This window comes from Pelobates fuscus, chromosome 2, assembly GCF_036172605.1.
Source record: "Pelobates fuscus isolate aPelFus1 chromosome 2, aPelFus1.pri, whole genome shotgun sequence".
NCBI lineage: Eukaryota > Metazoa > Chordata > Amphibia > Anura > Pelobatidae > Pelobates > Pelobates fuscus.
The window spans coordinates 155,431,055-155,482,647 of record NC_086318.1 but is presented as its reverse complement, the minus strand read 5'-3'; the positions used below and the strand labels follow the sequence as shown (position 1 = coordinate 155,482,647).

At 43.2% G+C, this 51,593-nt stretch overlaps 1 protein-coding gene across 1 annotated transcript; it reads left to right on the top strand.

The window, feature by feature from the left end:
• Nucleotides 1-19,249: 19,249 nt before the first annotated feature.
• Nucleotides 19,250-50,871, top strand: RNPEPL1 (arginyl aminopeptidase like 1). Its single transcript, XM_063442869.1, has 11 exons — nt 19,250-20,687; nt 21,226-21,366; nt 24,012-24,163; nt 41,300-41,416; nt 41,941-42,176; nt 43,301-43,414; nt 47,657-47,769; nt 47,938-48,046; nt 48,143-48,370; nt 48,671-48,813; nt 49,368-50,871. The coding sequence occupies exons 1-11, from the start codon at nt 19,473-19,475 to the stop codon at nt 49,608-49,610; spliced, it is 2,811 nt and encodes a 936-aa protein (XP_063298939.1). The 5' UTR covers nt 19,250-19,472; the 3' UTR covers nt 49,611-50,871.
• Nucleotides 50,872-51,593: the final 722 nt, after the last annotated feature.

The window sequence follows — 51,593 nt, the reverse complement described above, 5'->3', positions numbered from 1 at the left end:
TAAGTTTAACTTCCCAAATTTTTATTTATTTTTTTCCCCCCATCATTTTGCTGTTCGTCAAAGGACTGAACTCTGCAAACAAAATGCGCACCATTTTTTTCCCCAGGAAACTGATTTGGAACTGGCACACCCTGATGGCAAGTTCCTGCTTGTAAAAGAAACGACGATTAATGAATCAAAATTAACATTTGACAATTTTTACTTCCTAAATAAAGGGCAGGGCCTCTTAGTCCTAGATTGGGATTATAACATCCCATTATACCCAAAAGCGAATGTATCTTGCCTCCCAGGCCATCTGCTTCTCCGTGACTTTAAATCAGTAGACTGCTGGCACACTCTAAACCTAGCAGTCAAAGGCTACACTTTTTACTCACCTCCACACAACTCTTCCCAAACAGATTATTTTTACCCTACAGACATCTACATAACTTACACTCAGACCATGCCCCAGTCAAGATCACAATTACCTTCCCTACTTCCCACCCAAATACAATGGTTATGGAGACTGAAAAAAAAACAAAAACCTCTTGGATGATCCAATAGTGAAAGCAGACATATGCACCACATTGGCCTGGAAATGAACACCAGCAACACCCACCTGCAACAAATTTTTTAATCGACGCACGATGATATTTGGGGCACAAATTAAATGGAAAAAATAACAAGCACAGGAAGTATCAGACCTTCTCCTAAAACAAATAGCTCAGCTGGAAACACAACAAACATGCTCCTTTTTCTCACTTCTCACTTCCCAATACAACTCGCTGAAGATATTAAAAATATATAATTTTCAGTTTAAAGGGACACTAAAGTCACCAGAACAACTACAGCTTATTGAATTTGTTCTGGTGAGTAGAATCATTACCTTCAGAGAAAATGCAGTGTTTACATTACATCCTAGTGATAACTTCACTGGCCACTCCTCAGATGGCTGTTAGAGATCCTTTCTGGGTCATGACTGCCTAAAATGCATCCAAACATTCAGTATTTCCTCCCTCTGCATGCAGACACTGAACTTTCCTCATAGAGGTTCATTGATTCAATTCATCTCTATGAGGAGATGCTCATTTGGCCAGGGCTGTGTTTGAATCATGCTGGCTCTGCCTCTTTGTCAGTCTCAGCCAATCCTATGGGGAAGCACTGTGATTGGATCAGGCTACCACTTCTGATGTCAGCAGACTGCTTGGTTTTTTTTTGGTTTTTTTTTTAGGCAAACAGAATGCAGAGTTACAGCTTCAGGCTGGAATACAGTAAGATTTTGCTATATTTATGGAGGCATGAGGGGCCCAGCGGGGCTAGATTGTTGTTTTAACACTATAGGGTCAGGAATACATGTTTGTGTTCCTGACCCTATAGTGAGCCTTTAAATCAAATAATTTTACGAATATGGCAATAACAGTAGGCCGTTGCTGTCTAGAGTGTTGAGAAAACCCAGAAAAAAAGACATGTCAGAATGATAAACCATGCAATCAAAATCCATGTAACACCCACAGATATCGTAGAAGGCTTTTGCAAATACTTTATTATACAACCTGGGTGCAACTCCAACACAAAACCCTGACAAAAAAATGTCTGCCAAACATTGAAACTGCAGATTTTTTCCAACGTAGAAAGTACTATAAAACGTATTTCGACTTATTAGCACCACACTAATTATGCATGTTTAATGCTATACATGAAAGCAGCTTGCTACAAGCAGAGACTTTGAAAACATACATAGTAATCCTCCCTAAACAACGGAAGGACCCATCACTTTGTTCCAGTTGCAGACCGATCTCCTTTTTGAAATCCGATCTATTTGCAAAAATCTTAGCTCTCCAGTACAATCGTATATGCCCAAACGGATTCCTCTGAACCAAGTGGGATTTATTCAAGTTAGCAAAGCATACAATAACACAACCAGAGTGTTAAACCTGATCTATGCAGCAACCAGACAGGGGGGTTCCCTCTCTTCTGTTTTTGACAGAAGTGGAAAAGGTGTTTGACGGGGCTGATTGGTCTTTCCTATTTAGAGTTCTACAAAAAAGAACCCAACATGCTAGCCTGGATTGGTGATCTCTGTTCAAAACCAACACCACAAGTTTCTGTTAACAGTGTGCTATGCTGGCCTTTCAACATGAAAAAAACTGAACTAGGCAAGGATGTCCCCTGTCACCCCTATTGTTTGTATTAAGTCTATCTTTGGCTTTTTTTATCCACTGATCGTAAAAACATTTGTGGATAAAGAAGCCAAAGAAATTCAAAATAAAAAAAAAAGACACATTCAAACTGCTCGGCTAGAGATAAAGAAATCATCACCTCCTTTTCAAAAGTTAAGAACATCATTATCAGACCAACGGACAAAGGGGGCGTCATAGTTATTCAGAACTATGCGGACATTTTAAGAAAACTGGCAGACACAGACACCTACCTGAAAATACCCAAGGATCCAACGGAACAACTACAGAGTCATCTGGAACGTATATTCCAAAGAGGACTAGAGGCTAACTATATCACCATGGAACACACTGGCGTATCTACCACGGTTGCCTGGCCGCCCTGTGATCCGGCCATAGGCCCCCCGAGGCTGGCAGTAGCATCACTTGGCGGGCATGCGCGTGCATGAGGGAACATTCTCCCCTAAGCTCTCTCTGACTAGCTAAGCACCAACTTAGTATAATTGTTTCGCCACTTGATATTAGCTAGCAAGCCAGTACTACTATAAGATGTACAGGTAATAATGGTAATCTTTGTTATTTAGTATGTCTCAAGAAGGTGGCGAAGAGCTATCTCTTCCCAGCACTCCGGCTAGATCCTGCACACCTTCACGTAGAGGAGACATGGCTAGTCCAGTATCAATCAGATCCTGGACTATCCCCCGCATTACTACTGAGCTCAGGAAACCTCAGATTCCGTACCCAGCTACCACTAGGAAAGCGGAGTTGTTCAGACTGCTACGCACATCTACAGATAATATGGAAGCAGGGGAAGACCCAAGCATTTTTAATTCAGCAGATATTCACTCCATGTTATCATCACTCATGGCCTCCATGGGGAAAGTCAATGACAGATTGGAGAAACTGAATCAGTCATTCTAGCTCTGACAACAGCCGGGCCTTCCACTGCAGTTCAACTAGTCACTACCGAAATTCACCTAGGTGATTCAGTGACTACTTCAGATTCAGAGGACGTGAATCCTGCTCACATGATCCTAGCTCATCTTAAAAAAGATATCCTGGAAGGTAAAGATGTTAACCTGGCATCACTCCTAATTGCCTCTCAAGATATCATAGAGAATAAGACTTATGCATATGATGATTTGTCGGATGTGATCAAAGCGAGGGACAGGTTAAACAGGAAACTGACCATCCCTGTTTGTTTTAGCCTTTGGTATATATAGGGATGTGGTATGCTCTGTCTTCCCAAATAGAAGAGAAGAATGTGATTTGTACATGCACAAGCTGGTAGATCTAGGCAACAAATATGGAGGTACAGCTTTCTATGATTATCATAGGTCATTTTCAGCTAAAGTGTCTGGAGCTCTCAATTCGGGAATAGAACCAACTGGAGCAAACTAGATACAGAAATTTATGCAGACACTTTGCAGTTCTAAAGATGCCAGCTTGTGCATCCTGCTCATCTTCCGCCCATACAACCATTTTTTGTCCCAACACAGTTGAGGATTATTCCTATGCTCCTGTTCCTAGTACCTCTGGTCGAACAGAGAGAACTGCATAGGACAAGTTAGGTCACCCCATTATCTTCCTAAATATGCAATAATTTCAATGCTGGTAGGTGTAGCTTCAGCCCATGCAGGCTGTTGCATATCTGTTCAAAATGCTTCCGGGCACATGCAAAAACCATGTGTACTAATATAATGTACCCTAAACCTTATTTAACGTCTGTCAATGTTACTACATTATCAGCTTTACTGTCTACACATCCTTCAAGATATTTGGTGGATTTCCTAGTATTAGGTTTTTCAGAATGTTTCCATAAAGGTATCATACACATGCCTTCAGGCAACCTAGAATGCCACAACTTGCAGTCAGCACAGAAGAATCCCACAGCCGCAGACACACTCATAGCACAAGAACTTTCTGAGGGCTTCCTGTTAGGGCCTTTCCAGTCCCCACCATTTACTTCATGTTGGACAAACCCTACTGGTATTGTCACGGGGAAAAATTCCTTAACACAAAGATTAATTATTGACCTGTCAGCACCCCAATTCCTAGTCTGAACTCACTGATCTTTTCAGAGGAGTTTTTCCTACAGTACGCTACTATTGACAATGCCATTGCAGCTATCATTAAAGCGGGGGTAGGAGCATGGGTTAGTAAGACAGATATAGTCAACGCTTTCAAACTGCTACCTATACATCCTACACTCTGGCACCTACATGGCATTAAATGGAAAGGCTGGTACTATTTTTCCTCACGACTAACTTTTGGATCAAAGAGTAGCCCCAAAATCTTTGACATTTTTGCAGAGACATTATGTTGGTTACTCCTGAACATAAACAGATGCCCCATAGTAATACATTACTTAGATGACTTTCTTATAGTCAAAGAGAACACCCTTCCCCCAAGTAGCCTCAGGGAAGCCATCAGCCTGTTTGACCAATTAGGAATTCTAGTATCTCCAAAGAAAACTGAAGGCCCGGACACTATCATTAACTTCCTAGGCATTCAATTAGATTCCATTTCCATGCAAGCAAGTTTACCGCAGGACAAAACAGGAACATACTCACATGTATCAATCAATATCTTTATTTAGGTTCCTGCAATCATACAGAATTGCAATCACTATTAGGTTCCTTAAACGTTGCAATGCAAATTATTCCCCAGGGGCACGCATTCATATATAGATTGCTTTGTCTCTTCCCACATTTTTTTCAATTACGATAGCTGACTTAACCTAGATGCCCAAGCCACAGCAGACCTACTTATGTGGCAGAGTTTCCTAATCACATTGAATGTTCCTACCAGAATTGTCAGAGAATTCACCAACCATTTGGTCAGACGCAGCGTCTACCACAGGTTTTGCAGCCATCTATGGGAATGAACGGCTTTGGGGTAGCTGGCCTGTGGAAGCCCAGAATTTGGAAGGTTTCCCACTACCAAAGCCCTATTCGAGATTTACCCCATCATAGTGGCTGCTGTGACTTGGGGTCATTTGTGGTCAGGTTATTCAGTTTGTTGTTACTCAGATAACCAAGCCACATTATTAACAAAGGCCGCTCATCATCTTTAACGATAATGACATTTCTCAGGAAATTAACCTGGCTAGCGGCTTGTCACCAATTTTTCTTGGCATGCATTCATGTACCAGGGGTCTGTAATATTGCAGCTGACAGTTTGTCTCGATTTAAATTCCAGGCATTTCACCAAGCTCTGCCCACTGCCGCTTAAGTAGCCACAGCCGCCCCCTTGTTTCAGAATCTGTTCATGGATTAGATATGCTTTTGCAACACAGCCGGAAATGATCAAAACTGGCTCTCTCGGCCAACACACGAAGAACCTACAATAGAGTTTTTGTGTTATTTAAAATATTCCTTTTGGAACATAACATTACTCATCCTTTCGTTATGACAATGTTACTAGGCTTTGCATCTTTTTGCCGCCTAAAACTTCAATTATCCCATAACACCATCAAATTATATCTCACAGGCATACAACATCATATGTTAACCCTATAGTCAAACAATCATAGTTTCATGTCATCCTGCCAGATTAAAACCATACTCAGAGGCATTCAGAAATCCGTTCCCCCCACGTACTCTACAAAGATTACCTATTGATAACCACCTTCTCCAATCCCTATCCGACCTTTTGGATTCAAACCCTTTCGATCCCCATACCAATGAAGTCATTAAGACGGCCATGTACATAGCTTTCTATGGCTTTCTCAGGCAACGAGAATTCATCACTACCAACACAACTAACACACAGCATTGCCTTAGACCAAGCATGTCAAACTCACGGCCCACAAGGACCATCTTTGCGGCCTGGTGAGCCGCGGGTACATGCTGGTGTTATAGCAAAGTAGGCACCTGCTTTCCCCACATTGCAGGTGCCTTCTCTGCTAACACTTACCTGGCCGGGGAGGAGGGCCAGCGAGGGAGCTCAGTGTTCCTGCTCCTCACTGTTCCCTCGCGTGCGCCGTCTGTAGTAAAGCCAGGCGTCGGAATATTCCAGCATCACTAAACCGCGTGAGGGAGTGGTGAGGAGCAGGAAGGACCCCAAGGAGAGGCCCCACATCGGCTCCATATGGTAGGGAGCAATAAAGAAAAGTATGTGTGTCAAGAAAGCGTAAATGTGTGTGTGTCTGTCTGTCAGCTAGTATGTGTGTATGTGTCTGTCAGTGAGTATGTATGTGTCAGTGTGTCTGTCTGTATGTGTGTGTCTGTCAGTGAATATGTGTGTGTTAGTGGGAGGATCAGATTCGGCGCAGGGTGGTAGAGGGGGGTGCTGTAGTTTAGTAGAGGGGGGTGCTGTTTTTTCTTTATACTGTACTTTTTAAAATAAACCTACATTTCTATGAAAATTTAGGTTTTGTTTTTTTTTGCGGCCCATTTAAACTTAAACCTTGTTTATGTGGCCCGTGCCAGACTTTGAGTTTGACATGCTTGCCTTAGACAATCCCACATACATAAACAAGCAGACCATAACATACTTGCCCTACCCCGCACTAAAACAAGTCAACATACCCTAACCGTAGAAATTGCATACTACCCTACCCTCAACAAATGGTGCCCTGTAGCAGTATTAGATTCCTATCTTCAAACCCCCAGCAAAGACCCCTCACAACCTCTGTTCTCACTACATGGCTCAGTCCTTACGACTCCATAATTCATGCTATGTGTCAGATCCTTGATAATACAGCTAGGGCTTAACCCCTCCAACTATTCAGGTCATTCATTCAGGATAGGGGCAGCATGCATGGCTTCAAGTGTTAACATACCAGTACACATTATGAAAACACTAGGGCGTTGGAAATCTTCTGCCTATACTCGATACATATGAAACCCGTTCAAGAGATATGCAATGCCTTTAAAGAAATGTCTGGATAAGATGTGTGTATTGTTGACTGTATTAAATTTGGTTGAATCTATTTTTGCCCTCTTTTATTTACAGGCCTACTGCATTGTCGGTTCCTGCACACCACAACCGACATGATCTCTTATCCTATTTACTACTATACTTGTCTTACTCCATATACGGCTTTGTGCCCCTAACACATATATATATATATATATATATATATATATATATATATATATATATATATATACACACACATACACACACACACACAGTAATACAGTCATGTGATTTTACATATCAGGACATAATAACAATCACAAGTTTTTAGCAGATCTTAAAATTAGGTAAATACAACCTTGAGATGAACAACAACACATGACATATTATACAATGTCAAGATTTATATAGCAAAAATAAAGCCAAAATAAATGTAAAAGCAATATGTGAAAAATCAAGTACACCTTATGATTCAATAGCTTGTAGAACCACCTTTAGTATCAATAACTTGAAGTAAATGTTTTCTGTATGACTTTATCAGTCTCTCACATCATTGTGGAGGAATTTTGGTCCATTCATTGTTACAACGTTGCTTCAGTTCATCGCTAAGGAACAGACAGGGCCGGATTAAGAGCCCATTGGGCCTGGTGCTGACAATTACAAAATCTTATCGACAGAAAACACTAAAACAGTCATACCTCCCAAGCGTCATGTTGGTGCTGGAGGGAAAACTCACAGGGTATAGTGTTTTGAAAACACATACCCTATGCTAATCTCTCACTTTCAAGTACATCCATACCCCCTAACAGCAGTGTCCAGTGAAGAAGGATTTCGGTGGGCGTGGTGAAAGTGTTGGCCATTGATGTTAGTCATGTAACCAGAACCGCCCAAAGGGACAAACATGCCGGGCATGTCTGCACAAAAAATTAGATGGTGAGCCTGGCTTGAATGCACATCAGGCTGCCTGCCAATCATGCAGGATGACCAACCAAGGGCATACTGTGCAGACAGCACCCTGAGCTTGACATAAATGCATCTGTCCCCTTCTCTCCTAACCTTCTTACTAGCAGGCAGAAGCTCCTGTCTGGGACAGAGAAAAAGGGTATGTAGTGAGTGTAGAAAAAAGGGAACATGCCACAGTGTTAGAGAGACTGAAGCAGCAAGAGCATTTGCATATTGCGCAAAGTCAGCTTTACCTTAACTCATTTCATTGTCAGCCAGTCCACACCAGTTTTGTTCCTCTACATCCCTCTTAAATTTCCATACTTAAGCAAGAGCATGTGAAGAATAGTAAAAAAAAAAAACTATTATTTTAAAAAAATCAATAGACCTATTCCATGGGCATGGGCCTGGAGCTCCATCAGCCCCCCTGTTAATCTGGCCCTGGGAACACTTGTCCCAGTCTTTTGATTATGTGTACTGGGATGTTTTTTCTAGATGCTGCTGATGCTGCCCCAATTCAGTATGAATGGCCTGAAAATGATGAGGGATCACAACTGAGATTTATGAATAGTGTCCTAACATATAGGATGACTTTAGATGTTGTAAGTGGGTTACTGTGTAACATTAATCAGGGGCCAACACAGAACCAAATCTTGGGAGGGGCACTGGTGGTGGGCTTTAGCGGGATAGAGGGCTCTAGTTTAGTGAATAGAAGGTTGTACACATATGCAGCCACACACAGGGACATGGAAATACAATAACACAAAGATACACACATGTACCCACACTGACACATACACACAGATACAACCATATACGTTCACAGACACATACACTGGCACACGCACACACAGATCCACACATACACTGGCACACACATACCTACACATATACACACACAGATACACACACACATACGCATACAGAAAATCACAGATACACACTGACACACACAGATATACACACACATACTCACAGATACACACTGACACATACAGATACACACACACACATACACACACACACACATTCACAGATACACACACATACTCACAGATACACAGTGGCACACACAAATTGCAGTTTACATATTATTAACCACCCCCCTGCTTCCATACCTTTTGGTTGCAGGAAGGTGACTTCCTGGGGCTGGCTGATCCTGATGGGAGTTTGAAACTGCAGAGCTCTCCCTCCTCCTCTCTCAGTGTCCTCCTAGCCCACCGGTCTGTAGGCTGGGAGGAAATAACAGTCACTTGCTCTCAGCACTTCCTGCAACATTTAAAATTGCCTGGTCTGCTAAAAGGCCTGCAGCACCCGACTGGGCCCCTGATGAGGTAGATGAGGTAGTACTCCTATAGGAGCTGCACTATTTTCTCAGGGAGGGGTTCCCTGGATCTACCCCTGCACCCCTGGATCTGCCACTGACATCAAAAGGTTGAACTAAACATGATTGGTTGAGTAAAAATGGTCAAGACATGGAGGATATAGATGTAGGATATGGATGTAGGTCTATTTGTGGTCCCATTTGGTTTCTATGGTGAAGTCATTTAAGTGTAAGAAACCATAGAATGCTATGTATATAGCCGTTTTTGCTATTAGATTGGTTTGTGTATCAAATTAATTGGTATCCAAGAGGTCTGACAGTGCCCTAAATTTTGGGACGTCGTTTTTGGTTGACATTTAGCAGCTTTGGAACAGACTAAGCATTCTATACCTTTTAGGATATTTTTAATTGGGCATGATGACATGAAAGATTTATGACTGGGAAACACGCTTCATGCATGTTATTGTTTACCTGTGAGATAAAGTTTTATAGTGTTTTGTGCGAGTTTCAGGTTGAGGTGGCAAGAAGAGTTATCTATTATTGTTAATGGGTTCTAATCTCATATTCTTTAATGATCCTATTGAAAACAGTGAGTGCTCGTTTTAGCGTCTGTATTAGTGTCTTGTAATTTTCCGATAGGGCAGCTTGTGCTAGTTCTTCCATGAGTCGTTAGATGGGTTAATTCAGAATGAGGTCCTGGAATATTGGTGTTTTGGTTGGAAGTTGCATAGAACTCAGATTTGCTCGACTTTGACCAGTGTGCTTGGTCTAGCTGGAGTGGATGGTCTAGCTGGCATGCTGGGGAGATAGAAATCCTCTCCTTGTTCTGAAGCATGAGACATACTCCAACAAATTAAATTGTAAAAGGTTGCAACAGAACTATCCAAATGTGCCCCCCTTATTCAACATGTGACTTTCCTAGTTCAGAGTGGAGAAGAACTTAGCTAAACCAATGGAAGGGTGAGGCCCTCTAGTTGCCAAGTGGCAGTGCGAGGCTCTATCTATGGTTTGGCATGGGGCTGAGCCACCAAATGATGTGCCGGGACTACTGGTCTCTCAGTGACTTGTGAGAGATTCAAAATGGTTGGCCGTGACATGTGAGGTCCTAACTATAACCACAGATTAGGTCATTTGAGGCCATAACTATCTATTATACCATAGTAATATTAGGTTTTAGTTACATGAAAAGGAACCGTTATGAACTTTGTCTTACTTTAATGTTGTTTTAAAGAAATTTATTTAACCCATTAAGGACACATGACACGTGTGACATGTGTGACATGTCATGATTCCCTTTTATTCCAGAAGTTTGGTCCTTAAGGGGTTAAACTGTTATTATGTATGTTGGCCGCTAGAGGACCTAATATCAGTGGTTTTTCTGAATGCTTGTCGAACAGCATTTCCCCCTTTTTCCCCCTAATTTAAATTGTGCTTTGTATTGTGGTCAATCGAGGGTTGTGACTTACGATTTGTTGTTGACAAGGGCGCCGAGTGCTGCAAAGTCGTAGCTTGGCCTGAAATACAGCAGTGTCCCTTACTTTGGTCTGCTGACCTCGTGGGTATGGAAGTGGGCTAAAAAGTCGAACCGCGTTTAAAGCGGAGGCTTGCAGGATGGGGAACACATGTGGATTGGGCCTTTAGTTTGCAGCTTGAGATATTTTACAACTAGACAGGGCGAAGTGCCATTTGGACCGGAACCGGATGTTGCTAGTCAGTAAGTGACCTGAACAAACAGCCCATATTAGGTAGAGGTTGCCCTGGGTATATATATATTTATTAAGGCAGAGCCTGGAATTGTTGGAGGGGTTACCTGGTTTATTTAAACCCAGGTCACCCCCTAATATGGGATGTTATTGGCATGTATATATATATGTTGGAAGGCAGGGCCTGTATTTGTGGGAGGGGCTATAGACCTACATAAGGGACTCCCCCCTTCCCTCACTTATCTTCGTTGGTCTAGACGAACAGCCTGTTACCGGCAGGCCTCCGTTGTTCCGACTTCCTGGTGAATTTCGTCATTTTGCCTCTTCTGACGTCACGCGCCGACTTCCGTCTGCTCCACCGGCTCCCATTCCGTCTCGAACGGCTGTTTTTTGCCCTCCTCGCCACCCGGTCCGGTCCGGTGCGGTAAGCAGAGCTCCCACACAGGCACACATAACAGAGACTCCATTACCACGTAGGAGTCTCTGTTTTCCGGCCACAGGGAGAGTCTTGGAGCAAGGGGGAGGGGGGGAAGGGGGAGGGGGGGAACTCTCATTTCCACCAGGACGGGAACTGGCACAACCAGGCCCCTATTACAACAGGGGGCCCGGTTCCCGCCGACCACACACATGGGGAGGGGGGAGGGGGAGGTATGCCCCCCTTATTTAAAGGGCACGTACTGCTACTGGTTGACCCTTAGTTCAACCAGCTACCACCATTTCGTTTAGACATTTATAAGCTATTTCAGTATGTTTAAACTGGTATATGTATGTGAAGTATGCATTTCTGGGGAAATGTTTAAACTGATATATATATAAAATATTAGTATTAACTTACATTAAGTAATTTGTATAAGCCATCTCTGTTTTACACATATACTAATAAATAGGATGCTGGGAAAATTAAACTTTACACTGCTTAAATATGAATGTATGATTTGCTTCTTAAATATGATACACATCATATATGGTTACTTACTACAGGTTAAAGATATGTTGCGTGTTATTCTGCAAATATAACAATAACGCTAAGTCTTAATATGCATTTTGTACGTTTTGAGGGGGGACGATATTTCGCTGCAATCCTCCCCAGAACTCTTACTACGCCTATGTTATATATATCTTCCACATGAGAGTACATTCTCTTAAAATTCTCATACCCCCAGGAATCCGCATACCCTCGGACGGTCCACCTAAGCTAAACCCCCCCTACTCAAGAGACACCCGAATTCTCTTACACAGAACCGGTTGCTCAATTTTCTGCAGGTATGTTGGTCACACGCTTTTCTTTTTCTACAAGTCCACGGTAGTTAATTCCCTGCCCCTTAGTCATAGAGGTCCGCGAGGCCAACTCCCATCCTCCACTTCGAGGTACTTTACGCCCCTCGGGCCAAATCATAGTTAGCCGCCTCGCAATTATATAGAGAGGGCGACACCTGTCACTACCAACCCCCCCCCCCCCCCCCACTTTCCATCCCTACTTACCCTTGGAGAGGCAACATCCCGTTTCACTGGGCAGGTTACCATACCCCTCGCGCCAACTCATAGATAGAGCCTCTCTAGCCACTTGGCACTATCAGGGCCTCACCTGCCACGAAACCTAGATTTAATTTTTCGCCATCTGGCACTAGCTAGCTACCGGCTATTCCTCAACAAACCACCAACAATACCTGTTATTACTTTCAGTATGTCCCTGCTCCCAGATGATGGTGATGATATGTCAGTCCCTAGCACCCCGGCTAGGTCACTTACCCCGACACGTAAGGACGACATAGGAAGTCCCTCGTCCATCAGATCGTGGACTATCCCTCGCATCACGGCGGAGATGCGCAAACGCAGTATCCCTTTCCCGGCCACGGCCAGGAAAGCAGAACTTTTCAAACTGATTAGAACAAACACCCTTAGTGCGGACGCGGGGGAAGGCACTAGTAGCTCCCAAGACCCAACTCTCCATGCTATGGTTGCCTCCCTAATTTCTTCTATGGGGAAGGTCAACGACAGACTGGAAAGGCTGGAAGCACGCAGCTCCACCATAGAGCCACCGGTGCCTCTCGTTGTAGCAGCCCCGGTCATACCCACAGAAATAGCGGGTAATCCTATACCTAACAAGGCAGTGGCACATGTTATTAACCCTGCCCACATGGTTCCGGCTAATCTTAAAAAAGACATCCTGGAGGGCAAGGACGTTAACTTGGTCTCGTTGCTCATTGCCTCTCAGGATGTAGTGGAAAACCGCTCTTACGACTACGGGGACATCTCTGTTGTTCTAAAAGCCAGAGACCCCAGACTCAGTAAGAAGTTGACCATTCCCGATTTTGTCCTGTCTTTTGGTATCTTTAGGGATATCCTGTGCACAGTTCATCCACATAGGAGAGAGGAACTGGACTTATATATGCATAAGCTGGTGGACCTGGGCAGCAAATATGGTGGTTACACTTTTTACGACTACCACAAGTTTTTTTCGTCTAAAGTGTCAGCCACATTGTCCCAGTATGGCATCCAGATGGATTGGAGCCAACTGGATAATGAATTGTTCCTCAGACACTTTGCGGGGCTCAGGACACCAGCTTGTGCCATATGCACGTCACCCGCTCACTCAGCTTATTTGTGCCCTCTCTGCCCGGACAGCGCTCCCAGCACGTCCCTACAGCACCCCTTTAAGGCTGAGAAACAGACCAGAGACAAATTGGGTCGTCCGGTAGTGTACCTAGGCAAGTCACAAATTTGCAACAACTTTAATGAAGGCTCCTGTGGTTACAGCGCTTGCCGCTTATTACACGTGTGCTCACACTGTTTTCGGGCACATGCGAAGTCCATGTGCACAAATAAAATGTTTCAGAAACCTTATTTGTCTCCAGTGAATGTTCCTGCATTTGAACACATGCTGTCCTCTCACCCCTCTAAACACCTGGTGAAATTTTTATGCACAGGTCTCACCCACGGGTTTCACACGGGGCTCATTTACATGCCAACAGGGGTGTTAGAATGTCACAATTTACAGTCGCCCACTAATAACCCTACAGCAGTCACTAACTTGCTACAATTGGAAGTGGACCAGGGATTTGTCATTGGGCCTTTTGGTAATCCCCCCTTCTCCAGCTGGAGAACTAACCCTATCGGGCTGGTCTCAAGCAAAAATTCAGATAAACAAAGGCTCATCATTGACCTATCTGCACCTCACTCTTCAGCCATCCCCAGCCTAAACTCACTGATTCCTTCTGAGGAGTTTTCCTTACAGTACTCCACTATTGACCACGCTATTTCAGCTATCAGGTCAGCAGGGGTAGGGGCCTGGCTTAGCAAGACGGATATAGTCAATGCTTTTAAACTTTTACCTATACACCCCTCGTTATAGGCAGTGGCTGAGTGACAGGCAACAGAGGGTTGTAGTCAATGGAGTATATTCGAAGCTTGGGCTTGTCACCAGTGGGGTACCTCAGGGATCTGTACTTGGACCCATTCTCTTTAATATTTTTTATTAGTGATATTGCAGAAGGTCTTGATGGTAAGGTGTGTCTTTTTGCGGATGATACTAAGATATGTAACAGGGTTGATGTTCCAGGAGGGATAAGCCAAATGGCAAATGATTTAGGTAAACTAGAAAAATGGTCAGACTTGTGGCAACTGACATTTAATGTGGATAAGTGCAAGATAATGCATCTTGGACGTAAAAACCCAAGGGCAGAGTACAGAATATTTGATAGAGTCCTAACCTCAACATCTGAGGAAAGGGATTTAGGGGTGATTATTTCTGAGGACTTAAAGGTAGGCAGACAATGTAATAGAGCAGCAGGAAATGCTAGCAGAATGCTTGGTTGTATAGGGAGAGGTATTAGCAGTAGAAAGAGGGAAGTGCTCATGCCATTGTACAGAACACTGGTGAGACCTCACTTGGAGTACTGTACACAGTACTGGAGACCATATCTTCAGAAGGATATTGATACCTTAGAGAGAGTTCAAAGAAGGGCTACTAAACTTGTTCATGGATTGCAGGATAAAACTTACCAGGAAAGGTTAAAGGATCTTAACATGTATAGCTTGGAGGAAAGACGAGACAGGGGGGATATGATAGAAACATTTAAATACATAAAGGGAATCAACACAGTAAAGGAGGAGACTATATTTAAAAGAAGAAAAACTACCACAACCAGAGGACATAGTCTAAAATTAGAAGGACAAAGGTTTAAAAATAATATCAGGAAGTATTACTTTACTGAGAGGGTAGTGGATGCATGGAATAGCCTTCCAGCTGAAGTGGTAGAGGTTAACACAGTAAAGGAGTTTAAGCATGCGTGGGATAGGCATAAGGCTATCCTAACCATAAGATAATGCCAGGGACTAATGAAAGTATTTAGAAAACTGGGCAGACTAGATGGGCCGAATGGTTCTTATCTGCCGTCACATTCTATGTTTCTATGTTATGGCACCTGCATGGAGTTAAGTGGCAAGAAGCCTACTACTTCTTCACAAAACTCACTTTTGGGGCCAAGAGTAGTCCAAGGATCTTTGACACGTTCGCAGAAGCTTTGTGTTGGCTCCTCCTTAATACCTGTAGGTGCCAAAATGTGATACACTATCTGGATGATTTCCTGTTCATCGAAGCCAATACCAACCCCCCGTGTAGCCTAGACAAAGCTGTCAAACTATTCACTGCACTCGGGGTCCCCGTATCACCCACCAAAGCTGAAGGTCCAGACACAGCCATCAATTTTCTAGGTATTCTGCTGGATTCAGCAACGATGATGGCCAGCCTCCCTAGTACAAAGATTGATAATATCCAACAAGACATTAACCACTACATGCACAAAGGGTCATGCAACCGTAAGGAACTACAATCACTGTTGGGTTCACTGAATTTCGCCATGCGCATAATCCCCCAGGGCAGGGCTTTCATTTCCAGGCTCCTAGCCCTGTTCCCCACCTTCGCCAATGACTATGCCCGCATATCCTTGGACTGCCCTGCGACTGCCGACCTTCAGATGTGGTACAAATTCCTCTCTGACTGGAATGGTAGGAGCATGTTCCTTCCACAGCTGGATTCTCAGTCACCTGTCATTTGGACAGACGCAGCATCATCCGCAGGATATGCGGCCATTTTTGGCACAAATTGGCTCTGGGGGACGTGGCCAACAGAAACACAGGGTATTGAGGGGTTTCACACTAACTCGGCCCTCTTTGAGGTATACCCAATAGTTGCCGCTGCTGTCACTTGGTGTAGGTTGTGGGAAGGTCAGTCAGTACGCTGTTTTTCTGATAACATGGCAATATGCCACATTATCAACAAAGGCCGCTCTTCCTCTTTGATAATTATGAACTTCATTAGGAAACCGACATGGCTGGCAGCTACCCATCACTTCCAAATTGTATGCTCTCATGTTCCTGGCAGAGACAATACGGCAGCTGACCAGCTATCTCGCTTTCAATTTCAGGCTTTCAGACGGTCCCTACCCTCGGCAGCTCGCATGGCAACCCCAGCGCCAATCTTCCAAGACCTTGTCATGGAGTAGATGAACTACTTCAGCACAGCCTCACTCTCACAAAATTAGCTTTGTCCACTAGCACTCAACACTCATATCATAGAGCATTTCACCTGTATAAACGTTTCATGTCTGACCATCACCTAACCAACTGGTTCGAGGTATCATCACTAATGGCTTTTGCATCCTTTTGCCACCTTAAGTTAAAATTCTCACACAACACCATTAAGCTTTACCTCACGGGGATACAACACCACATGTACTACTCCTTCCCTAACCACAAAGGGTTCTTAACCTCATACCCCATCTGCACACTACTGAAGGGTATAGCTAAGGCAGACGGTCCATCAACACTCAAAAGATTGGCTATTGACATAGAGATGTTCAAATCATTGTCCAACCTACTCGATCAGGCACCATTTGAACCCAATACAAATACGGTTATTAAAGCCGCCATGTATCTGGCCTTTTATGGGTTTCTCAGACCACGAGAATTCACCATTAGTGGCCAACTACATAGCCAAGGGTGCCTCCTCACGTCACATCTCACAAAACACACAGACTACTACGTCCTGTCTCTACCTAAGACTAAGACAAGTCAGAGGGGGGAACCAGTTCACATAAACTACTACCCCACGGGTAACAGTTGGTGCCCAGTAAAAGCACTAGACGTTTTCGTAGCCACGCAATCATCACAACCAGCAAAACCTCTACTAATGTTGCACGGTACCATTCTCACCACGGCAAAATTCATGCTTTACGTTCGAATGCTTATCACCCGGCTTGGTCTGAACCCTAGTAGCTACTCGGGGCACTCCTTTAGAATTGGAGCGGCCTCCACAGCCTCTAGCCAAAACGTTCCCGTTCATGTCATTAAAACACTGGGTCGGTGGAAGTCCTCAGCTTACGCCACCTACATCCCACACCCAGTCCAAGAGCTTAGGAGGGCTTTCATTAAGATGTCTTCCTAATTAATGTGTTTGTATTTAATGTATTTGTGTTTACCAAATAAATGGTTATCTTGCTTTCTCTTTTTGCCCACTTTATTTACCGGCCTACAGCATACATCGGTTTCGGCACACCTCAACCGACTATTTCCTTTTTATTGTATTACTCTCCACCAGAGTATTCCATATCATATGAGAATGCCCCGAACACAAGTTGGAAGGCAGGGCCTGTATTTGTGGGAGGGGCTATAGACCTACATAAGGGACTCCCCCCTTCCCTCACTTACCTTCGTTGGTCTAGACGAACAGCCCCACCCTCCACTCCCATTATTCATATTTACTCTATGTAAGCCCACTTTATTTACCGGCCTACAGCATACATCGGTTTTGGCACACCTCAACCGACTATTTCCTTTTTATTGTATTACTCTCCACCAGAGTATTCCATATCATATGAGAATGCCCCGAACACAAATATATATATATATATATATATATATATATATATATATATATATATATATAAATACATGCAAAAGCTAAACAACCGCTTAAGGCTTCGTGCACCGCTCGGGCTTGGTGTTCTGTTCTCATTCAGCTCTCAGGCCCTCGCTCTGATACACAGTGCCACAGTTGTGTCAACTTTACGTTTGTCCTCACTCCCACAGCCTTAGTGATATCAAGCACGATTCTGGCGTCGATAGTGATGTGGAACATTTCTCTTCACATTCTACTTATAGGTTCCTGCGTCATAATGTGAAGCCGATACAATCCTCTTTGAACAGTTAACATGGGTCACACTTTTTTCTCTCTTCTTTTTTTACGTTGACTAATTGCAGTACTCCTGGGCCTTTATAAGGCCTTTTAGATTACCCCTCTGTGACCTGTCATGGTTTCAGTATACCCAAGAGTGAATCACTACTGTTTTAGCTATTCTGTTTACTGACCTCAGCTTGTCTAACAATTTTTGATGTTTGTAATCATGACCTTGGCTTGACATTCGATTTGTGGGCCTCCCTGACTTGGCCTGCTATTAGTTCATTCTTTGCTCACAATTCTTTGCTCTTTGCTTATCTGTCTCTGGTGCTAGCCAGTCCACTCTAAGGACTGGTACACACTTCTGTCATGTCACATTTAGGTTTCCTTATAAACAGGCCTGTACAGGTCTGACAGTGTGTGTCTGTGAATGTAGATCTCTGTGTCTGACAGTGTGTCTGTGAATGTAGATCAGTAGATCTGTGTGTCTGACAGTGTGTCTGTGAATGTAGATCAGTGTCTGACAGTGTGTCTGTGAATGTAGATCAGTGTCTGACAGTGTGTCTGTGAATGCAGATCTGTGTCTAACAGTGTGTGTTTGTGAATGTAGATCTGTGTGTATCCCTTAATAGTATCTGTAATCTCTGATTGAAGGTTTGACTTAGGCCTTAGAAAGTCTAGAGCCGCCTTTATATATACAAGGAGTGACAACCTGCCTACATGTGAACTTTAACCTTTTTTGTAGCACTATGATACAACTTTCTATGTAGGACAACCAATGAGCTTACATGTCCACTCCACACGTACACATGTTTATAGTCTGTAGGTATTGTCCCCAAAACTGTAAATACTCTCTGCAACCACCACCTCCTCATTTTCCATCTAGTTCCCATTCGCTCGTGTTATTTGTACCATGTTGTTGTCCATTGCCTTTCATTAGTGATATGAGAAGGTGTGGCAGCGCCACCCAGTGGTAGAAACACTAACTGCAGTGTGTTATATTAATGACAGTGGCTGGCAGCAGGCTCTGTAATGTGACATTATCTCACAGCCAAAGTCACTCTGTCCGCCCTGGCCTTATAGAGCCCCACATACACAGAGCTGGCACGGGTTCCCCTGCTGGCACGGGTTATTACAGCCGGTGGGTTGTCCCGGGCCAGGCCTCGCCTCCCCGCTCTGTCACTTCCTGTCCCGGACCGGCCGGTCTCGGCTGCTGTCGCCCTGGGTTCAGGCCTGTGTGGCCCCCGATGGATTTTACTTAGTGCGGCTGGAAGCAGTGCGTGCCCCCCAGCCAGCCCCGCACCATGTCGTCGCCCTCCCCGTGCCCGGCCCTGTGCTGCTGCCGGCGCCCGCTGCACCCAGCCCCAGCCCTCCCCCAGGGCTCCCAGCCGGGGCCTCCAGACCCAGCCTCGGCTTCCAGCTTCCAGCTCTACCGCCTGCACCACTTCCACCTGGGCCTGGAGCTAAGGCCGGAGAGCCGGGACCTGGCTGGCTGCCTGGTTCTGGAGCTCAGCCCTCTCTTGCCCGGAGGTCCGGCCTTGGTTCTGGACATCCACCCAGCCTTAAGGGTCAATTCTGTTCGGTGCCGCCGAGGGGATGTCAGAGAGCAGAGCAGGAATCCCCACTGCTTCCCAAACCCATGCACCCCCCCCAAAAAAACCCACCCCTGTCCCCCTAGCCACCAGGCTAATGTGCCCCCTAGCCACCAGGCTAATGTGCCCCCTAGCCACCAGGTTAATGTGCCCTCCAGCCAACAGGCTAATGTGCACTCCTGGACTCCTCCTGAGGACACAGCAGCTGCATTTTCTGACAGCCCCAAATCTGATGATGAGTTGGAGCACCCAGGTTCTCCTGCCAGCCCCCCAACCACTGACCATTTGTGGTATGTGACCCCTGACTCGCCCACACTGAGCCCAAACTCATCAGAGTTCTCACCAGTGGTGACTCCAGAACCCTTGGACCTTTCAGTTTCAAGGACAACTGTAGCAACTTCCTTCCCCAGCATTGTGCCTGGCATAACAAACTTATCTGGTGTTACAGAGCGTGCCCCTTCCCCTGCCATTTCAGTTTGTCAGTGCCCAACTACAAATGGACACAGAGGTCCACCATCCTCATTAAGACTCGCCGGTCAGGCCTCACTACCTCCTGTGACTGTCCCTCACTCTCCTGCTGCTGATCTGTCTTCCCACTCATCCTGCTCATGTCACACAATTTCATCTGATTCTGATGTGTCTTCACCACCACAGAAAAAAAGCTTCGCAAGTTCAGCACCTCCGCCATACTTCCCATCAAACATTCCCAATTTGGATGCTTGGCACAGCACTTTCGGTCCGCCATGTGGGCTCCATGGTGCCAGTGATTCTGGACCCTCAAATTCCACTTGCTGTTTCCCATTGGACTTCAGGGTTGACGAGTTCACAGATTATGGTTCTGCACTCACGATAACAGTGCCTGAAACTTTAGGAACCAACGAGACTTTCCAAATTATTGTGCATTATGTTACTGGGGAGGGCCCTGCAGTGAGTATTCAACCTTGATGTTTACATAGACACTTGAGTACTAAAATCCTTTCTAATGCCCCATTAGTGGCTTAACTTTCACCTCTCAGTTTCAGGATTAGTTGCCAATTCTTTTGGTTCAAATAATATAACTAACACATACATATTTTTTGTATGATTTGATGATGTGTGTTTTTTTTGGCAGTTTGCGGTAATGTGTGTAGGCATTATTTTTAATATGCCATAGTCCGTTTACATTTGTATAATTTACAGATCAGCGTCTACATTTTCATTAGTTTGCTTTTACACGGTAACCGTTCAATCAGCACTTGGAAATGTATGTACAAAACCGTGAATTCATCTAAACTGAATTGCCTAGTTCAGGCTAAAATAACTGTGACTGTTGCAGTGCTTTAGAATTTGTCCAGATCTACCACGTTTGTCTAAATTTAGCAATTTTTTTTTGAGTTTACTATAGCTATATCACAGTGTTGTGACATAAATTGTATGTTATTTAGAGAAGTAAAATTCAACATTGTTGTTTTGTTCCTGTTTCCAGGTATGGTGGCTGGATCCAGAACTGTCCTACGGAAGCTCTCAGCTTTTTGTGTTCACTCAGGGACACTCTGTTTGCAATCGATCATTCTTTCCTTGCTTTGATACACCAGCTGTCAAGTGTACTTACTCAGCCTCTGTTAAGGTACGTGACTGTTTTATATTCACATGAGATTGTGTGCAGTCCAATTTAAGATGTCTTTAAAAAAATAAAGATTTATGTCCCCAATCCAGTTGTCATGGTACAACTATGTCCGGTTAGTCAGTAACCACACCGGTATATAACTCGGAAAAGCCTAAATCCTGCACTTTTGGTGTGCTTTGATGACTTGGTAGGGAACACAATAAAATTTTACCAGTGATTATGAATCTCCCTAAATTCAAATACTCTGTCTTGTCTAGGAAACAAATCAGATCTGAAAGTTCTCAAACATTTTTTTATTTTTTTTTATTTGGTGGGGGGTTTCTGTCCATAACTGCTCCACATTCTTTTATTATAATCTCGCATCCTTTGCTTCTTTCTTTTCCTCCATTCTATATCCATTTGATGTCTGTGTCACTCTCCCCTCTTTTTTTTTTTACAATCACAATCCCTTCTTTATTGAAAATGAAGTTTTAACAGCCTAATGATACATTGACATTACACAATACTGCAGAAATTCAACAATACAACACTAACCTAAATAAAATACCGGTATCTATCCCATAGAAAAACACCAATAAGTGTACCAAACTACCATACAATTAATATATGTAGTGCAAATAAAGTACCCAATCCTTAGCAATCTACCTTTTTATCGTGTGGGCACTAAGGTTGCCTTGTTTTCCATTGTGATTGCTCATCGAATTATCAAACTTCATCCAGGAATTGCTTTCCACGTACAGATTATTTTAAGCTACCGTATTTATTCTAGAAATGTTTGGTTAGAAATACTGTCAGGTCATGTGGTTCAGCAATCAATACGGAACACATGGTATATCTCTGCTGTTCTTTTACTGTATTGTTTATTTACTCAATTTTATTGTTGCCTATAGAACTAATTTAAAAAAAAACCTAGATATATTGCAGATTTGAGTGCTTTTTTGAAAACTGGTAATAGACATTCCTACCCTATATTCAGAAAATGGTATCTTAGTCATGTATTAGTATTAATATTATGATGTATGATGATAATGAAATTAGTGGTAGCATTTGTCTTTTCTTTTTTTTTTCTTATCAAACCTCTCAATATATACTTTAAAAATCTGTTATTTATTTATTTTTGTTTTATTCCAGTTTAATTTTTATAAACCAAATGCACACGCAGGAACCCTAGGCAGTTAAACTGCAGTGATCGTTGCCATAGGGACATGGGTTAAACAATATTCACCATAATGCCCTTTTACAGCTTCTTTATCAAGTGTTTTGAAGTGATATGAGGGATCTGGCAGAAGTTACATTTCAGCCTTAGCAATATCAATTTTAATAAATGCAGAAAATGTGTTGTCCGAGCCTGTGAGCTGGCACGTTTAGCCTATAGTTTGCAAGTTGAATAAAATGGATCTTGCTATAATAGATGCATAACTCCTCCTGCCTTTGTGTTAAACCATTTGAAACAGAATTTAGATGTTACCAAGGGGCCTCCTGGCACCATACCACTACAGCAGGTTGTAGTGGTTATTTTGCTTACAATGCCCCTTTCAGATTTTTTTTTTTTGTCTTCATTTAATTTGCTACACTTTGGTGTTTATTGAATAAACCCATATAATATTGACATTTGATAGAAATGTCAAGAACCACATCATTAATCAAGAGGGCCAAGATATAAAGCATCCTCGACTAATCTTGGTATCCCCGAAGTTCATGAACTACTTGATGCTTTTTGCCTTTAAAGTAAGCCATAACAAGTCACTTTTATCCCCAATCCTTTTCTAGGTAAAACATGTCATTGTTTATAATGATCAATGATATGCAGTATCTAATTTCTTAAAGGGGTGTTCAAAGTACCATAACCTCTAACAGTGTGCAGTGGTGGCAATTATGATGACATGCTCCTGAAGCGTTCTCCTGGTTTTTGCGTCAGACTTTTCCACTGTTCGCATTGCTTACATGGATGGTTATTTTCATATTTTGCTTCTGTCAATAAAATCAAAGTTCAAACCAGACGTTATAAGCTTTTAAATGGCAAAATTAAAGCAGTGTAGTGCAAATGTGTAAGGTTGGACAAAGGAGGAAGTTGAACAACTTGCTTAGCGATGAACAATGCAGAGAAATGGTAGTTTTACAAGTAGGAGATTTGAGTTATTGAAAACTGTGTGGCAAATATTTTGTGAGCATAAAATTATCGTGGGATTTCCAAAACTGTTATTTACCAATGCAAATTCATGTTTGGGTTTATTCACTGAACAGTGAATTTTTGGAAGCTACACAGGCAATTGCAAATTAAAGGCCAAAATAAGGTAAATACCAAGTTATGATCCTAGTCAGCTGTAACCATATCCGTTATGTCACATGTTTCCCCAGGACGTACTTGGAAACCAGAGTAATCTGAATGTACCTTTCCTGGTTAAATACTTTGTTATTATTATTATGTTTGAAGTGAATTTCCAACACTTCACAGATTAGTGAATAACCCTGGCTTTTATTGCATGCCACTGCTGACTGATTTGCCAGTGGTAATTGTGTCTTTTGACACCTTTTAGACCATTTCGTTTTTACTGGGTGGTTCCTACTTGAGTGACTGATACAATTTGGGATTTGTTCTTAGATACAGAAGAGTATTTCCTTCTTAAATTAATTTTTCATTATAGGCTCCTGTCGGAATCCAGGTTCTCATGAGCTGCACTCACAGTTATTACATGGAAGAACTTGGCGTGCATTACTTCTATATGGAGCATCCTGTTCCTGCCTACTTAGTGGCCCTAACTGCGGGTCACTTGCAACCAGCAGATGTTGGTCCCAGGTAAGAACAGTGGCGTACTTAGTTATTGGGCGATTGTCTGTTATGGAGGAAATTCATTTAATAGGTGCTTCATTTTATTATTTTTAACCACGTTTGTTTCTTATTCCTGCATTGTACATAATATTAATAAAAGATTCTCTGTGTAGTTTTACTCAAAGATTAAAGCAGTGGGGATGTAATAAATCACTGCGTGAGTAGTGATGGCAGGTTTGTGTGTGTGTGTGTGTATGTATATGTATATGTGTGTGTGTGTGTATATATATATATATATATATAATAAATACACAATACCCCCCATGTTTCCTATATATATATATATATATATATATATATATATATATATATATATATATATATATATATATATATATATAAAGAGTCCTTGCACACAAGCTAAATATAACAAAAAATATAGTTTGCCGGGTGCCAGCCAAGGTTCCATTATCCAGAGAAAGATAATACATGGGGCTGCACTCACGGTTGGAGATTAAAATCTTCAATGCTTTATTTCTTCCATTTAAAAAATAGATCGACGTTTCAGTCCAGCTTGTGGAATTTCCTCAGGATCGAGACACATGAAAAGACATACAAATATATACAGACTAAATTAGATACATTAGTGAATAATTGGTGGCGAAGTAGCTTACCCCAGGTGTACTGTGTTGCCTTCGGCGTTCTGCTGAGTGCCGGGCGCATGCGTGCGTAAGCTCCGCCCACTAAGTGACATCATAACGTGTGGGCGTGATGACGGGCGGCTCGTTCCCATAGCTACGTGTGCAGAAACAGGAAGTACCCACAACAGTGGTTCGAAAGGCTTAATGCCTTAAAAAAGAACAGTATTGAAGATAAGGTTATGATGATGAATAAAAGGAATAGGAAATAGCTCAATCCAACCATACTATAGAGGTAGTGAAGGTTATTAGTGTAACTCTATAATAATGAGCCGTGTTACCGCTGTATAAAAAGTGACTAATGCTGAAACAAGTGCATAAAGTGATTATAGTGGTTGCTGAAAAGTGCTTAATTGTAACAAAGTATAAAGTGCATCACAATTGTGCCAAATATGGATAGCAAAGTCTTATATATTGATAAACATTAATAAATATAAAAAGCACTCAATACGCTAACATCCTGATTTAAACTTTTTTTTTTCAATTTGACAGGTTTTTTATTTTTCGAAATTATTCATGGGATACAGAAGGAAAGAGGGTTGGGGTTGGTGGTATCTTAACAACTGATCAATTCTACATCAGTTCAATGCATAGACATTCAAGCTTGTTCGACAGTAAATATCGCAGCCACATGTGGTGTTAGCCTTACATCTCTATCGATTTAAGTGACGTTGATGTGGCTCGGTCGTCCTTGCCTCGTCTGCTGACTTTATTGGAGTCTCTGTGTTTTAGGATGTACCAATAAGACCTCAGTTGTTGTGTGTGGTATGGGTGCCCTCTGTGGGGGGGGGGGGGTGGATAGGCAGTGGGGGGGGGGGGATCGAGCCACATTCCTCGCCTTACCCCAGAGAGTATGTCCTGGCGTGTCTCAGGGGCGTATGGGCTCACTCAGCTTCATTATGTTGCTCAGTGTGTGTTGTTGGTGTTTGTCTCTCTATCTGGGTGGCTAGTGAGTAATCTTACTGTCTCCCCTTGGAAGTGTTGGGTGTCTATCGACACAACTATATACATTATCGGTTTTCATTCCTCTGGCCTTTCCCCTCAGGGGTAGTTTATGGTCTTTCATTAGTATTCTAGAGTTTCATTCCCTTCCTCTTCGTCTTTTATTGTATTCCTCCAGGAACTTGTCCCACTCACATTTTGCTCTCATTCTATACTCTTGCATTTTGTGCCCTGTGTGTATCCTTGTCTCGTAATCAACGTTCGTTGTGATTTGCTTAATCACCGTGTCTATGTCTGGGGCGTCCTTTTGTTTCCACGCTTTCGCAATGTGTAAGTTCGCTGCGATTAGCGTGTGGAACATTATGAATGCTTGGGGTTTGGGAAATCCTTCTAGGGTCATGAAAAGGATTCCGCACTCGGGCTCCAGTTTAATAGTTTGGTGCAGGGCTATTGAGATTATGTTGCCTACTTCTACCCAGTATTTGGTGATGCGGGGGCATGTCCACCACACATGGTACATCGTTCCTCTCCCCCTCCCACACCTCCAGCAGTTCAGACGTGTGAGGGTAGATGGTCGCTAGTCTAGCCGGCACCATGTACCATCTGTAGTGTATTTTGCTCATCAGTTCCAGGTGGGAAGCACATTTGGATCTGCCTTTGTGTGCTGTGAAGGCGTTCTGCCATTGTTCGGTTGTCAGTGTTTTGCCTATGTCTGTTTGCCATGCTTCCTGGAATTTCTCCCTGTCTCCGTCTAGTGGATCAGTCAATGCTTTGTATATGGTCGAGATTATCTTTTTCGGTATCGTCCATGGTATGCAATTTCTTTCAATATTCTTTGCTTTCTTAGGTGTGGTTACCCCTGTGTCGTGTTCTAGGAGTGACTTGAGTTGGAGATATGAGAATAGCGTTTGGGGCGGTAGGTCGTATCTGCTCAGTAGGTCCGGGAATTTCATTAATGTGTCGTTGTGATACAGGTGTTTGACCAATGTGCAGCCCCCTCTTTCCCATGGTTTGTAGTTAAATGTGGGGTTGGCTATGTGTATGCTCTGTATCGGGGTTGCTAATGACCACTGTTTTGTGTATCCTAATTGATGTTTGGTTGTGTCCCAAGTTCTCAGTAGTAGTGAGGTGGTGTCGGGAATTCCTTTGGGTACGGGGCGTAAGCGGTGAGGTATCCAGACTAGGTGGTGTAGCCCTTTTGGGCATGCCCACATCGATTCGATGTCTACCCATTGCGGCCTGACTTCCGCCTTGTGTGCTCGCACCATTGTGGCCAGGAGGGTCGCCCTATAGTATGCGCCCACGTCAGGTAGCCCTAATCCCCCTTCCGTCACCGATTTGCGCAGTATTTTTTCTGCTACTCTAATTTTGCGATTCGCCCAGACAAATCTGTTTAGGGTTTGTTGGAGTTTCTGCAGGAATATTTTAGGTAGTGGGATCTGTAATGTGCGGAATAGATATTGTAGTTTAGGCATCGCCATCATTTTTATGGCTGCTATCCTTCCCATCCATGACAGGTACTTGTCCTCCCATGTTTGTAAGGTGTCAATTATATCTCTTCTGAGTTTCCCGTAGTTGTGTTCATGGAGTCCAGTTATCGTCTTAGTGATTCGTAGGCCCAGGAAGGTGAGATAATCATCCATCCAATCCAGGGGGAATGTGGCTTTCAGTTGTGTGGTTATGTGGCCTAGTATCCCTACCCCCATTGCCTGTTTCTTTGCGACATTTAACTTATAATACGATTGGTCCACATATAGGCGGATCTCATGTAATACATTCAGTAGAGACACCTGGGGTTGTGTCAGTGTGAGTAGGATGTCATCTGCAAATAAGTTAGCTTTGTATTCATTGCCCCCTACGCTCACTCCATGTATAGAGGTGTTTGTCCTAATATTTATCGCCAGGGGTTCCAGTGCTAGCACATACAACAATGGGGATAGGGGGCATCCTTGCCTCGTCCCGTTAGTTAGCCGAAAGGGTTCCGATAGGAATCCTGAGTTCAGCACCTGTGCCGTTGGTGCGCTGTACAAGGCCTTTATTACTGCCACTACCGTATCTGGGATTCCAAAGCGTTCCAGGACCCTCTGGAGGAATCCCCAGTGCAGACGGTCGAAAGCCTTTTCTGCATCCAGGGAGACCAGTATCCCTCCCTTGCCATGGGTGTGTAGTTTATGCAGCATGGTTTATGACCTTCCTGGTGTTGTCCGACCCCTGCCTCCCCTTAACAAATCCCACCTGGTCATTGGGTATTATGTGTGGTAGCACAAACCCTAGTCTTGTGGCGTATATTTTTGCGAGTAATTTAGCATCTGTGTTGAGAAGTGATATGGGCCTAAAGCTCTGTGGTGTTGTCGGTGTCTTGTTTGGTTTCGGGAGCGTTACTATGTGTGCTAGTAAGAGTTCTTTGGGGAGGGACTGTGCATTTATTGCTTCGTTAAAGGTTTTAACCAGTTGAGTTGCTAAGGTTTCCTTAAATTTTTTATAATAAGCGTTCTTAAGGCCATCTGGGCCCGGGGATTTCCCGTTAGGCTATGAATTTATTGTGTCGATCATTTCTTGGTACGTGATCGGGCTGCTAAGTGTATCTTGTTGTGATTGCGTCAATGGTGGAAGTTGAACTCTGTCTAGATAGTCTGCTATTCCCCGTTCATTTGGTTGTGTGGTGGTGGCGTTGTCATTAAGATTGTATAAGTCTGAATAATATCGGGCGAATACGTCACTTATGTCTTTTGGGGTTGAAGCTTTTGTCCCGTTGTGGTCTATTAAATGGTGTATTTTTTGGTTCGCTTGCCTGAGTTTTAGGCGGAGTGCTAGTAATTTACTAGCTTTGTTGCCTTGGACATAGTGTGTTGTTTTTAGTTTGGTCATACGTCTGTTAACTTGGTCTATAGCTTGTTGGTGTATGAGTCTCGTTAAGTGAGTTATGCGGTGCTTCGCTGCACTGGTCGGCGAGATTTGGTTTTGTGTGTTCAGGTCATACAGTTCCTTAAGCCATTCCTTGAGTTTTGTTTGTGTGGTCTTCTTTACAAATGCTGCTCTCCTGATCAGTAGGCCCCTCATAACTATCTTATGGGCTTGCCACACCCTTGTGGCAGCTATTTCTCCCGTGTCATTGTTCATGAAGTAAGCCCTCAACTCTTCTGTAAGTTCCTCTGTAAAGCTCCTGTCAAGCAGTAGTGAGTCATTTATTTTCCAGGGGCTGCGGTGTCTAAAGTCATAACTATCTTTAAGCTCCAGTGTAACCGGTGCTTCGTACAGTTCGTACAGATCCTGCCCCTCTTACTCTTTTGTCCCCTTCATTGGGCCCTTTTGTAACAAGTCTTTCATTAAAGTGTCTGGCTATTGGTATGATAGTGTGATGCGTTAATTAATATCATATCTCCCTCTTGGGTAGGGCCTGCTAGGGAGGGGGTCCTACCCGAAGTTGTCTATGCCCGCTCGGGTCCTTGAGTCTCCCCACACCCTCCTATATGTTGTCATGTTCCCTCCCGTTGCCAAAACGGTACATTACCCAACTGGTGGGTACAGAGTTCGTCTGTCAAACTGAATTTTTAAGGCTTTTGCTGTAGTAGCCGATATTTCTTAGTGTCCTGTCTTTATCTCTTTTTGGGTTTTCTCCATTCCGGGGCGATTTTGGGCACTCCTCTGGTGTTATTTGGGTCTGTCGTTGGAACAATGTCCCAGGTCTTTAAAATCTGTTCCCCTTCTTCTGGAGTGGCAATTGCCGTTGTTTTCCCTCCTCTGGTTACCAGTAGTTTGGTGGGGTATCCCCATCTGTACGGCAGTCTGTGGTTTTTTTTTTTTTTAATTCTTTATTTTTTGAAGTGCGCACAGTTATAACAGTTGCTTATGAGGTACCCCAAAGGCAATCCTCTAGCACGTTAGGCATAGTTTGAACAAAGGGGTAAACATGAGATCTTGCACACAATTTTTTAAGTAAGGACGTGAACAGTAATGATGTACATCGCATAGAGAGTGTGAAAAGCATAACATATAAAATCAACGCTTTTGTTTTCTACGTAGTAGGTTAATATGCTGTATCTGATGCCAGGCAGGAACATTTAAAGTTGTTCTGATTCTAAATTAAGCATACAGGTTACACATTATACATCTTAGTTGAAAACTCAGCTGGAAGCTAAAACTGAAACGTGTTAAACATTTAACTAAGTGTAGGCTTTCGCTGGCAACTGTACGATCTTAGGGTCACAGGCTTAGTTAAGATAGTTATACAAGTAAGATTAGCGAGCAAATTATAAGCAAAACACTAGACCTTGAAAGTAATAAAAGTTAATCAGGAAACATGTTGAGCCAGAGTTTAGATCAGGTACAGTGGGAGTAAGTAGGACATCATAGAGCGATACAGTATGCTTGTTAGAGCACTGCAGGATGAAATTAGATAAATACCAATATCAAATACTGAGTGATGCAGCAACAAAACAAATAATCATTGCACTGACTACAGACTGGCAAGGCGTATACTGGAAAACTGCAGTATTGAGACAGAAATGGGGAAAAGCATATCAACAGGGAGAAACAGATCAATAAATGAAAGTGAATGTAATGAATGTAAACTGAGCTCGGCTGCAGTTATCATAGTCCTCGCTGCTGCAAACCTTCACCCGATGCCACTGACATGCTGGAACGGATAGTCCATTCTTTGGCCAGGTAAGATAACGCTGGTGCGCGCTGGCGGGCTGTCCAGGGCCGCCGCTGTGCGGGTACAGGAAGTACTGATCCTCCAGTCCCAGGCTGGTGAGTAGGCCGGCATCACTGTGCCACAAACCCGGTGACTACCAGAGTCCGAGTTTCCTCCTCTTGTGGGAGTGCTGGGGGGTCTGGCGTTTCGTTGCCGTTTATATTGCTGTGACCTCAGCTGCTGTGGAGGATGCTTTTGGGCTTTAGCCCTGGTGGCCTTCAGCCTAGGCGGGCTACGTGGGGTAGGAGTACTTGGCTGTGCTGTTGCTGTGCCCGAGGACACCCTCCCTGCTCCCCGCTGCTTGTGCCCCAACTCACCGGCGCGTGTCTGGGTTTGTGGCTGAGTACGAGTGCCGGGAGTGCGGGTCAGTACAACCCTCAGGCGATGATGTTGGCGTGTGCGGCTTGCAGGTCTCCGCTGATCTTGCCGGTGGAGTACGGCTCGCAGTGTATGCCGTGCTCGTCGGTGGTAGGCTTTTTGCTTATTCCGAGGGTGTTTGGGTCTCCGTGGCTTGCCCAGTTTTGTTCGCCCTCGGGGGATTTCGGGGGCCCCTCGGCCGGGCGCGCATAATGGTGATGGCGGGCCCCGCCGTGTGTGTGTCGCTTGGTGCTCGTTGCAGTCGATGGGGTTCCCTGCGGTGAGGCCTGTCCCCAGAAGGTGCGCCTCCCCGTTGTGCTTGCTTGTGCTCGGCTGCTTTGAGTTCAAGCTTTTGCCAAAATCTCTGGAGCAGGTCGTCCAGGCGCTGCTCTAGTGTTTTTTGCCGCTCTGCTGTCTCTATCTCACAGCCAGCCGCCGCCATCTTGAGTTTTGTGGCTTGTCCGTGTGTGCTGCGGCAGTGGGGAGAAACAGGTGAGTCAAGCTGCTTTCTCGTGACCGGGATAACCCCCGCCGGTCTTGGGGGGGGGGGGGGGGGGGGGGGAGAAGTATTTCGCTGTGGCCCCCGGCACTGTCAATGCCCCAGGGAGTGGCCGTCTCCCCGCGGCTCAGTTCCATGTAGGCCGCAAGCCTCGCTTCGTCAGGTTGGCAATGCAGGGGTTCATGAGGGGCACCATTCGATTTGGTAGCCCCCCCTGAGCAGAGGTATTGTAGTGGTTTGGTCGTGGGCTGTTGTGTTCCGGCGTTATAACCCATTTTCCTTCTCCAGACGTGGGAGCTCTGGTCAGACACGTCTGGGCTGCTTGCCTGCTTGGCTCCGCCCCCCCTCTCCTTCTTTTTAAAGTGTAGGCTGAGATGTATGCAAAAATTGTGTGGTTCTTGTATTCGGCTGGTAGCGGCTTTCCAACTCTATTCGCCCGCCAGGATAGCCTCCTTGGCGTGGAAGTAATGGATTCTCACGAGAACATCTCGTGGGGTATCTGGGGGCAAGAATGTAGGCCTCGCTGTGCGATGGATCCTGTCTAGGAGGAGCACATCCGCGGGCAAGTCGGGGGATAGGTGCCGTAGTAAGCCCGTGGTGTGCGCGGTAAGGTCTGCAGCGCCTACCGTCTCAGGTATGCCCCTGATTCTCAGGTTGTTCCTGTGGGCGCGGTCCTCCATGTCTGCTATCTTGATGTCTTGTGCCAATACCCGAGCGGCCAACCCCTCCATCTGGTCCGCCAGAACATTGTGTGCTTCTGAGATGTCCTCCATTTTGTTTTCTATATGGGATGTTCTGTGTCCCAGGTCTTGTACATCTTTTCTGAGGTCTTTCAGCGCGGTATCTAGCTTCTGGAGAAGCTTGTCAGACATTTCTTCCAGCAGGTCTTTCATCCTGCTGTGGGTAAGTGGGGGTTCCCCTACCAGGGTTTGTGTATTAGCCTCTTGGTCACTCTCTGCGCCATCATGGGCCTGGTCTGGCGGCTGCCAGTGCTTGCCGTGACCGGCTCTTGCCGCAAAGAAGTTCACTTTATCAGCTTTTTCCGTCGTCCGCTTACTTTTAGGCTGCGACATGTCTGCGTAGGGCGCTTGATTTCTCCGTTAATGTCGGGTTAATAGCTCCTAGGAAGCAGGCTCGAGCGGAGCTCCTAGCACATGCGACCGGTGCGCTCAGCTTCCAGGACACGCCCCCTGATTTAAAGTTAAAAAAAAATTAAAAAAAAATCAATCTTAGTAACAATATTTTTATATAGTTATGGCTAGAAGTCATATTTCATAGAATCAGTAAGGGGGAAATATTAATTTCATACTAATAACAATTTATCCCCATTATTAGAAAAAGATAACTTATTCTAGAGTAACTATAAAACTCAAATATAGGTTCCTTTTGTTGTTTGTTATCAGAGTGCTATAAACCAAATGGACATACATGTTAAAAATGTAAAAAAAAGCTATAAAATCAACAGGCAGTAAACTACATGAAAACCATCAAATAATCTTGCAGTGTCACTCAAACTATTAAGGTGAGAAGGTGTAATTTAGGAAGCAGACCCTTGGATGATACATAAAATGGTCATAAAAATGAATAGATCAGTGTTGGCGATGCGAGGAGGACAAAGGCACCCTCCTACACATATGGTGGGAATGCAAAAAAATAGCCCCGTACTGGACTGACATACACAAGATACTCCAACGGTTCACAGACGACCCACCGCCTTTCAGCCCAGCGGCCATGCTGCTACACCACACCACGGCCCCCAGAACTGCATACAAAAAATCACTCACGATACGCATATTGAACACAGCCAAATCACTGATACCACAGTTCTGGAAACAGCGAGACACCCCTCCCCTAACAACATGGTTCGCACAAATGGAGGAACTAAGATCCCTTGAAGAACTCCACCATACTGCTAATGACACATTCCAAAAGTACTTAAACACATGGACACACTGGATTCTCCAGACTTCCAAACCTGACTTCACCACCATGCTACAAGATACACACTACAGCTAAATATACGAAACCGTCAAGTCTAAACCGCCTCACTAAGAAATAGCTCAGAGGACATCGGGACCTCGGCTGCTACGGGATCCTCCCCTAACACACACACACACACACACATTCCCACACGAAACACCACCACATACAACCTACACTAGGAACAACGTGAGAGACACATAGGCCCTGACGAGGCCGAGGACATGCCAACGCATCAGATCAGGCTGCTGACCAATCGGTATAGCTTACCCTAAGACCCGGACACGAACGACCGACTGGTCTCCAACCTACACGCACCGACATAAGACACCTAACATCATGTCAGATACAGGGCAAACGGGCAACAGTGCCAGGACTTACATACCATAGGCGAGAACCTTAGGTGTCTAGAGACCTTCGGGTCATCCAAATCACTCGAACGCACCACCTGGATATATCACCTACTGTTTGCTCCCAGCGGGAGCGGGAGTCCCCCATATATATAATAGCTCTGATGTACAGTGACCTGCGTGTCACAATAATTAGTTACATGTCTTATTTAAACATGCATACTTGTGAGCATGCCGTACGAGTTGATGAACGAAATGTTGGGACCTGCGTGTCCATGTTGCTGATTTCATAACCCGAAAATAACTTGTCTGAAAATATGAACAACCCAAATAAAAAGTATATTTACAAAAGAAAAAAAAATGAATAGAAAGGGATTTTCATTTAGTCCTTAGGGTGTAGAGTACCCAGCTCATAAATCCAATACGCTTCCCGATTCAACAAAAGCTTGCCACGGTCGCCACCTCTCAGTGATAAGGGTACATGTTCGATACCTATGAATTTCAGTGCTGCCAGTGGATGATTTTGCTGTAGAAAATGTTTTGCCACTGGCTTGTCCGTTTTTCCATCTCTGTATGCAAGATCTATGTCCTCTTATCCTTTCGCATAAAGCAGTTTGTTTTTCCAATATATGAGAGGCCACATGGACAGGATAGCTTGTATATCACACGTGTAGTTTTGCAGGTGATGGTGTGCTTGATCTCATATTTTTTATTAGTGTGAGGGTGGCTGAAAGTACGTGTAGGTACCATATGGCTGCATGTAACGCAACCAAGGCAGCGCACAGAACTGCGATTTTGATGACTCTTGGAAGGTAAGTAGCTTTTGCTGGGGTCTGTATGGACTAAAAGATCTTTGAGGTTGTGATTTCTCCTAAAGCTCAACATAGGTTGTTCCTTAAACACCTTAGGTAATGTGTCATCATTAGAAACCATTCTCCAGTTTCTTCGTAACGCGTTAACTAATTGTGAACTTTTCTGGTGGAAGACCATAGGAAAAATTAATCTAGGAGGATAAGATCCTTCACCACGAGGGCCAGCACACTGTGCTTCTTCAATTGCCTTCTGTAGGGTTTCTTTCTTATATCCTCTCTCTCTAGATATTTTGTTGTCATTTCCTGTAGTTGAATAGCTTTCATTTCTTCTTCAGAATTATTTCTAATAACACGTAGAAACTGCGCCTTCGGAAGTGAATCTTTGAGTGCTCTAGGGTGATTGTGCAATAAGGTGTTGTGGTCAGTAGGTTTTGAATACATGCTGTATTGTATCTTAGAATCCTTAATAGTAATCAGTAAGACAAGGAAATGTACTTGGTGTGGGTGCACATTAGCTGTGAATCTAATCGGGGTAGATAATTGATTCAACTTGTTGACCATTGTGTGTGCTTCATCTTGTGTCCCATTCCATAAAATTAACACATCGTCGATGTAACGAAAATATTTAAGAATGTTTAGCTGATATCGCTCCAGTATGTGTTGTTGTTCATACACATACATATATGCGTTGGCATACATTGGTGCCATTGCAGCACCCATTGAAGTACCGGCGACCTGGAGGTACCATTGTTGCTCAAATCTAAAATAATTATTTTGTAATGTGAGCGTCAGGAGCTCTAAACAAAATTCATGGAGGACCTTGATACCTTGCTGAATGTGATAGGACTTGCCTCATGGCCTCTACACCTCCATCGTGAGGGATAACGGTGTAGAAACTAGCTACGTCCATAGTAATCAATATTAGGTTATTTGCCTTGGTATCAATCGCTGTAAGTTGTGTTATTAGCGATTGTGTATCTTTAATGCAGGTCTGAAGTTCTGCTATTGGGGCTTGGAATAGATGATCCAGCCATTTCGTTATAGGCTCCAATATTCCCCCAATGGCCGATACTATCGGTCGCCCCTCTGGTCTCAATGGGTCCTTATGTATTTTTGGAATCGTGTAGATCACCGGTGTTTGAGGGTGTTCAACAGTCAAATATTGGTATAATTTATTGGTATAATTTCAAATCTATGTAACCCATGTGTATGCCCATGGTAAGAGTATCTTCTAATTTTCTCTGTATTTCCTTGGTGGGATCCTGTCTAAGAGGAGAATACGTGGTATTATCGGACAGTTGTTGCTTCAATTCTTGTGCGTAGTAAGAATAGTCAAGAATCACTATGCCTCCTCCCTTATCAGCTGAACGAATGATTATAGATGCATCCTCTGATAGATCTTTGATTATACGTCTCTGTGCCCTTGTGATATTCGACCTTTGTTTGATGTTCTGGGTCATGATCTGTTTGGCATCACTTTGTGTTGTTGTAATAAACGTTTTGATAGTTGGTTTATGTGATTGTGGATCAAATGTAGATCTCTGTGCAAATTTTTCTCTTGATACCTCTGTAGTGGCACTAGTTGTCGACGAGGGATTATTGAAAAAATTTCAACCTCATACTTCTTCCAAATTTGTACAACTCAACATCCCATTTAAACTGATTTGGTTGGGATGTAGGTACATAAGATAATCCCTTACTCAACAGGTCTGTTTCTTCTTTTGTTAGAGACCTGTGAGACAAATTAAAGATGGTAATTACTTGTGTAGAGGTGGTTTGCCCCAAAGGGGTTGCTTTGCCCTTGCGCCCCCTTCTCGTTCTCTTCTTTCAACGCCTTTCACCTGACTCCATGTTATTGCACCGCCATTGGTTGTTTCTAAAAAAAAAACCCGTCTTACTTTGGGTCTCATTGTCTGAGGCTGACTCTCCTGTAGAAATATTGACACTGGTCACCCTGGGTTTAAGAATCCTCTTCCGTGGACGTCTCGGTCTTTGATATTGATCACCTGCTAGCCATTTATAGACTCTGTGTTCAATATAGTCCTGGTGAACTTTTTAAAGTTTGTTTCTTTTTTTTTTTTTTTTTTTAATTCTTTATTTTTGGTATGCAGGTAGTAACAACAGTGCCTGTGTCGCCACAATAGCATTGACAGGCTCGATTTTCATATACATATGATATCAGTATTGTGACAAGTTGGGTATGCATACATTTTTTTTAAGTGTTCAATGTTAACGATAGCGTCATACAAAGTTATGGTAAAGTAAGCAGCTCGTTTAGCTTTTAGATAGAACAGGTTTAGTGTACGCTGATAAAACTTTATAACTGAGCTATACATGCTTATTTGAGTAGGGATGTTACAAGTAGGTTACAGGCTTACATAAATTCGTGGTACAAGTTTCTTCACACTTCTTAAGGTCGACCACCAGGGGGCAGCGAGTCACTGGGCTAGTCAGGTTTAGTTGTCAGGCAATACAGGTAATATCTATGCGGATTAGCAGTAGTACTAGCTATTGCATTTACATCAGGGAAAATAATAAAAGGGGTATGCCTGGTTCAATAATAAACAGTGCTCTGCTAAAATGATAATTACATGCATACATTGATATATATATATTCAGCCGCTTAGCCACACATGCTGCTGCGCTGGTTCGACTGGCATCCTGGACATCGTCAAGTCCTGTATAATTCCCCGCTTGGTGCTTGATTACTTTGGGGCTTGCTAGCCATGGTTGTGCTTGCGTTTGTGCTTCTTTCAGCTTCTGCTTTGGGTGCAGAGTACTGCCTGTGTGCTGTGTCCGCTGCTTTGTGTGGGCAGAGTGCGAGTCCAGCTAGAGACCCCTTGGGGCCACTGGCAGTGCGTGTAGTCATGGCTTCCGATTGAAATTCTCCTGTGTGCCTGCATCATTGCCTGAAGAGCAAGGTCGTTAGCCCGGATGGCATTAGGTGGGCTTGGTGAGGAGGCCGCAGCAGTTCTTCGCCACGAGGTAATGGACTCGTTAGTGCGTTGCTAATGGTTATGCCGCATGGCTGGGGGTCGGCCATCTTGGTGCGCGCCATCCGTTTCACAGTGCTCAATCCGAGTAGGAATGTAGCTGTGTGCGGTGGTGGTCTCCTGTGGGGACCGGGATGACCCCCCCCGGCCGTCCCACCCGAGCTCAAGCCCGTAGGCCTCAGGCCTCGATCGGGTGACTTTGAAGCCGTTGGGGGTCCTGTCGGGTACCCCTCGAATCGCCATCGCCTGGGTGATGTCGTGATTTCTTTTTCGGGCTGGTATAAGCCCATGGCCCGCAGTTTGCGCCGATTTACCAGCTCCGAGGCAGGAGCTCAGACAAAACGTGTCTGATCCGGCCGGCGGCCAGGCCCCCCAAAGTTTCTGTTTCTTAAAGCATATCAATTCATTCTTATATTTGAGTATTTCTTCCTGGAGTTTTTGCTGTAGCGTATGGCCTTCAGAGGAGGATAGTAACACAGCCTGATAAGTTTCCAATTGAAAAATCTTCTGAGTAATTTCTTCCAAATCAGTCTTAACGTCTTTAATAATAATAATTAGCATCAAATCTAAGGATGCTCTATTTAATACTCCTGCCCATTCTTTGCACACCAATGCTTTAGTCCGACCTATTGTAGGTACATTGAGGATTCTGAAACCTCTAGGTATTTTCTTCATCTTATAGTAATCAGACAAAAATAGTCCATGAACGGGGGCGGGGCCAGGCCGCCAAGCAAGATGGTCGCATGTATGACCAGTTCCTGAAATCTTGAAAGAAATAAGCATGGAAACTTTAAGACCGGACTTTAAGCGGACTTCTCATCAGGTGGAGAGTACCAGACCCAGGGTGAGGTTGGCCTGCCTGGTTTCAGTCCCCTGGAGGAAGAATCCTCACTGGCGCAAACGAGGCCTACTCCGGCGGTGAGTGGGGCAGACAGCCGCTGCCCCACTATCCTGCCCATCGGTGCTTAACCAAGGCCAGACCCGTCGGAAATGGCCCCGTTCCCCCCCCCCCCCCCTCTGGACCGGGGGGGGTGATCCCGGTCCACACCCCCGCACGCCCCCGATCATCCAGGGCGCAGCAACAGGGCCGACCAGCTCCGACACCCAGACACAGCAGCCAAGATGGCGGAGGCCAAACGTGATGGCGCCAAAAGCAGATCCGCCACAGGCCATTCATTACAACAGGCAAAGTGGCGCAGAAGTATCCCACACAGCTCCCCCTTCGCAAGAACCTACCTGCGGGTCGACCCGGCAAGAGGCGACACTCTAATAAGGTATTTCAGCCCAACCACGAGAGGCAACAGTACCCAAGAACTCTCCATGCCACAGCTAACTAGCAGAGGACACCTGCAGCAAGCTCCCGGGATACCTGAGCCCACTGCCATCGCCACGAGGCAACACTCGAGACCAGGCTGAACTGTGACCCCTGCATTGGGCCCCTCTTACCAATCTCTTCTGGGACTGTACTAGGCACTCGGAGGGGAACGGCTGAGCAGCTGCACACGACCGGAGCCTGCCAGGCGCACACCTCGCTATAAGTGGACTCCCTCACCATACCTCATGTCATGAGACCTGCATTTTACAGGCTAGGACTGAGCACAGTATTGGACTTTAACCTGTTATTATTTCGTACAGAGCTTTGCCTTTGCTTTTATTTTATGTGTGACCAGCATAGCTTGAGATAGCATCTTGACTCAGACCATACAGGGCACCATACTAATGGTTCACTTTTTCGTCTAACATATTCATCTTATTTAGCAGGAAAGCAATGTTACATATTATGCAGCCCTTGCTTCTTTAAAATTCGATTCTATACTGTGTCCCATATGTGGTGTAATTACAACTTCTACTCTACCAACTTAAGCCAGGCAGGCTATTAACCCCCAATCAAATATTCATCAGGACCTTGGGTGTCCCTACCATAGACGCAGGGAGGATTTATGCTTGCGCCGGTCAGGCTGAATGTAGCCTACCCCAGCTGGCCCACTGTCAAGTATAGTACGACAGTGTTCCCCAACCCCCGGGCCGCGGACCAAACGGTACCGGGCCGCCCGGATCCCCCCCCCCCCCCGAGATTCTCCCCTGCCGGCTAATGCAGGGCTGGCATTGTCCAAGTGCCAGCCCTGCAATGTGCCTGCGAACCGGAGGGGAGATCAGAGATCTCCCTCCCCGGTCCGCAGGCACTGTGCTGACAGCCGGCAGGGGAGGGAGTGAGAGAGGACCCGGGAGCTCTTACCTGCAGCTCCTCCGGGTCCTGCTCTCGCGAGATTTAGAGCGTTGCCGCGGTAACCACGGCAACGCTCCAAATCTCGCGAGAGTGAACTCTAGCCCTGTAACTGGGCTAGAGTTCATCTCACCACCGCTGGGACCACCAGGGAATCCCCACCGGACCACCAGGGACTAAGAAATGTCCCCCCTCCTCCCAGTAAAGGTAAGAAGGGAGGGGGGACATGAATATATTAATTTTAATAAAATTAAAAAAAAGAAAAAGCCACCCTACCCTCCTTACCCCCCCCCATACACACACTGCCCCACAAACACTGCCCCCATACACACACTACACACACTGCCCCACAAACACTGCCCCCATACACACACTACACACACTGCCCCACAAACACTGCCCCCATACACACACTACACACACTGCCCCACAAACACTGCCCCCATACACACACTGCACACACCGCCCCACAAACACTGCCCCCATGCACACACTACACACACTGCCCCCATGCACACACTACATACATTGCCCCACAAACACTGCCCCCATACACACACTACACACATTGCCCCACAAACACTGCCCCCATACACACACTGCCCCACAAACACTGCCCCATGCACACACTACACACATTGTCCCACAAACACTGCCCCATACACACACTACACACACGGCCCCCATACACACACTACACACACGGCCCCCATACACACACTACACACACGGCCCCCATACACACACTACACACACTGCCCCCATACACACACTGCCCCCATACACACACTGCCCCACAAACACTGCCCCATACACACACTGCACACACCGCCCCACAAACACTGCCCCCATACACACACTGCCCCCATACACACACTGCCCCCATACACACACACTACAAACACTGCCCCACAAACACTGCCCCCATTTTTATTAACTCTCACATGAACATGCTATATACATTTGTTTGAGCTTCTTCCTTAGTAAATTGTACTGTTTCTGCGCTTTCTGCATTTTTGCCAACAATTATTCACTAATGTATCTAATTTAGTCTGTATATATTTGTATGTATTTTCATGCCATTTCATGTGTCTTGATCCGGAGGAAAGTCCACAAGCTGGACTGAAACGTCGATCTATTTTTTAAATGAAAGAAATAAAGATTTTAATCTCCAACCGTGAGTGCAGCCCCATGTATTGTTTTTCTCTCTCTATTTGAAGTTATTTGATCTTCAGAAAGACCCGAACGGTCGAAACGTCGGTGAAGTTAGATGTAAACTAACATTTGGATTAAAATATTTTTTTTCATATAAAAGACCTGAGAGTGCATCTCTTTTCAAGTTTTATATATATCTGCTAACGTGGGATTGCACCAGGGCATTATAACCACACAGGAGGAGAAAGGGTGTATATATACACACACACACACACACACACACCACAAAGCACTCCTATATTTTAAAATGTATAGTTTTGAGACAATTGGCACTTGGGGAATAACTTTATACTTTTTAAAGGTTTGAATGATGGGATATATATGTCTTGGGAAATCCTTCTCAGCATGCCAACTGCATTGTCTCTTTCATTGTCTGCGTGATCTCTACATTGTGCAGGAGTCGTGTATGGGCTGAGCCGTGTGTGCTACCATTGGCTGTGGGGAAACTGGCTGGACGAGTGGAACAATGGCTTCAAGCTGCTGAGCGCCTCTATGGGCCTTACATCTGGGGAAGGTGAGGCAAGATGCTCTCAAATGTTTTATATATGCTGGACAGGAATTCTTTGTTCCTGAAAGTGTTTACCTTCTATGTAATCTTTATTTTAAGGTTTCTTTTGTTCAGACCTAAAGGTTACAACAGACAAGTAAATATTTTCCCCATATACAGACCAAATATCAGAATATCAGTTAACTATCAATCATATTAAACCTAATTGTTTGTACGGCCTCTACTTTAAAAACTTGATAGCCTATATAGCATTTTATAGTGGCGGCATCTAATGATTTCTGTAAGTTGATCCTTTGATTGTAGCATGAAGTTCATTGTCTGGCCAGCTTTGAGAATATTTCTGTCCTGGAAGTGGTCTGATTTCTCTCCTTTTCCTTATGCAGTCTTCTGATTCAACATTATCAAATGTTTTTTTGTTTTTTTTTTTATCCTTTTTAGAACCCTAATGTCAGCCCTACACACCAACCAGTCTTCCCTCTATGCCTGTCTCACCCCTTGCCCGTTATTTCCTTATGCCCCCTCCATTCTAGGTATGATATCGTCTTCCTGCCTCCATCCTTTCCAATTGTTGCAATGGAGAATCCGTGTCTGACATTCGTAATCTGCTCAATCCTGGACAGTGAAGACTTCCTGCTGATTGATGTCATTCACGAAATTGCACATGGTTGGTTTGGGAATGCTGTGACAAATGCCAGCTGGGAGGAGATGTGGCTGAGTGAAGGCCTGGCAACCTATGCTCAGCGTCGCATAACCACTCATGTCTATGGTGAGTGATTAAAAGGCCTAGGCGTAACATTAAACCTGGTTTGCTGGTCCTTTTCTAACTTTATCACCCAAATCTTTTTCTCAACCCTGTAGAGGAAAAATTGTTTACCAACTTAGTGCAAGTCTTTCACTTATTACACAATTCATGCAACTTTCCTAGATTACTTCAATCATATGATTATAATGGAGCAAAGTTATGTCTGGAGGAGATGCAGTTTTCTGTAAATATTTACATGATTATTCAAAATTTAGATTGATGATGGAAACTACTATGGAAAGTTTAGAATGTATAGAACTGTTAGATGCTGGGGGTATTTTTAGATCAGAGATAACTTGCACATTACCTCTAAAGAAATATATTCTAATTTACATTCAGGAATATCAGGTTGTGTGTGATTTGTCTCTTCTTTTACAGAGATTTGGTCAGATAACAGTGGAATTTATTTTCCTTGCACATTAAAATTGAGCAATCTTATGGCATATAATGCATAAAAGCAGCCTGAAATAGCATTGAGTCTAGTGTGTGTTTTTATATGTGTATATATGCTATGAGATTGTTTCATTTTTATATAATTTATTAATTCTCCACTGTGTTAGTTAGACCTAGTCTTACCTGGGTCTTATTTCTGCAGAGCTGCGGAAGCTGGATGCCGGTTCTGTCCTCCTTTAATTGGCTCAGATTAGTGTCCACAGCCAATGAATGATGTTCTGTGCATAGAGACACACAATTGACATTAGCCAGCCTTAAACTAATGATGCCCCAATAATGCTGTCAGAGGTGGAGCTCCGTATGTGTAGCATTTCATAGTGAAACGCTGCACATACAGACTTCAGCCACCATGACCACTACAAATCACTAAACTAGTTTATTTAAAGGGGTTAGTTAATTATTTAAAGGATTACTCCAAGCACCATGAACAGTTTAGTGGTTTATAGTGGTTGGAGATCTTTTTAAATAATTAAATATTAATTATGAGCATAATGTTAAATAGAATCCTTGAATCTTCTAACACAGGTTTGTTATATATTTTATCACTCATATTTTTATTGCATTTTAGTGATTTTTTTTTACTGGGAAAGGGACTGGAGAAAGATCAATTATAGCTATTTTATACTTTCAAATAGGTGCTGCTTTCACCTGCTTGGAGTCCACCTTCCGACTGGAAGCTTTGCATAGACAGATAAGAATCCTTGGCCAGGATACACCATTCAGCAAACTGCAGGCCAAATTGGATCCAGGTAAGTAGATCAGCCCACAATGGAGCCTTGCAAACATCACTTGTTCTCACAATTTGACCACTTTTCCATGATGCTGGCTGAGCATTTTTGAGTTATATTGTGCACTGCAGCTTCCGTGTAAGGTTAGCCACCTCTGTGCTGAGAAGACTGTGTTTGTATAACGCCAAATTGTCATTACGGTTCCCTAGATCTTTGCAGTGCAAGTTGCAAGTTGCACTTATTTTAAAAGCTCTGTTCTTATGAATGTCTGTATAAGTCCAGGAACAAGAAAATCGGGACTCCTGTAATACTGTGACCCAATAGTGTTACTGCAAATAGTATATTTCAAATGTAGATGTAAATTTTTAGCTGCAGTGATGTTGATACTCAGTCAGCCAAATATTGGTGTATCTATAGAATCAGATGGAGGCCAGAAAGAAGTGGTTAAATTAATGTTATGCAGTATTGTGTTTTATGATTGCATTGAAAAACAGAATGCTTGCTAAAATCCTGTATTTAATATCAGACATGGTATGCATAGGAGCAGCTTTGTAAAAAATCTGTAGCAATGTAAAATGGGTTACTGGAAATGGGAAATAGGTTACTGCTTACTGGCAAAAAAAATAAAATTACTTCCTGTTATGAGTAAAACCACTCCGGTCGAGCATCTGGCTTTATTTGCAAATCAGCAGTTTATTGCAGCACAGACACCAGAGTAATGTAAACATGCATGAACTACCTTTTCTGTTTAGGAATTTAGTTTACAGCAAATTTTAATTGTAATCCTCCATTTCTAATATCAGAATTGATATTGGCAGTGGGTTACCTTAGCTTTGGAGTTAGTGGTGGGGACGGGGTTAGATTTAGAGATAAGAGTAGTGTAGGTTTACACTTCGTGTTGAGATAAGGTATGGGTTAAAGATAGTTTAGGGTAGTTATATAGTTTGTGTAGTATTGAGTAAGTGATATGGTTGGTATAGCGTTAGTGGGGGGGTTGGTATACGTTTGACAATCAAAAATGTATTAAGGTACTACACTTATAAGGCATTTAATAATCAGGACTAATATATAAATCTGTTATGAGTTATTTTTAATTAGTTGCACTAATTGTTTAAAAATTATTATAAACAACAAAAAAGTTTGTTTTATGGATTTGTTTTCATGCAATTCCCCCCCCCCCCCTTTTTATTTTTTTATTTTTTTTACATTTTAATGTTGTTAGATTTTCATATGTGATGTTAAATTAAAGCCCTTTCTGGACTGTTAAAAAATAAATATATAAATAAATAATATATATAGGATCACTTGAAGAGAAACACTTAAATTACAGTGGAATAAACCTATAGCTCAAATTCAAGGTTTTACAATCTACAGCTAGGAAACCATGCACACTCCAAAACAAAAGGAAACAAATATATTTCAAAGGGTATTTTTTTGAAAAGAGTCATTATATACATCTATGCATCCTCTGAGGGGGGAAACCCTGTTGCACATCATAAACTTCAGTACATGAAAATTATGTGAATACAAACTGTGAACAAAAAAGGGGATGGCACACTAAACTGACAAATAAAATAAATTATAAATAAACAGATACTACCTTGTCTTTGCCAATTGCCTTCAAAGATAGAATAAAGAAGGTATAAAAGGAAAAGACAAAGGAGTGTGGTCAGTTGATGGTGCCAGTCCCACCAAAGGGCTTGTACCCAGATACATTTAGTAAACTTAAACGAAAAAAAAAAAAGAGGAATCCCCTAAGGGCGTTCCTAAACTGGCAATGAAAGAAAAAATTGACAATTAAAATAAAATTGCTAGTGCCCTTTGTAACACTAATAATGGGAATAAATCTTAATTATATCTTGAAAAATAACAAAGAGACACTATATCGAAAAATCCCACCCCGAAAAGGAAGAATTCAATCTTATAGTAAAGAATGGTAGTTCAAAATACCTATTTCATACCTATTGGGGGAGTGAACACATCCCTATAAATATGTTGGTGCAGGCAGGAGATACAGAAGACACAATGATTTGTGCTGAATATATCAATGAAATGAGATAAAGTGATATGTATCCCAAAGCATCAGACAATCCTATTTGTGTCTATAGTTTAGCTTGTAACCAGTGGTGGAGGGGTTGAAAAATAATGGGGAAAATACCCTGCTAAAAAAGCCTCTGAACTAGTCCCTAGTCTCATGGAAACACCTTCGAGGGTGTTCTAAACTAAGTCTGAATCTAAATAATAGTCACCTGCCTAGTCAACCATAACCTATACTAGCTAGGAATAACACTACAAGATAAGAAATGGGTCTAAAAGCCCATAGTGCAAAAAAAGTGCATAAGTGAAGTGAGAAGAAAACGACGAGCTGTCGCCCGACGCGCATTTCGGTGTGTGATAACACCTTCGTCAGGGGCTGAGCGTACAAGTGAAGTGAGAAGAAAACGACGAGCTGTCGCCCGACGCGCGTTTCGGTGTGTGATAACACCGCATCGGGCGACAGCTCGTCGTTTTCTTCTCACTTCACTTCAATAATAATGCCAATATGTTTGTTCACTGCAGAGAATGTGCTAACTTCCTTTCCCTTGGCAAAATCTGCAAAATAATTTTTTTTATGGTTCAGGTTTTCCAACCTATTGCTTACAACTGTATTTTTTTTGTTTTTTTTGTTTTTGTATTCATTTTTTTCTGTGGATCTGTAAAGAAAGAATATAGAGGGTGCTGAGTCACCTTACAGGTATCTGGTCCAAAATTATATACCCTTGATTGCTCTTAATTAGTGAAATAGGGTGAACATACTGAGTGTGATCGCACACAGCGAATGCTTTCTTCAACGTTTTATAATGGTTTTTAAACCAACAAAAATAGAAGTACAAAATTCATTTTAGACGGCCTTATCAGGCTCATAGACTAGAACTGGAACAAACAGTCATCTGTTTTATTACATTTACTCTATAAGATTATCAGGTACCGTATATACTCGAGTATAAGTCGAGTTTTTCGGCACATTTTTTGTGCTGAAAAATCCCAACTCGACTTATACTCGAGTCAATGTCTGTATTATGGCAATTTACATTGCCATAATACAGACAAGGGGCTGTGTAGGAGGAGGACTGGCAGGGAGCATTTACTTACCGCTCCTGTTAGCTCCCTTCTCCTTCGCCCCGGTCCGGTCAGCTCCCAGTGTAAGTCTTGCGAGAGCCGCGTGGTCATAGCGTGGCCGCGAGACTTACACTGGGACTTGCAGAGGGAGCTGACCGGACCGGAGGAGAAGGGAGCTGCAGGAGAGGTAAGTAAACGCTCTCTGCCAGCCCCCCTCCACTGAACTGCCAATGCCACTGGACCACCAGGGAGTGAGAGCCCCCCTCCCTGCCATGTATCAAGCAGGGAGGGGGGACGAAAAAAAATATATTAATAAAACAATATTTATAAAAAAAAAAATATATTAAAATAATTAATAAAAATGCCCACCCCCACCAAGGTTCTGCAACACATACACAAACACACACTGCATCACACACACTCACACTGCATTCATACACACACTGCACTCATACACACACACACACACACCGCACTCATACATACACACACACCGCACTCATACATACACACACACCGCACTCATACATACACACACACACACACACACACTGCACTCATACATACATACACACACACACACACACACACTGCACTCATACATACACACACACACACACTGCACTCATACATACACACACACACACACTGCACTCATACATACACACACACACACTGCACTCATACATACACACATACACACACACTCTGCACTCATATAAACACACACACTGCACTCATACACACACACACACACACACACACACTGCACTCATACACACACACACTGTAAATAAATATTCAATTAATATAATTTTTTTAGGATCTAATTTTATTTAGAAATTTACCAGTAGCTGCTGCATTTTCCACCCTAGTCTTATACTCGAGTCAATAAGTTTTCCCAGTTTTTTGGGGGTAAAATTAGGGGCCTCGGCTTATATTCGGGTCGGCTTATACTCGAGTATATACGGTACATAATTTCCTTCACTTTTTTTTTTTTTTTCCAAAACCACCTGTTTGATCATCTGTAGGGAAACATGTTGTTTGGGGGGGTGTGAAAGGTCCCCAAATGTTGCTTTTTCAGTGCGTTCTCATGAAGTAATCTTGCTTTGCAGTCTGGATATGGATTATGCAAATTGTATTTCCCTTCTTTCCCATGTGTAGGTGTGAACCCCAGTAACCTCATGAACTTATTCACCTATGAGAAGGGCTTCTGCTTTGTGCACTATTTATCCCAATTATGTGGGGATCAAGACACTTTTGACGCCTTCCTCAGGGTAGGTAATCTGAAACACTGCATGCCTTTTTAGTGGTTTGTCACTCATACAGTTCCAAAATCCCCCCCACAATCGATCCCTACCAAGGTACTACTGAGACACAGTTACTTTGTTTTATCTTTATATTTTTCATCACAACATTAGTTTCTCCTCTTGCTCTTTTTAAAGGATTACATTGAGAAATTTAAGTTCCGCAGTGTTTTAGCTCGTGATCTCCTGGAATCCTATCTTGGCTTTTTCCCGCAATTAAGAGGAGATGGGACAGAGAAGAACGTTGGTGAGTTTGGAGATAAGGAATTAATAGCAAACTGAATATGTAATATGTATCTGAGACTTCACTTTTATTTTTTTGTTCTTTCCACAACATATCCAGACCTGGAGTTTGAGCGTTGGTTGACTGCCCCTGGACCTCCTTTGGCGCAGCCAGATCTTTCTCAGGGATCTGTATACACTGCTCCAGTGGAAGCACTAAGTGAGCTCTGGTTGACAGATCCATTGGATGTTGAAGCTGCAACAACGTATGCCAATATTGCTGAATGGCAAACCTTCCAGACTGTGCTGTTCTTGGACAGGCTTCTAGACAGGTCTCCATTACAACCAGGTAAGCAGTGTGTAGAGTACTCATTGTGACATGTGCATTGGAAATATTTTGGTTTATACCCAGTTGTATCTGGGATCGTAGAAAATTGCTTAACAAGAATAAGATCTATAAACTACATCTGAAGAAAATGTATTTTTTTAATGATATGTCTGCATAAAAATTAATTCTCCTTAAAATGTAATGGAACGTATTGGTGGTTGCTTTGAAGGGCAGCTATGGAATCTGCATACATACCTTTTCCCTGACTTCGAATAAAAATGTTTGTGTGTATGTAATATTTCCTGTTTCCTGTATCTTTAGAGGTAATGCTGCATCTGGCTCTGTGTTATTCTGATGATATTGCCACTATGAACACAGAGATCAGGATACGCTGGTTGCAGATTGTGGTGCGGAACAACTTTCAGTCAGACCTGCCTCAAGTACGCCACTTTCTCCTCTTCCAGGTAAGTTCCAACTCTGTCCCATATGTATCTGCACCAAGGTCAATAAGCTTCATTGATATCTTCTGTAACTTAAACAAGGCAACTTCTTCATTCTGCAAGCTGAACAGACATCCTGCTGTATTTTTTTTTTTTTTTCTCCAAACCACTTTGCTCTTCAACCTATTGTTCCTGTAAGTATATTTGTAATTGTCCTATTTATAGTTAAATCCCCTCTCATAATATTGTAAAGCCCTACGGAATCTGTTGGCGCTATATACATGGCAATAATAAATAAATAAAATAAATATTTACACATTGACTATGATCAAAGCTACAATGCATTAAACATTCAGTGTTTACAAGGACATGAGACCATTGGTAAATTTGCTATTTGAAGTGTGAGATCCATTCTGTGTATGCAAAAGACATATTGCCAACACCTAGGTGTTCTATATCTTCCACCCATTTACTTTTGAAGTTCCTACCTTCAATCACTAATAGTTGAGTGCTATAATAAAGGAATACATGTGTTGCACAACTTGTTGATTATATTGTATTGTTGTCTTTTCTCCTAGACATCTAGGATGTATACCATCCCTCTGTATGAGGATCTCAGCGCTGGACCACTGAAGTCGTGTGCCCTGGAAATATTCTATCAGACGCACAGCAGGTTACATCCAAACCTGCGCAAAACAATCCAGCAGATCCTGACTCAGGGAGGCTCCGTGGTGGTGCAATCAGACATGTTGCCAGTCCTGACCTCTGAACTTTGCACACAAGGCCCCAACTCTCTCAGGGATGTTAATGTGACAGCATAACTGCTAGTCTCTATCGTCAAACTGGCTCTAAATCTGTCCAGACTGTGCCTTGCACTGATCAGGACAGAGAGACAGAATGCAAGGAATGTTTGCACTGAGAAGGAGACAAGTAAACTCCTCTCTCAGCCTATAACACTCAGGAGGGGATCTTTCAAACCCCAACAACAGAACTTTCTATGCCTAGCAATTGGAGAGTAGAAAGGTGCCAATTGGGAAGTGTGTACTTATGTAAATCTATATCTACACACAGATGTTTTCATTTTTTTCTGGAAGTACAGAGCATGTAATAGGCCTGAACGAATTCCAGACTTCTATGCATTTTTACACTTTCTATTTGAGGTTTTACTTTAATGGTATTTAATGGTATTTAAGTACACCCTGAACCCTTTTTTGAAATGGTGACTTTGTAATGATTAAAATAGCAACTCAAATGCTGCTTCTCCTGAAAATACCTGCCTTGCAAAGTGGTTCAGGAATATAGGAGTTCTGATTAATGTTTGCGTTGTTGTAGCAGCCAGACGTGACATGTAGCCAGCTAACTCCAGTTTTCAGTACAAAGTGACTGATCATTTATAAACCAATCAGGATGTCCGTTTTATCAGATTTTAATTGCTTTTCCCGGTAGTGTAAAGTGATGTTTTAAAGATATTTTTTCTTGCCTAACATCAGGTTAAACCTAACCCAAACTATATTGCAATGTATAGATTAATTCAGAAGCTCTATTTACCCCTACCCCCTCCACCTTTCATTAGCATTTGTTTGCACATGCAGTTTTTCTTGGGACCTGAATGGCTTTAAGGCCAAACGTTTCGGCTTTACCAAGGCTAAAGGTGACCCATAATGTTCTGCCTCCAAGCAATAACTTTGAAGATCCGCTTCCATTTTTGGTGGTTTTATATTTGAAAGTATGCCAGCGAAATGCATGCCTTTCCAGTTAGCCCTAATTCCTGGGTATGGAGCAGAGACAGTTGAAGTAGTACATTCCAGAACTGGACAGTGGGATTTTTTTTCTTAACCCACTAGATTCTGGTCTGTCTACATCCATTGGAAAGATGTTGTAAAGTTCATGTTTAATTACTGGAACAGGTTACCTGGGACAGAACACAGGATGAAACTGTTGACTTCTTTTGATGTTTTTCTTTTCTGTTTTCTTGTTTTTTGTGTTTTTTTTTTGTTTTTTATTTTCCTTTTTGTTTTTTTAATGTTATTTTTAAATGGCATAGAAGAGCTAAAAAAAAATAAAACAGAGTGGTGAATATTTGCTCTGGTGTATATGTGGCTGTTTTAATTGCATTTCTTTTGGTTTAAAAGTGAAGATTTTATTTAATTTGTAAACCAGTAGGATTTTATCCATGGTTTCAATTCCTAAAACTCGGTGAGATAAGGGTAAATATACATGAACTATGACAGTTCCCTGCCCCCCTTGCTTTGGATGATACTTTTCTGTTAACTATGATGTGTTCTTTTAACTTATATCGCACAAACAAGAAAAACCTCTGGCACAGTGGTAGGCAAACTTTGGCATTTCCTTTACTGCTCTTATAGCCATAATGCTAGCAAAAGGTTGCCTACCCCTGCTCTAACAAATATCATCATACTTTTATCTCCAAATGGATAAAAAAGATGTATTACAACAACTTCATTCCATCTGTATAACAATAGTCTAAAGGCATTAAATAGCATACCTTATAGATCTATTTCTCATACACACAGCTTGACGTATTACTTGCTTTTGTGAGTTCACATTCTATCTTTGTGCATTAACATGCATGGCCTTCAACTTTCCGTAATTTATTTATTTTATTGCATCCTTCCACGGTTTTCATTACATATCCATGCAACTTATGCATGACAAGTTCACTTTAATATATGCATCACTTTTGCTGCCGTTGGCACTTGACATAATGGGGAAAGCTTTTCAATCTGTAGGAATCACTGCACTTATAATCAACCGTGTTGAGGGGCACATTAAATGGAAGTTCA

Excerpts from the sequence above, each read along its gene's own strand:
- RNPEPL1 (XM_063442869.1), top strand. The coding sequence starts at position 19,473 with ATGTCGTCGCCCTCCCCGTGCCCGGCCCTGTGCTGCTGCCGGCGCCCG. Across the intron at positions 24,164-41,299 it reads CCAGCAGATGTTGGTCCCAG|GAGTCGTGTATGGGCTGAGC; the intron begins GTAAGAACAGTG and ends TACATTGTGCAG. Across the intron at positions 48,371-48,670 it reads CAGGTCTCCATTACAACCAG|AGGTAATGCTGCATCTGGCT; the intron begins GTAAGCAGTGTG and ends CTGTATCTTTAG.